Genomic DNA, 55,447 nt, shown 5'->3' with positions numbered 1-55,447 from the left:
TTCCAGTATATTTCTCTGGTGAAAGTCTCTACCCTGTTATCTATTCTCCCATCATTTCCTTATTTTCTTGAATATATTAAAAGTATTTTATAGCCTTTATTGGTAACTCTGATGCCTACATCACCTGGGGTTTGCATCCTTTGTCTAATGCTCCTTATTCTCATGTTATCTGTCATATAGTCTGGACATGTTGCATGTCTAGAAATTCTTTATTACATGGCAGACATTGCAAATGAAAAATCCATGTTATCTTCCGTGAGAGCTTTTCTACCTTCCCGTTAGGCAGACAGTGTGAGGGACTGATCATGTCACTCCAATCAGGCGCTGAGGTGAATCAGGACTAAAGTGCCTTTTTTCTTAAAACAGCTTTGAGGTATACTTGGCAAAATAATTTTCACACGTTTAAAGTGTACAGCTTAATATGTTTTGACGTAAGAATATCCCCAAGGAACCATGACCACACTCAAGACAGTGAACATACCCATCACCCACAAAGCTTCTCTCCTGACTTTTTTTGTCCCTCCCTCCCTCCCCGTCTCTTCCCCTGGGAACCATTGATCTGCTTTCTATCACAACATATTGGTTTGCATTTTCAAGATCCTTATATGAATGGATTCATGCAGTATCTACTCTATGTTGTCTGACTTCTTTCATTCAGTGTAATTATTTTGAGAATCATCTGTGTTGCTGTATTAATAGCTTATTTGTCTTATAGTAGAGTATTGTTTAGTGCTGAGTTTTTACTGAAGAGTTTATTGTGAGCAGTGTTTGTATAGACCATCATTTCTTTCTGCATTTACTTCTTGATGGATGCATGGGTTATTTACAACTTGTGCTATTATAAATAAAATAGCAGTGAATATTTGGTTACAAGTCTTTGTATGGATATATGCTTTTCCTTTCTAAAGCACCAGATGAGGAATGTCTGGATTATATGGTACACAGGTGTTTACCTTTTTAAAAGAATCTGTTAAAGACTTTTCCAAAATGGTTGTACTATTGTAAATTCCTCGTGGTGTGTATCAGTTCTGGTTGCTCTACTTCCTTGCCAGCACCTTGTAAGGTCAGTCTTTCTAACTGTATTCATTCTAGTATGTATGTGAACTAGTATCTCACTGTGGTTTTTAAAAGTATTTCTCTAATCATTAATGACACCTTTAATCAGCATCTTTTCATATGCTTATTATCCATCTGGATATCTTTACTGAAGTGTGTTTTCTGGCCTCATTCATTCAGGTGTTTGAATTATTATTGAATTTTGAGACCTCTTTATTCTGGATCAGATACAAAGAGAGACCATTATCAGATATATGATCTGCAAATAGCTTCTGTCTATGGCTTGTCTTTTCATTTGCTTAGCAGTGTTTAGAAGAGCATTGAAGAGTCTTCATGTTCATAAAGTTCACTCTATCAGTTTCTTTTTAAAATAGATGATACTTTTGGTGTCATAGCAAAGAAAAATTTGCCAAACCCAAGGCCATAAAGCTTAAGCCTATGCTTGTTCTCCTAGCTGTTTTATAGTTTTAGATTTCCTATTAAGATCTATGATCCATTTTGAGGTAAATTTTGTATATTTTGTGAGGTGTGAATCAAAGTTCATTTTTTTTTTTTGCGTATCACTATCTAATTGTTCCAGCACTACATGCTGAAAAGATCCTTTCTCCACAGCATCCTTTTTGAGAATCAATTGTCTGTATAAGTCTTGGTTTAGTTCTGAACATTCTATTGTGTTCCATTATTCTATTTTCCTGTTTTACACCAACACCCTAATTTCTGATTACTGTAGCTTTATAAAAAAAAAGTTTGAAAATCAGATAGTGCAAGTCTTCCAACATTGTTTTTCTTGTTCAAAGTTGTTTTGGATTTTTGGGATCCTTTGAATTTTTATATGAATTATAGAATAAGTTTTTAAATTCCTTACATCCTGTTCTGCCAAAATTCCACCCATGTCTTTGGCCGTCTCCAGAGCCACATTTTCTGAAGAAGTCTCTCTAGATCCCAGGTGAAAGGAATTTCTCTTTCGTCTGTGCTCAAATCACATTTGATATTATTTGATTCCATTTAATCATATTTGCCTGTATGTACTTGTCTGATCTTTCCAGCCATTTAGTAAATCTCAAAAGATTAGGAATCTTGACTTGGTTCCCTCTGTGTGCTGAGAAACTAGTTCTATGCTTTGCAGGAGTGAGCCCTGCAGTAAGAGGTATCTGCAGCACACATCTAGCTCATTGCTTGAATATTGTCAAGGAATTCTGCAGATTTAGAATTGTTTATTGATTGTTGTCTCCAAGACGGCTCAGTCTTTTTTATTTCTATTGCTACTGCTGCAGTTTCAAAGAACAATGGGCTAGTTATTTTCCAAATATCAAATCATACTCTAATTGTGTTGTCACGCAAATTATGTGCTGCTGTGTCTTAACAACCTGCTTAGTGTTCACAGGCTCCTTCACTCATGGAAAATTTGGGAGAATGTCATATCCTTAGAGATAGCAATGCTGTCTTTGGCGACCTGAGCAGCAGTATCTGAATTCACTCCTGCTGTTTTTCCAGTGTCCCCTCTAGACCTCCTCCAGCCCTCCATGGGGGGCCCTGCAGTTCTGCCCTAGAAAAGCCTGTTGCTTCTCAGGAAGACTTCCCTATGAAACATAATCATGTCCTTCTTGTGGGGACATTCAGTCCAGAGACCTGAAAGCAGGGGAAAATGTTCAGCCTGCTTTTGGTAGAACCTAAATTCTTCCATACTTGTTAGAAGCAATTTCAATGAGGAAACTGTTTTGGCATCTAACAAATCAGCATAAATGACTGATGAGGAAGATCAGCTTCCCCATCCCACTCAGTCGTCATGTTGATGTGACACACACATTGGCAAACATTTTCCCCTGTGAGCAACGTAAAGTTCAAGACGTTATGAATGGCTTTTTATTTTTATTTCTTAGTCTTTCCACATTCACTGTGTCTCGTGAGATTATATGAATCCTGCTTATTTTCAGCCCAGCACTAAACTTTTTAAAAGGATCACGTGTTTAAAAGGCTAGTGGACAATTTTTTAGAAGACAGAAATCCTTAGATTTTGGTCCCAGAGTTGAATCTTGGTTAGTGGTGAATGAAAATTCCCGTTAAAATTTTAAATTCAGTGATATAAAGTCTTAAAAATAGTTAAATATTAGTCAATTTCATTAAACACTATAAGAGTTATTTACCTTTAAGCCTGTTTCTGGGGCAATTTTGCAATGATTCCCTCCCTTTATCGATTCCCTCTTTATCAGAATCCTTGAGAGGCCCCTGTCATCATTGTCAGTATCATCATTATCATCATGGAACTGATTCTTCTGGAAGATTCTAGGAAAATAAAGAGATGGACGGGATTATGTGTAGGTCAGTGTGTGCATGTACAATAAGAACAGCTGTCAGGCATTAGATGCAAGATACCCATTTCATTTAGGGGAGAATGTGGTCATGAAATCCTGATGTGGTGAATGAAGGAAGCGGTGGGAACAGGATAGTCAATGCAAAGGAGGAGGAAGTGAGTGAGTTGGAGAGCATAGATCCTTGGTTAGTTGATCAGCACATTGGTAAGAATGAGGGGAGTGTGATGGCAGAATCATGTCCCTCCCCGGCCACAGGGTAGCCACCTGTGACATGTTACTGTACATGGCAAAAGGGATGACAGATATTTTAGGATTAAAAATCTTAGAGGATTTCTGTCTCCTAAATTGTCTATTAGTTAGCCTTTAAACCCATGATACATTATTATAGATTAGTGCAGGGGCACAAATAAAAAGGATTCATATAATCTCACCAGACAAACTGAATGTAGAAAGGATAAGGAAGAAAAACAAAAAGTCACTTATAAGTGCCTTGAACCATAAATTGCTCATGAGGAAATGTTACACAAGGTGAATGTCACAGCCACATACATACTGCCTGAGTGGGATGGGACAAGGGGATCCTGAGATGAGACAATAGGGTGAGTAGTCTGGATTGTCCAGGTGGGCTGAATGTAATCACAGGGGTCCTTAAATTGGAGGATATTTCCCAGCTGAGTTTAAAATCAGAGGGAGGTGTAGCGATGGAGCAATGTTCAGAAAGGCTGCTGACCATGAAAATGGAGGAAGTTGAGGGGCACAAGCTAAGGAAGGTGGGTGACCTCTGTAAACTGGAAAAAAAAAAAGGAAACATTCTCTTCTAGACCCTCTAGAAGGAAGGAACCCTGCTGGTATCTTGAATTTATCCCAATGAGAACTGTGTTGGATCTCTGACATCCACAGCCATAAGCTGATAAGTCTGTGCTGGTTTAAGCTATTAAGCTTAATGGAATTTGTTACAGTGGTAATAGGAAAATAACATAGTGAGCGGTAGTGTAAGGGATTAAAGGTCTAGGATGGGGTGTGGAGAGAATTCTGACATTTACACCTAAAAAACAACCAGGTGAAGTGGGAAGGTGTTTTAAGGAAGTCCTACCTGGCAGGGCTGTCAAGCAGACTGGAGTGAGCGAATCCTTGGAGTTAGAGGAATCAATTAAACCTCTACAAGGAAAATAAGAAATAAAATGTAGCAGGGCTTCAGTGTTAGTAGATGTAGGAATGGAAATGGGCAGAGAGATATAAACATTATTTTGAAATTAGCTACAGGTTTGATGACTGCATGTTTGGGAGAGTTAGCCGATGTGTGGACTGAATGCATCCCCTCAAAATCCATATGTCGAAACCTCATCTCCCAGGTTGATGATATAAGGATGCGGGGCCTTTGGGAGGTGATTAGTAGGATAAAATGAGGTCATGAGAGTACTGCCCTCATGAATGGTATTAGTGTTCTTATACAGGGCCCCAAAGTGCTTGCTTCTCTCTCCTCTCTGGGCCATGAAGATAGTGGGAAGACAGCCATCTTCGAGCTGGCAATCCTCTCCCAGATACATTGACCTTGAAAGCCTCAGCCTCCAAACCATAAGGAATATGCTGGTTGTTTAAGCCACCCGACACACGGTAATTTGTTACAGAATCCCAGACTGACGAAGACAGTGGAGAATGCCACTGCGTTTGGCACTGATTGCCTGGAAATGCTGAAACCCAGGGAAGTGGGCAGCACAGACGTTTACTCATTTAATCCTGCCAACACTGTAGGGGATAGAGTCTACATTTTCCTCGCTATTTAAAAGGTAAGGGAAAAGAGGCACAAATAATAACAATGACAATGACAACAACAACAACAACAGCAACAATAATTTGTCCAAGATTCACACAGAACTCCCTGGAGGGAGAGTGAGAATTAATACTTATGCAGGCTGGCCCCAGAGCCCCTGCTCATAACTACTAAGTCAGATCACCTTGCTTATTTAGATCAGTTTTTTTTCAACTGTGATATGAGTGTACTGTGTCCAGTAACTTATAATTTCAAAATACCTCACTGTAAGGGAAACATTAGTTGCAGGCATTACAACCCACAGAAAGCTAGACATACAAAAATAACTTGTTAGGGCAAGATAACCAAAAATGTTTTTAAATATTATACCTGCTGACCCTTTGCAATAAAGTGTTTATTTATAATTCTGTCTGGCTACAGAATAACATCATAATCCTGCATGTGGCTGGTGGCTCCCGTGTTGGACAGCAAGGGTCTAGAGAATTTAAATGACTTGCCCAGCCTTGCCCAGGAAGCTCGTGGTGGGATCAGAGCTATAGTCTGGGACTGTTCCTTCCTATCCAACAATTCCCTCATGGAAGTTTAGAAGCTTCTCCTTTGGTGCCCAGCTGTCTATCCGTACTTATGACATCTTGTCAGGTGCCACGGCCTGCTCCTGAACATCAGCCAGAACCCACTTCTGCTCTTTTTTGGCCAGGTAATACCTTCTAGCAACTTCCATTGCCTTCTTGGCATCAGTTTTTACATGGAAGGGTAGTGGCTAGAGAAGGAAATGTGTCCACATGACAGGTTTTTCATAAATATAGTAGGAGTGGTCAAGAGAAGAAAACCTCAGGAATACGAGTGGAAGCAGGTCATTTAATATACCAAATGCGTACTTTCAATGTATGTTTGTGTTTCCGAGTCCACGCTTGTTCTACTCGTGCATTATAGGCCAACACATCAGGAGACAAGGATTTGGGGCAAGAAATAGCGGCTTTAATTTGTAAAGCCAGCGGAGAAGATGGTAGACCAATGTCCTGGAGAACCATCATCCCAAGTCAGAATTCAGGCTCTTCTTATATTAAAAAGGGGAAGCGGGAATGCTTGGTTGTTGCAAACTTGGTGTATGAATTCTTTGTTGTTAGAATCCTTTGTTCTTGCAGCTCTTCACCTGGGTCAGATCCGTGTAAACCTCCAACAAGCAAATGTTATTTTCTATTCTGTATCTTGTTATCTTTATACGAATGGAAAAGTGATAATATCCTTCAAAGTCAGAGCCTTGAGAATAGGGTCTCCTGTATATTTCACGATCTAGGCAACATTGTTTCACAAAAGGTGCAGAAACAGCAAGACTAAGCCTAGGAAACAGGGCACAGGTTTAAAGTCAAAGGAACAGATCTAATATGGAGTCAGATTTGTTCTTTCCTATTTCAGTAGTGCCATGGAGAAGGCACTGTGGGCAGCTTTCTGTAGGGTCCTGGAGGCTTTCTCTCTCAGCCTCTGTGCGCCTCTATTGAAAACCCGTCATCGCTATCTGGCCTGCTGGAAAACCAGTCCGCCTGTTTTGCCCTGAAGTTGTGTTCTGTTTATAACTCATCTCTACTCCTTGGAAAACAACTCAATAAAAACTCAGTTGGTTTCCCACCAGCCCTGAGCAGGGGTGAGGGATAGCATGTTATTATTTTATTAAAAAAATATATAAAAGAGTTTTAAAACAGCACTGGGCACATAGGAGAGAGACAATCAATGCTTCCTGGCTTAAATCGAAAATGATGACTCAGTGAGTCTATGGCTGCTGTATTTGCTGAGCTAGTTACTCCTTTGCTCCATTACACATTTATTTTAACTGAAAAAGAAATATATGCATATGGTTAAAAAAATTCAAACAGAGCAAAAAATACTCAAGTGAAAGAAGTTTTCCCTCATCCTCTGTTCTTACATGCCTCCCTGGAGATGCCAATGTTTACAATCCTTTGTGTGCTTTTCCAGATATGCTATGCAAGTTCCCACCAATGTATGTAAATTCCTTTAAAGTTTTACTTATTTTTAACTTTAAGGGATTTAAATCCTCAAGTGGCTTCTGCCACAGTAATAGAAAAGAAGAAATCTGACTCCATATTAGATCTGTTCCTTTGACTTTAACCCTGTGCTCTGTCTCCTAGGCTTCTTCTTGCTTGTAAAACAATGTTGCCTAGAGCCTAAAATATACAGGCGAGCCTATTCTGAAGGCTCTGACCTTTAAGGGTATTTAACACTTTTCCAATCATATAAAGATAACACGTTGCAGAATAGAAAATAACGTTTGTTTTGTTGGAGGTTTACAGGGATCTGACCCAGGGAGATAGCTGCAAGAACAAAGGATTCTAAAAACAAAGAATTCATACACCAAGAAGTTTGCAAAAACCAAGCACATAGGAAAGCAGCCTGAATTCTGACTTGGGGAGATGGTTTTCCAGGACATTAGTTTGCCATCTAGGTCTACAGAAACTTGCTATTCCATGCCCCAACACTTGGTCTCCCAACTTACTGGCCTGTCCTGCACTGAGGAGAATGAATTTGGACTCAATAACACTTCTACCTACCTAGCAAGTTGGACACTGGGACTGAGGGCAGCTCTCCCACACACAGGGGCCTACGGTGAGCCCTTGATTATTCCCCGAGGTTGGGGTGTGGTTTACCCAGGAGGGATGGGGACTCTACACCAACACTCAGGCAGTCTGCTCCTTCTGGGGCTCTGACATTTTACCTCCCGCTCCCTGCCAGCCCAACATTTGGGACAGTGGAGCTAAGGCAGAGATCGTGCCTGCCTGTTTCCCAGCGTGTAAAAGGGGAATATGTACTCTTCCCAAGGTAGTTCTGAGAAACAACACCTGCGGGTGCTTGGTTCCCTGAGCAACAGTAAACCTAGCTCCTTGTGGGGGCAACGGGTATGATACCCGTAGGGTTTCTGCAGAGACCTTAGCTGGAGGGCTGGGCCAGGGACGTAAAATATGAGCTGTGGGCAATGACGGGTAAGAGAAGGGTGTATAGGCAGGACTGCTGCCTCCTTCGGGGTGCCACAAGAGGTAAAACGCTTTCTCCCCATCTCTGTTACTCCCCTCCCAATTCCAGATAACTGCCTTCCCTCTGCTCCTCAAGTCCATGTGTCTCCCTCCACTTTTCCCCGCCTCCCCTCCTCCTCCCCTATTCTCCCTCCCTCGGTTCCCCTTCTCTCTCAGGACCCAGAGCGGATCGCTGGCCCTCCTGCGCATGCGCAGTTGCTGCCAGCTGGACCGCGGGTTGGAAGCTCCAGCTCCGAGCCGGGGATCGGCCCCAATGGCTTCTCAGCTCTGTCGCCCTGTAGGCCTTTGGCTACTGCCTGGGGCCGGGGCCTCTGGCTGTGGAAGTGCAAGGTGAGGGGATATCGGGAAAGGGGTGAGGCGGCTGCGGGAGGGCGGTCGGCGTGTCACAGCCCCCCAGGGCGCCAGTCAGCGTGTGTTCAGCTGGATTGCTCGGGCCAGACCCCTCTGCCCGCGCCACCTGCCCCGGCGCCCCGGCCACAGCTGTCCAGGGCCAGGTGTGCCCCTGCGCCTCTTGGCCCAGCCGGGCTCCCCTCAGTCCGCGGCTGGCGTCCGCTTCCCCTCTCCCGCCCGCGAGTCCTCCCCTCCCGGGCTTCCTCTCCTAGGCCGCCGACCCGTCCCCACCACTGGGCGGGCTGTGTCCCGGGCGGGCGGGGTCTGCACACCCGGACGGGGCGGGCGGCTTGGGCTGGGGCTGGGGCTGGCCTCCGAGCGGGGCTGCAGCCCGCACCCCCCCTTTCCCTCCCCCCTAGGGCTGCCCTCCTTTCCCTTTCACCCTCCCTCAGGACCAGCTCAGTGGCGTGTGTGCTGCTCCCCGGACTGAGCCTCTGGCTGTAGCGCCCAGCTTCACCTGGTGGAGTCGGGAAAAGGGAGCATCAGTGCTGAGCAAGCTTCTGTCTCCTCCCTCAGTGTTTCTGCCGCAGGTAAGTATCTTGAACACTTTCAGGTGTTATGATGGCGGTGCTTGTTGATGTCACGTGTTTTTATAGTGAGAGGGATTAACAGTGGTGAAAGCAGGGCTTGGTTCTGTTAAAAATGAGCTGAAGGCATGAAGCTGTGATATCCTCCTTCCTTCCCTCTCCAAGGGTGAAACGTGTGACAGTCAATTTTAAAAAGATAGTTACAGTCCCTAGCTAGCCCAGCCCAGCTAGTGTGTGTTAACAGGAACAGCATCACCAGAGGCCTTGGAGACCCAGGGATATTGCAGTCCTAAAGAACTCCTGGCACAGTTTGGTTTGTATTGGTTTTTTGTTTTTCTTAAATTGTGGGACAGACTAGTGGTATAAAAAGAAAAATATTTGTCAAGAAATATTTTTTCATATAACAGCGTTATTGTGGTATAGTTCACACACCATGAAGTACATCCATTTAAATGGTAAAATTCAGCAGCTTTTAGCATATTCACAGTTGTGCAACCATTATTATTCCAGAACGTTTTTATCACTTCAGAAAGAGCAGTGGAAATTAATGACCTATCCACCCCTCCCCAGTGGTGGTTCTAAAGAAATTTCTTGGCTAATCTTGACCATAAATTCACTTGTTACATTCCAAGAAAAATCTGGTAGGAATTCTAATCAGAATTGCAATGAATCTGTCTATCAAAACAGGAAGAATTAACGTCTTTATGGCACAAACTTCTTCTACCCATGAATATATTTCGGACCCTATATTTTCCTCTGTCCAGAGCCTGGCCCATGGGAAGTCCTCACTACTTGTTGGGCTTGTGAATGATGAGATTCTATACATCGTTAGTTGCAGCTGTAGCCTTTCACAGAAGAGAAAAGAAACCTCAGTGAAGCAAGTGACTCTCTGATGGTCAGAAAGAGTGACAGCCATTGCTGGAGTGATCCAGTGGACTTGGTGTTTACAACCAGAATTCTCCACCACCTACAGCTAAGGGGATTAGAGTGTTCTTTTATTTTTTCTTAATGGCGTTGCTTTTATTTTTACTTATTTTTTAAATTATTTTTTATTTAAGTGTAGTCAATTTACAATGTTAGTTTCAGGTGTACAGCAGAGATTCAGTTATAAACATATGCATATGTATATACATATGTTTTAGATTGTTTTTAGTATAACTCATTACAAGAAATTGAATATAGTTCCCTGTGTTATATAGCAGGTCCTTGTCATTTATTTTATATTTACTAATTTGTATCTGTTAATCCCTCCTTTCCTGCCTGCTAAATACAGTTTGCTTTCTATGTCCATGAGTCCATTTATAGGAGCACCATTTTTCCTAGTAATATATGCTCTTTGGCTGCTTTCAGTTTCAGTAATTCCATCTTATCTGTGGGCGCTTTTCTTCTGGTTGCCTTTATGTGGTTTGCACACGTGGTAATAGAGATCTTTATTTGGGAGAACTCCAGGTCTCGTGTAGTCCCTGGTACAGAATGCCCACTGAATTGATGATTGAACTGGGAAAAAAGCACAGTAAATGCTGGAATTTCCACTATGGTTGAGAATTCCAGGTTTCAATAACCTGTTTAGACAACCTTACTATTGGCTGCACCCATACTGGGTAATTTGGTGGAAATTCATGGTATGGTGGTGTAGAGACGGGACCTTATATTCTTCTTCTCTTTCTATTTTCTAACACTCATTTTCCTGGGCCTTCCAGATCCTCCCCCAGAAGAGCCCAGGGCTGGCTTGGTGCTGCACTGAGGCAATATTTGTTAATAACGCCCTTTCCTCTTCTCCTCTGAGCCTCCGTTTCTTTCTGTGCACAATGAGCGCTTAGACTAGATAAATACTTTTCAGTTTCTTTTAAAGCCATGTTTCCTTTGAGAAACAGAAAATGCAAATATCTCCTCTCAACCCAACCCTTTAGATTTTGGTATGTCCTCCAAGGAGTGACATAGCTCTTTGTGAAAAATTGATGTGATTTTGATTGCAGGTGACACAGAAAAGACTCTTCAGAGATTTATTGCAGGGAGAGGGCAGGAAAGAGGCAGTATGTGACACTTTCTAGTGTGAGCAACGGAGCAGGGACTTGGATTTAAATACGGTGTCTGACGTGGCCTCTCTCTAATCTTGTAGAATGTGATAAACTTCTCTACCTCAGTTTCTTGATGTGTCAAGTTGGGGTGATAATATTTTAAGGCTTCTGTGAAACATTATACAAATAAGACATTTGTGTCTCGGTAGAAACAAGATCTGCTAGGGATTCAGGGATTTGTTTAAAAAAAAATTCTTGTCCATAGCACTCTGTCTGTGTGTATTTAGAAGTTCCTGGAGGGTGAGGGTGAGTCTAAAGTCCATTGTGGGACAGGTGGCCCATATTTCTCCGTGTCCCAGTTTACCCCCTACTCCCCAGTCCTCTTCCTCAGTCCAGGATGAAGTTCCCTAGTAGATTTACACAGAGGTCTTGTGGAAATGGCTTTTCATTTTATTGTTTCACCAAGAAGGGCTGCCATCATGATCTCTGTGGTCAGGTTTTGAAGGGCTGCCATCATGATATCTGGTAAGAATTCTATGCAATTTGGAGTTCCAATTTAATGAAAAGAAAAAAATTACAAATAGAAAATTAGAACAAGGGTGGTGACAGGGGCTCTTTTAAGTGGACACCATTAGCTTTGTTAGCTTCAGGTGCTGTGGCCTGTTGCCACGAGGACCCATCCTCTTGCTCTGAAGTTGGAGGGACTAGTGGGCTCAGTGGGAATGTTAACTGAGTGTATCTCATGGGCTGGGCATTGTCCTATTTGTACTGTGTGTTCCTTATTTGAGACAGTGAGCTCACCTAACCTCGATAACCTCTTTAAAATATTAGACTTTTAATTTTGAGATGTAATGTAGATTCCCATGTGGTAGTAAGAGATTATATGGAGAGGGCCTATGGGCCCTTTGCCCAGTTTTCTTAATGGTTCCATCATGCAGTGTTGGGGTACAATTCATTACTGACTCACTAACAATTTGAGGTTTGTGTTATTGCCCTTATTTCTATTCACGATTAAACTGGGGCTTCGAGAAGCACGCAGGCCTGTCCAGGTCACCCACATTGTTAATGCAGAGTCGGGTGAACGTGGGCTTGGGATTTCCAGGCAGTACCATTATGATGGTTTGTGGCAGGGAGCAGCATTCACTTTGCTTGTTTATTCATTCATTCAACAAACATTTATTGAGTAAACTCTGTGGGTCAGATGCTTTCATAGAGTTATCTGATTCTTCAGCAGTACTGAGAATCAGGTAATGTTTATATTTTTTAATCTGAGAAAATTAGCTCTGAGAGGTTATAACCTCCCCAAAGGAAGTATAACTCATAAAGGAGGGATAGAACATGTGTACAGTCACCTCCTTTTATGCAGGTGGTACCCTATGCATTTTACATTTTCAAACATCCGTAATCCAGATATATTCTTGTAAGGCAAGGCTTTTTTTTTAATTGAAGTATAGTCAAGTTTACAATGTTGTGTCAATTGCAAGGTGTTTTTTGACTTTTGAATTAAAAAATACTTTTTCAGGAGGGAAATTAGGTGTATTTATTTGTTTGATTTTTTAAAATGAGGTACTGGGGTTTGAACCCAGGACCTCGTACATGCTAAGCATGTGCTCCACCAATGAACAGTACCCTCTACCCCAAGGCAAGTTTTCTTATCCATTATTATGAAGCTTAGGAGTTCAAATAAATTGAATAGGAATCCAGATCTTTTGATCCTACTGTGATCCTTCTCTTTATATTCTGCTGAAGGGGGTTGGGGAAGCATTTCCTTTGTTCATTTCTTTATTCAGCATTTTTGAGCAGTGACTTTGCATCAGGGCCTTGCTAGGTGCTTGGAAATAGAAAATAAGAAATGACCTTTCTCTGCAGAGGCAGGAAGCCTAGACCAAAAGCTGGGTAATGTGATCCGAGCTACAGTAGCCATATGCAGACTCTGAGGACAAACTGTACCCTTGGATTTGCTTTGGCTTCCCTTGTCTTCTGGCTGGTACACACCAGGTCACCGCAACCCAGATGGGCCCGTAGCACACAGCAGAGAATGTACCTCGATCTCCTCTCCCCTCTCGGCAGGGCCTGCAACATGAGCATCCCTGACTACGTGCAGTGTGCTGAGGACCACCAGACTCGTCCCGTTGTGGTCCAATCCATAGAGATCATCTCAGAGGAGAATTTCTTTTGCATCTATCAGCTACTCACCTCGGTTAGCCATATCAGCCCTTGTGGCTCCCAGTGGACACTCTATATCCACTACAGGCACCGCTATGTGCCCGAGAATCGGTGGAGCGTCTTCCAGAAACACCCCAAGGTCGTGGGCCTTGTCACCATTACCGAATGTCTCTCTGCCAAGGCCTTCGAGAAGCTCCACATGCAGAGGAGCTGTATGGTGCATCGCTTAATGACTCTCAGCTTTTTGTCTTTGTGCAGCATGGGGAGGTAGCCGAGCAGACACGCACCGACGTTGCCTTCAATCTAAGAGTACTGCAGGGTGGTGGAGAAGAGGATCGAGGACTTCACTGAGTCACTCTTCATCTTGCTCAAGTCCAAGTGGCTGGATGGTGGCCCCAAGAATTCTGGGGACAAGATCCCCCTCCCCTGCATCCCGTTTGAGAAGGAGGACTTCATGGGACTGGACACAGACAGCAGGTAAGTTTACCTGGAAGCCAGTCCACCTTGGCTGTGTGCTGGATTGATTCCCTACATCCAGAAAGGGATCAGCAAGGAAGAAGTCAATCTTGTAGCCAAGGGGGGAGGGAGGTGCAGCCCGCCGGTTTCCAGACATTTCAAAGTGAATCCGCCTTTATTTCAGAGAGATCCTTTTAGGGTTAGTGTGGACACTTACTCCCGCTTTACAGCCAGGAACATGGTGGGACCCCTGGAGTTGCTGTCCAATAAAGTAGCCAAAGCCACATGCTAGGAGCACTGGGGAGGAGGCTGGACTCAGCTGAGATGTACTGTAGGTCAAATGCACATCAGACGCTGAGGCTTGTCTAGTAAAAGTACATAAACTATCTCTCTACTTCCTATATTGATTACATGTCAAAATAATAGTATTTTACATACAGTAGATTAAGTAAGATCTGTTCTTAAAATCACATTCTAGTATTTGTTTTTTGTTTGTTGGTTTGTTTCTTTGTTTCAAATTTTAAACGTGGCAACTGGGAAACTTTCTTTACATGGCTCTCATTTCATTTCTGTTGCGCAGCCTGTCCTGGTACATGCTCATCCCTTTGCTTATAGATGAGATGCTGAGCCCCGAGAGGCAGAACGAGGCGCTGGTTGAGCTGCGGCTGGAGCCGCTGTCACCTGCCTCCCAGGCCCAGCACCTTTTCAGCTCAGGCCGTCTCTTCCTGCCCGACAGCCACCATGCCAAGTTAGGACATCAGAAACACCGCCAGGGACTTCCTAATGAACTCCTTATGCAGGGAAAGGCGTATCACGGTGTATGGGACAGAGCAGGGAAATGTTCATTCCCACTTTGTCCCTGTGATTAAGTCAATGGCCCCACTTTGCCTCGGAAGTACAGATGAGCTCTTCTGGGCTGCCTACCCCCCACCTTCTGCTCTGTTTCCCCGTATATCTATCATGTTTTCCCTCGGGCTGAAGAGGGTGAGATGCCTTTGCCGAGACGTGGTCCCCCTTTGCTGGGGTGAGTGAGGGAAGCTGTGTCCCCCCGGCCTACGGCCTCGGTCCTTGAGTCTGGAGAGGGCTCATGGTGGTCCCACAGGTGGCGGTCAGAAGACCTGGCATGTGCTACCGGGCCCGCTTTGGAGGTGGTGCTCTGTGATTCTTGAACTTACCTAAGATCAGATCCTACTTTCTGGTTGTTGGTAAGTTGGAGGAGAAGATGCTAGGGAATTAATAAAAAGAATGTCTAGAGCAGCCCTGTGAGTGAGAAGCACAGGGGACACTAGTCCCACCTGCGAGAGCCCACCTAGCAGGCTCTGGATGAATTTTCTGTTCCTCCCCAGAAATACCTCTATGGCTTAAGGAAGAGGAGAGGCATGTCGTGGCCATGATCTGTACTTGTCCTCACAGGGCCCTGTGATCTACATGCCCGCACTCCCCATCTGCTTCTTGGAGATGAGCTGGCATGTTTAGGAGCCTGGGCACTGCTGAGGGCATAGCTCCCAGCACCGTGCTACACAGAGTCTCGCTCCGTTCACCTCATCTGTCAACTCCTGCTGAGGCCCCAGACATTAGTCAAGTAGGTGCATCAGCGAAACCTAAGCAGGGACCACCTTCTCCCCCTGGACAGACTGGTGAGTGAGCAGTGGAAGCCTGGAGCCCTGCCCCAGCCCCCACGCCAGTGCCACTTCTTTTGTCATAGGAGGCACTGGTGACATTTTTGCTCAACAAATGCTTGTCTCTGAGTCTGCAGACCCACCAGAGGATGCCAGCTTGTTTTTGCCTTTTGAAGTCTGCCCTTGGGACTTGGCGGAGTAGCCGGATGTGTACTTAGCCCACAGTGGTTCAGCGCATTAAACCTGCCTCCTTGTGGGTCTGTCTATTCTGGTACCATAAGGGCTCAGCCAGCATCTGAACGTCATTGAGATAACGCGGCCAGTGAGCTCGGGTCAAGCACATTCTCCTCCAGTCACTTTTACTCCATTGTTTCTTTTACTATTCCACAGTCATTAATTTTTTAAACAATGCTTTGGTGCAGGAGCAGAACCTCATTCTCTCCTGCTACTCTTGGTGGAAGTGAGTAAAACGGTTCAGACTGAAATGCGACAATAATTTGTAGCTCAAAAGCTGCCTAGTCGCTTGTAGGTCGAATTTTGGTTAGGGGAGCTGAACACGTTGTGGTCCCCCGGCAGCGCCGCTCCCCTCAGGCCCCTGCTTTCCCTTGAGCAGGAGGTGAGGTTGGGCCTCACCATCCCCGCGTCCCTGGCCTCACACACTCACATAAATTCTTGTACATGCAGTCAAAATCATTTTTGTTCTTGTGTGATTCTAATTTTCTCTTGTTCCTCTTTTCCTTTTTCTTTACTCCTTTTTCACTTGTACTGCCCAGTGAGCATGTTGTTGCTTCTGAAAATGTGGGCTGTGCACACCCTGCATTGGAAATAGCCAGATTGCCCTCCGTACAGTCTCCATCGCTTTAAAAAGCAACAACTTAACAGCTGTTTTGATCCATCTATTATCTTAGTCATTTTTTATTTTCTAATTTTTTGGAATATTTGCTTTGTTAGCTCATCACCCACTGGTGTTTGATACCTGTTGAAATCCTTGCTTTTGAGGAACATGTTTGGTCCTCCTTTTATTTGATGACAAATGCGCCCTTATTAAATTTGTTTCATTGTTTTGAAGAAGTAAGATGTGAATTGATTTAGTCGGCTGCTCAGGGATTCTTTTCATGGAGTATTTAAACTTGTAAGGTCAAACTCTGCAGCATTTTGCTCGATTCCTGCTTTTACACAAACGTGCTCAGCACGCGGTTCCTGGCTGTCGCTGTGTGACGTGCGTGACGTCGCTTCCTGGCCGGCGGTCACTGGTGAGGATGTGGCCGCCACGGAGGTGACAGCTGCAGGGGACGCTGTTGGAGGAAGAGGTCACCGTTTGGTTCTTTAATTTTTTTTTTTTGCATTCAACTTCCCCGTGCCATTTACTTTACTTTGCCTTCATAAATGGGCAGAATTGGGTCTAAAATCCATGCCACTATTTTTTCCCTTTACGAGGCTGGTTTTTCTGAGTATCAGGACAACATGGCCTTCTCCTAAGTAGCTGGCTTACCTGGATCTGTTGGGCAAAGGGACTGCTAAAAGGGCCGTAGCTTCCTCTCTGCTCCAGCCAGTGGGCATTCAGAGCTGGGTCTGTGGTTTGCCTCAGCAGCCGTGCAGACCTTCCTGCCTCGGCCTTTACTTTTAACCCATGTTGGCAGTAAAGAGCTGAATCCGTTTCTGTTGCAGCTGACGCCCACCACGTGGGCCCCCTAACGTGTCGTTAGTTTGTGGTAGTCAGTCCCCAACACCCCAGTCAACAATGAAGGAAGATGATTTGTCCAACCCAGGACCTTGGATTCTCAACCCTACCCTGGTTCATCTCACCTGGTGGAATTGTTTGGCCACCACCATCATGCTGACCATGAGGCCTTGTTTCTCCTTTCATGCTCTGGTCCAAATGTGGACACTTCATTTTTCACTGAATTTGTCTCGCTTGAGACAGGCCAGAATATCTGAATGAGTCCATCACATTCTGGGTGGGGAACAGAACAGAAGTAAGTGTCGCAAGTAGATGGAGTCTAGGCTGTCCGGGTTGGCAAATGCAGGCTGGGATCTGTGATGGCTGGGCTGTACACTGGACACAGGCCTTTCCCATGGCTCCTGAGAGCCCATGAGTTGAAGTGATAACAGCCTTGCGTGGGTTCCCCCATCCTCATCTGCTCATTGGCAAGTGTGTCTGCTAATTAGGAGCTCCCCCAGACCTCGGGCCCTTCAAAGCTCAGACCATGGGAGAACCTTGAGTCCCTTCTCCTGGGCCTCCTGTGTGAGAATCCACTGCCTTCTGAGGTGACCAGCGGCAGGAGATGCCTCCCCATCCAGGGAGCACCCTACGGAGGACTGTTAGTGCACCATGCTGTGAGCTTGTGTGTTTCCGGCCATGGTCCCTACAGAACTACACTTGAGATGGGCTTATTGATGGAGATAACAGGACTGATTCCAGGGCAGGGCCTGGGGGAGGGAACAGTGGAAATTGAATGTGACCTCAGACACCTCGGTGGGTGCTGGGGCTGTTACTAAAATGGGGAGTCTGGGAGATACCTGACAGGAATGGAATTCCAGAGTAAATGGTGGACATGAGGCATTTTTAAGATGCCATTTGTCATCCAAATTAGGACTTCAAAGAGGCACTCGGGTCGATGAGCCTGGGGCTCAGGTGAAGGAGCCGGACTAGAGATACACGTTGGGAGTCGTCATTCTTAGCTGGTGTTCACAGCCTTGCATGTGAATTAGATCATCTCGAGAGCTGCAGACTGAGACTGAGGGGGGCAGGGCTGTGTCTTGGTTGGAGGAAAGCCCAGACCATACAGCTCTGGTGTGTCAGTCAGTGGCGTTTGCCATTTTCAAAGCAATGCCAGTTATCCTTAAGGGGCCAGGGGCTGGGCAGGGCCAGCCAGGAAGAAATCTGAAGGGAGGGTCGTGGCCACGTGTGCGTCTTGGGAAGGTGCAGAGGCTGCAGGGTACGGGAGGGTAGACTCCTCAGAAGCTAGAGTTGCAGTGAGGAGTGGGGAGAAGTTAGTCACAATCACCTGTGAGGGAGGGAGGGAGGCCTAGGGAGCCCCACCTTACCGGACTCGCTTTCCCATGAACAGAAGGCAGTCAGACAGAGGATCTGAGGTGAGAAGGGATGGGCACTGGGAGGGGAGCCAACCTGGAGAATGGTGCTTGCAAAATTCTGGAATAGTCTCCCTGAAAAATAGAGTTAAAAATACCCAGACTCTTAAGAACATTGTTAGTGACTTGGGAGGAGGCAGTTGTTTTTCTGGCCTCCTAAGGGTAAGGCATGTATCCAGGGATACACAGAAGATACGGGCAGTCTGTTCCGGGGGCTTGATCGTTACCGGGGGAACAGTGCAAGTTTAAAGGGGGAGAAGGGCAGCGGAGGGAAACTAGCCAGGCCCCGTGTCAGGTACCAGTCGGCCGCCCTACTTGCGTGTTTCATTCACATCCATGCCTCCCAGGTGGGCGGTGGCAGCCCCCTTTTGGGGATTGGGAAGCCTTCTCAGAGGGGTTAAAGAATTGGTCCATTTAGCGACTAGTAAATGCTGTAGCAGGATTCAAGCAGGGCCTTGTCAGAATTCAAGGGCATGTTCTCTCTACTGTTTCCAGTACTTCCCTGTTATACCTGGAATGGTGAAGTGGGTCAGTTTTGGAGCCTTTCAGAAAAAGTATGATTTAAGCGCCTCTGGACTGTTTCACAAAGCTCAGCATTCTTTGATGGTTCTGAAGCACGCAGTGATTTTCGTCCCAGAGAGGTAACGTCTAACTCCTTTGATGATGACGTGGTTGCAAATGGTGTACAGGTGCAAAACCAGACTTTGCAGCTTCTGAAGGGAAACTCTCCAGTTCTCCCTTGGTCGGCTTTCTTCCACGGGATGTAACTGTGCTGCAGCGTAGGCCTGAGCTTTCCATATGGAGTGAGAGTTTAATATCCGATGTTAGCATAAAACGGTCAGATGAAGAAAATCGAAGTTGACAATTTATTTTTGGGTTTCATTAGTCAAGATATACTATCAGTTAATGGCCCATATAGCAAATGAAATTGAGTACAGGACATTGCATTTCTTACTTTCTATTTAGAGTTCTCTTACAGAATAATGTTGCCTGCTTTGGAACATCAGCTCCACCACTCACGGCACCTATCAGTGTGTTGGTGTGATTGCATTTACAGAGTGAATGTAATCTAGGCTTCCTCAGCCTCAAACACTTCAGTGCAGAATCACGGGCTGTAGCCGTCTGTTAGTCACGCAAATACTTCTAAAATTATATGATTCCAGAAAAGAAAGAAGAGAGAGAGAGAGATTGCCTTTATCAAATTTCCTTTCAGTTCTAAATGAAAACTGTTGTTGAGCAGCTCTGGTTTCCTTTGGATAAGAATATATACATTTCTTTGCATGTAACCTGGGTTTTGGGCTAGAACACCAAGTTCTTGCTGTCCACAAGCCACAAAAATAGTAGCCAAATGGCACACGTGTGAAATATTTTATACTTTTTTCTGAGAAAGTATCCTTGAATTTGGAACTTGGGCTGTGATTTCTGCTTTTTGATTCCCCCACCTGTCTTGTAATCTCTCACTCCTTCCCACGTGGTTCCCAAGTGTTCGTGGTCTCAAAGGAGCGGGCAAACACCCAGTTGGTCACCATGTACTGCTGCTATAGATAGAGCCCAGACAAGACTTAAAGGACATTATCAGAGAGAACTTCCTGGAAGAAATGGGCTGTACATTCAGTTGTGAGGACAGAGTAAGAGTCAGCCAAGAGAAGGAGTCAAGAATGTGGCTCAGGTCGCAGGTGCAGCCCGGGCAGAGGCCTGGAGGCTTTTGGCGTGGGGACCCGGGGAGAGTGCCCTGTGCGGTCCAGGGTGGAGGGAGCCCCTGCTGGGGAGGACACTGGAGAGAGTCCGGGGTGTAGGGCTTTGGAAGAAGTTGAGTTTTACTAGAACTGACACAGTAGGCAGTGAAGGGTGTCAACAGAAGTGACCCTCAGGGAAGGTACTTCTGGTTTTGCTTCTGATATACTACAGACAAAAGGGTCGGGACGGGTGAGAGCAGGTATGTCTGTCCCTTTGAGATCCAACCCGTCATTCATTTATTCATAACACGTGCACTTCAGTGAGTCTAGGGGAGAGAGAGTGTAGCCACATAAATAAGCAAAATGTATTTGCTTCTTGAGAGCTTAGCGTTGTCAGTTAGCCTAGAATGTTCTAGGAAGAGAGGAACAAATTGTGGAGGTTGGAGGGAGGGAAGGCTTCCTTGGGAAACAGTCAAAATGAACCTGGAGGCAAGTGGGAAGTAGGAGCAGGTCAGGGGGCTCCTGAGGTCACTGGGGACCTATGTACTGAGATGAGGCTGGGCGAGCAGGGTCTGGGGTGGGGCTAGAACTCTACCAGGGAGCCTCTGAACTGTTTGAAGTGGGGTTGATGTAATCAAATTTGTGCTTTGGGAAGGCTGTCGTGGCTTTGTGTGTGTGTGTAGCGGGGAAGAGGTGGAGGGTGCCACCAACTGGGGGATCATTTGAAGGCCATTCACAGGCTGGGATATGGGCTTCGGGGCTACTTGGGGACGGCAGGGGCAGTGTGGATGCCGGCTTTTCTTATGGGGGACTTGTTAGCGGGGCTGCCCTAGAGGCACCTTGTGGCTGGAAGAAAACTGATGGAGGCTGCCAGGGGGACATTCCTCTTCTCTCTTTCCATGCCTAGTGTGATTATCTTAGCTCAGCCAACATTTGGAACAAAAGAGCTAATCTCCAGGGTTGCCCAGGCCTTTGTAGAGCTCCTTCGAGTGAGATCTGATAGGATTTAGGTTTGTGTTCAGATCTGGATGTTCACTTAGCTAGAAACGTCCTGTCATTTCGATTTCCATAGGGGTTTTTATTCCTGATAAAGATTGCTTTCTTGGTGAGAGGAAAATTATTACAGCTGTTGTCTTTTTCAAAAAAAATCATATGTTTTAAGAGCTTTAATATTCAAAAGAATAGGAATATATAAAATATTTAAGGAAGTCTTTGGTGTGGTTTCTTTGCTTTCTGAGCTAATGTGGACTTAGAGCCTTTGTATTACTTAATAGCACATCCTTGTCAGTATTTAAAGAGCTGTTAGTGAGCACCCCAGGCCCCACCTCTCAAAGAATCGTTAAAGTTTGCTCTGAAATAGTGAGGTCATAAACGTCTTGTTTTCAGAAATCAAAAGGTTTTAAATACGCACCATAGCTCCATTTATAAAATAATAATAAGTTCAAAATTAAGAAAATGGAGGATAATTGATTTTTTTTAAAGCCTAAACATAAACTTTCTTGTGCTAATTTTGCAACTGGAAATTTTGAAAAGAAAAATCCTACTGCAATATCATCTACGTGGTATATATATATGAGTTTCACGTTTGAAAAGTAACTGCGCAGTGGTTTTCAAAGTCAGGAGCATTCCAGCTCAAATACTGGCAGTGGTGGCTGCTGGTTTTCAATGGAAGAGCCTAAATTTGCCTTCTTAGCTTTTTTTTTTTTTTGTACTGAGAAGGTTGAGTAGTGCTTTGCCAGCATGATTTTCGGGCAATTTGAGGGCAGCTGTCGTGTTCCAGCAGTGAGATATTTCCATGCATTTTATTTTCTGGACATCACCAGGGCACATGTGGGGTTTGTGCCTGCAGGCTGGAATGCTGCAGGACTCCCTAATCCATCACCATTATGTCCTGGTGCTGCTCCGGTCAGTGAATGATTTTCTGTGACTTGGAGGTAATGTGGTCTGATGGTGATGATCAGACGTGCAGTTAAATGCTATTAATTGAAATAAGAGTAACCTAGAAACATTGCTCTAACAATACAGGATGAGGGAGGAGGATTGGCTGAGCTGCTTGCAGTGGGATGTCTTCTCAGGTGACTCCCTCACCGTGATTCCTGCCAATATCCGCCCCAGCCCTGCACGGTAGTCCTGCCGAAGCAAGCAAGCACTTTGCTCAGAAACGCACTGAATTTCCTTGCGCCTCTGTTTGTTGGCTTTTTTTTGAAAACACATTTTGCCCTTTGCTTAAATGCCATCCATGCTAGTCACCCCTTACACTCATTCTTCTGGACCTCGTCCATACATAGCTGCTGAATGGATGAACAGAATGTAGTATCTCCATGTAGTGGAACATTATTCACACGTAAGAGTGAATAAAAAAGAAAAAAAAAAAGAGGAAAATGAAAAATGCCACCTGTTTTGGGAAGTCCACCCTGACTGTTCAACCCACACTTTTCCCTTTGAAACACAATCACTTATGCTCCACTCTACTCTTTTTGATAGTACTTACCACCTTCTAATAATCTTTAACGTTTCCAAAAAAAATAAAAAATAAAGAGATGCTGATGCCACTTCAAAATATACAAGCCTTGCTAACAGCATGTTAATTGAAAGGAAGCAGACACAAACGGCCAGATATTGTTGATTTCAGTGATCTGAAAAGCCCAGAAAAGGCACATGCAGAGGCAGAGAGCAGGTGATGGTTGGAAGGGGCTGGGTGGAGGGGGATTACGGAGTGAATGCTAGTGATAGGGGGATTCTTTTGGGCTGATGAAGTGTTCTGGAAATAGAAGGTGTTGAGGGCTGCACAACTGTGATTGTGCAGAAGACTGCTGAGCGCTGTGTCTGGGAGTGCCTGTTGTTGGGGCATCTTTATTTTGTTCACATCCTGCAATGTGAAGGGCCATCTTCTGCTGTGGTCATTCTACTCCTGTGAGTGGTGAGGGTCAGGACTTTGTAGAGTCCTGTTTCTTTTCTCCCTCTGGCTGAGTGTAGGCAAAAAAATTTAAGCCTGAGAAAGTGCTCCATCTACAGAAATGTCTTTCAGTTTTGCCTGGTGTAAAAATCTTGAGAGCTTTTAACCGTTGAGGCTAGTCTGTGGGGGTAAATAGCCTATGAAGCCTGGGTGAGCCCGGGAAGAGCCGCGCTTCCCTCCCAGACACGGGTGGGGATTTCACCCCCTTTCAGGCAGTGAAGGGCCCAGACCCGTGGGCAGACTTGACAATCGTGAAAATTTACGTGTATCCGCTGCTTCATCTTGGATATTAATTTCAAGCTGAGTCAGTTTGTGACGGCAGCCTCATCCTACATCAGGAATTTATAGTATCTGCTCTTTGAGGTGAAGACCTGACAGACTTGATTATTTAACAGTCTGCTTTGAATCGATATCTCAGATTCCTTTGTCAAAAGCAAAACAGCAGAAATACAGACGTCCTTTAATTCCAATGTGGCCTGGAACGGGTTTAGTGTCTGTGCCTCAGTGGCCTTATCTGCGGGTGGGGAAGATGATAACAGTGCTTCCCTCAGAGGAGCTGGTGAGGGGAGAGTGAGAAGCACAAATGGAGGACTTACACGAGATGCTCATAAATGACCGAATTTAGTGCTCTCCGCCTGGTGAGGCCTTAGGGGTAGAGATGTCAGAACAGAGCAGTCCTAGCCGGAGCTCGATACGTGATGGTAGCTGTTATGATCAGTATCACCACTGTGGGTTATCAGGTAGTTTTAAGACTTGGTAATATGATTTCATGAATAATGTTAAAAGACTAGACATCTCAGATCCAGTTTACATAGTCCTCAAGATTTCTTCTGAGAATTGGATGGTTTCTTCCCTATCTTAAATCTGAGATGAGTCTCTAAAAATTTCCGTATTCCTCCATCCTTTTGCTTTAATTCTCTATTTCTTAAAAAACAAAGTTTTTAGATGGAGTTACTGGGGACTGAATTGAGGGCCTCATGCATGCTAAGCACATACTCTCCCAAATGAGGTATAATCTCTTCCCTGATTTTTTTTTTTAAATTTACATCTTAATTTTCAGAGGTTAGAGGCCTCTAATTATTTTTCTGGAGACTTGTCCATGAACCTGTAAATCTACAATTAATGGACAAAATTTGGTTTATTAAAAAAAATTCTATAGAATATTCTACAGTCCACCCAAAAGGAAATACTCATGGACTTAAAATGTTTCTCCTTTAAGGTGATTTCTCCTGTTTGGTCGAGCTTAATTTGTTAACAGCCAACCTCATCATCATAATGACCAAACTCGCTGTGAGTGGACGCCTAACTGAGGCTAAAATGCTTTGCTCATATTTTACTTCATAGCAAGTGTTTGATTGTAGGTATCAGTGTCTCCTTTTTTGTAGCTGAGGGATTGAGAGATGGGTCAGCTTGCCCCAAATGACACGCAGCTGGCGGTGGCTAGCTCGATGCTGGAATCCAGGCTGCACAGGATGAATTCTCAATTGCTCCTCTAATCAGCTTCCCGTTGAGTGTTTTCCCGAACTCCTGTGAGCCCATAAATGACCGATTTTAGCTATCTCAGCCTGATGAGGTCTTCAAAGGAGAGACACCAGTGAGAATGAGAGGCAGAGTGGCATAAATTAAAATTGTACATTTTCACAAATGTTTTATTCTCAGGTAATGACTGTAAAGGAAATAGTTTTTTAATTTAGTGCTTTGTGAGAACTAAAAACAAAACATTTAAAATAACTATTGTGCAAGAGAGAAGTGGTCTTTGAAAGTCCAACTGTTGCTAATGATGTTACTTGTTTTTTCTAGTGGTGCTTATTTACTGAAAAATTTCCAAACACTGAATTTGTTTTATGTAGTCTTAGTATGAAAGAAAACTTTGTCAGTGAGTATTGTAAGTAAAATCCTTACTCTTTTCTTTCCTGATGATGAATATCTTAGTTGTTTACATGGCTTAAGTATATTTCGTCATTTGTGAAATTTGAGTAATATGGTTTACCTTGTCTGACTGTGAGAGCTGGACGCCTTGTATACAAAGCACCGTAGAGGTGCTTAATAAAAATGTGCTTTCACAGTGACTGATAGTTTAGAAGTATCAACTCTGAATACTAAAAAGGGTAGCTTATTTCTGATGCATATTCAATATGTGTATATATGATATACATTAATATGGCTTAAAGTAACTAGGATTGTTTTTTTTAAGTGCAGTATGAAGCTTTAATGAAATCTGTGTCATTCTAGTGAGACAGGGACTACTTAAATTGCCTTAAGCAGACGACCTTGAAGATTATTTACACAGAATGTAAGCTCAGAATTCATGTTGCCGTGTAACCATCCATCAGACATTTAATTTCTCGGGATTCTGACCAGAACCATTAAGTTTAGAAAAATCCACATTGATTATTATCAGGGAATAAGCTTCTCTCTTTTGTGACTAAAGAAAATTTTGATTTTTTTCTGCACTCTTTTCAGGTTTTAAAATTTCAAAATTTTGATTTGACATGTCACTTTTTTAATAGAGGTAATAAAGCTCATGCTGTTTTAATATGTAAATAAATGTTTTTGTATTTCAATACCCTTCTATGATTTCCTGGCTCTTTGAGAAGTATTTTGCAAGATACTTAGATTACCTACTGTTGGAAAAATACAGACGTGACTTTTATGAATATAGGCCTAGTACAGTTCTGTTGGTTTTTACTACAGTGCAAGACATGAGACCTAGGAGAGCTTTGCTGCTGATTGCCAGGAGGACAGATCTCAGGTCTCAGTCTCCCCTCGTGTAAAATGAAGTGGCTGGACTGGATTCTTTCCTCTTCTAAGATGAGCTTCCATGAGCCTATGTCTTTTGTTTATATTTAGGAGTATTAGCAATATCAGATTAAATACTGAATACCCCTCCATCCCCCCGAAGCAAAGTGCAGTATATGCTACATAAGCTTCTAGTTATCTGATTCTCGTTTCTCATCTTACAGTCAATTTTTGTGTTGCATGTTTCCCGGCAACCTGGAAGGTCTTTTTAGCCATAGGTGGCGCTGTTGCAACTTTTTACAGTCTTAATTTTTCTGTTTGTAAAATAAGGCTTAAACAATGTGATTTTATTTTGATTCCTTTGCTTAATGCTTCAGAATAGCACAACGTCCATTATGTCTTTCTACCTGGAAAATTTTTTCTGCTTATATCATAGTTTTATTCTTTTATCTCGCTGTGAACATTTCAGACTTGCTGTGCAAACAATGGCAAAATCGGGCTTTTCTTCTAGTGTTAGAAACCAGTGAGCCGGGATATTATAAAACAGCTAGAAGCTGCCTCTGGAGCACCATAAAGCTGAAAGGTGTGTTGAGTTCCCTGAGTATTGACCCCGCCGCTGTGTGTTAATTGGTGGGAGTTGATTTGGTACATATATGATGGGGTGTAGTTTCTTGACTTGGGTTTGCCTGCACGTGCTGACACTGAACCATGTGATCCTGAGTCAGCTCGTTCTGAGTTTTCCCCTCGTCTGTGAGAAGGGGACACTCATATCTGCTTTGTAGAATTGTGAGAATTAGTAATTATGTAACATGTTTACCACAGTGGGTATGTCAAGAGAGCTCATAAACTTTAGCTGCTGTTTTGTGTGCAGCCATCATTTTATAGTCTTTGGTAATTACAAAGAAACAAGAAAATAAGAAAAGCTGATTTTATGATGAAAGATATTTGAGGACGTTCCATAATTCCTACACCCATAATTTAGCATCAGCAGAGTCAGAACTGTTACACAGTCGCCCTGGACCAACGTTAAGCCACAGAAATTTTTGTTACTTCATATATGTTGGGGCCTAAGGGGAACCAATACTTATACACATGTTGTCTCCAGCAGCCAACTGAGAGATGACACAAAAGAGTAGGCAGGCGATAAATGTCTTCTTTGTTACTGATGAAGCCACGTTCTCCATGAACTTCAGGGCTGTGGATAAATGAGTGTCATGATACTGTGTCCCAGAAGTAGAGACTCACCCTGTCCCAGGTATCTCTGGGCCACAGCAAGCCTTCCCTTGAGAGAATGAGCCCCATCATGCACAGGGCTGTTCTGCAATGGAGCTGAGCATCCAGGGTGCTTCCCTAGGGTAGTCAACACTGGAGGGAAAGGAAGGGTTTCACATGCCCTGCTTGTCTCCCCGGAATCACAACTCAATCTGTTAATGTGAGGAGGGCTAGCTGTGGGCCAGGGGTCAGGGCTGTGAAGGGAGTAGCACTCTGCATGGCCCAGAGGAGTGGGGAGGAGGTATCCCTTCCATCAGTTTAAACAGGTGGTGGGATGGAACAGAAGGGTTCATCCCATGAGTTTATAAAAGGAGAAATAAGAATTTCCTTTGGGTATTAGTCTAGCCAGGAAACACAGAAGATGATTAGGAAGGAGACTTGTAAACCACTGTAATATTAATTTGACATTTGTTGAGCACCCAAAATGTGCTACATTCTTTTCTGAGCGTTTTACAGAAATGAATCCTTCAATCTTCTCAACAAGCGAGTAAGGAAGGTTTGATTGTTATCCCAGTTTCACAGTGTGGAAATTGAGGCACACAGAGGGTAAGTTGACCAAGGTCACAGAACTAGTAAGTGGCAGAGCAAGTATTTTAACCCTGGCTGTATGGTATTGTGGCTCCCAGAATGGGCTTTGGGTGTTTAGATGTATCTGCATCCCTCGATTTCTGTACGTCTGTGCATCAATTAGCCCAGAAAGGACAGGGAAAGGAGAGTTACACAGGTGCTCACAGTCGTGTCTCGGCAACTGTCCACGAAGAGTGCACCGTGATTAGAATTAATTGTTTTCCAGGCAGCAGATCTGTTGGTATAACAGAAATTTAGTCCATTGAATTCATCTAGAAATCCTTCCTGCTCTGCTTCTGTCCACACTTGCCATGTGACTGCCTGCCCGTGTTTGGGCCGTGGAGGAGAACATATACTCATGGTTGAACTCTGATATTGCAGTCTGGTTCATAGTTTCACATCTTCTGTTACATTAATAAGTTAAATTTCTGGTTTTCTTGCATCAGTGTCTCATGAGTTTGGTTAATGTGAAACCAGTCCATGGGAGCCCAGGGGTTATGATGGTATAAATTTTTAGCACGTTGTGGCACTTCTAGCCATGCAGACATGACTGGGGGATGTACGCCTTTCTCACTGATTTCTCCCAACAGCAGGGTCCTCTCACGGATGTGAGGCTGGGAGCTCTCTGAGTAGCTCAGTCAGAGGCCAAGTCCACCAATCCGAAAATGATGAAGTACCTGGAAGTGGGCTTCCAGGTAGTCCGATGGGCTGTTCAAGAAATTTGGTGAAAAGCTGTCCACTGTCTGTGGTTTAGCTGCTTCTTTGCTATTGAAAAGTCTGGAGTAGATGAAGGGATTTTAAAAAGCAGAAAGGAGTGATTTCAGGTGGTACATCCACACCGGTGAGAAGTGATGGATGACCGCCTGTGTGAGGCACAGACAGAGTCTTACAAACTTCATAAAACAGCTTCAAATGCTCTGCCATCTGAGTGCGCTTCATATGGGGTCCAGTTCATCACTGGTCACGCTGTGAGGGCAAGTAACTGACGATGGCAGAAAGGACACGGAGGCATCAAAAAGGTCTCACTCATGTTCCCTGTTTAAAGAATGTGGCACAGTGTATTATATTTGAGCTGGTTTTTCACTGAACAGTTTTTAGTGTTTTCTGGGACTCCCCAGTGCCCCAAGGTTCCATGCAGCTGGGTGTCCCCTCATTGCAGCTCCGTCAGCGCTTGCCCTGGGCTGATGTGGTGTCACGGGAAGCAGGACGGTCAGCGTCCCCGGCTCCTCTGAGCTCCGTCTCCTCATCTGCAGAGCCTGGTTTCCCATCCGTGTCTACTTAGTAGGGTTGCTGAGAATCACACGTGATGGTTATCAGGTGTGATTTCTGGTTGTCTCTGCGATTGGCAAATAGCCAATAATTGATAGAAACTCTTGTTTTTTTTATTGTAATTGTGTCTCCTAGATTGCAGTGGTTTTTAGTCTGCATTTTTTTATAACTTTACTCATTTTTAAATATGCCCTTATTTTATTTATTTTTTTTTTGAGGTACTGGGGACTGAAGCCAGGACATTGTGCATGCTATGCAGGTGCTCTACAACTGAGTAATACCCACCCTCCTTTTCTGCACTTAAAAATAAATATTGCAATACACAAAATAGCTCTTAAACTCCATCATGGGACCTGGTCTCTGTATAGGCAAATGAACACGTATACTATTTCAATAAGAATAAATGCTGTTGAGACATAAGTTTCTGAATCTGTTAATGTGCTTAAAAACGATCATAGCTAGTGATAAACACGAGACTTAGATCCAGGACTTTTTAGGGTATGTTTTGCCATCATGGGAAATTACATTCTACCGAGAAGGCTAATTGGGTCTCTTTGATATTTGGATGGTTTAGCAGGTGATCAAGGCTTTCCAAAGCTGACAGTTTTGTATTTTAAACTAACTACAAAGTTATCTTCTAGAAGATGGAAATCCTAAGCTTGTGAATTTCCCAGTAATCCAGGGGGTATGTGTCTGTGTCTGTGTCTGTGTGAACGTTTGTGTGTGTGATTTCAGGAATGTAGAAATAAGTTCCATATAGACTTCTGATATCTTTCTCTTCCAGTTCAAGGTTTAAGCATATACTTACACAAATAAATTGATTTTCTTTTGTCATTTGGCATATTGGCGGGAATAAGAGGTTCTCATACTTGTTTCAGAAGGGTTGGGAAGCATGAGCTTAGAAAACGGGAGGAGAAAGAGGCAGGGAGACACTTCACACTTTGTGCAGTATATGAGAAACGGTAGCTTTTCTTTTCTCTTTTCTTCTAAAGCAAACTGGCTCTGAATTGTAACACACTATTACTCAGAATTGCTTTTCTAATCAGATACAAGTGCCTCAGATTTTTCAAGGCAACATGAATGATGAAATGTGTTTTAGCATTTATCTTTAAAAGTAGTTTTATTTCTCAAGTAAAAGACTATAGCCTGTTTCTTCCAGCGTCTCAAGAAATTCTCATTGATCTATGTACATGTTCTATGTGCTTATTTTCTTTTCTTTTTTTTTAAGTGCTTGTTTCATTGTGGTGTGAATCAATGTTTAAAATTTCTGGATTTTGATCTTTAGAAAATGCTGATATATCAGAACTGTTAAAAACCTGATTGTTCTTTGGTCCTTGTTTGGTGGGGCACCCTATTGATTACTCTTGTCTGTTAAAGAGAGAAATTCTTCCTCTAGCCTGCAGATCATTAAGTGTATGGTTTGCAGTATGCCTTTAAATTTCATTGAATGCATTGAACATGATTGTCCAGTGAATTTTGAGTTGACTCATAGTAATGACTTTGCTTTGATTCTGTGGCTTTTGCTCCTCTCCACAAGAGCTTGAATTCTCTGTTGCGTTTTGTATACGTGTTCTTCACAGTGGAAGAAATTTTGCATTTTTTACAGAGGTGGTTTTTCCTAACACCTCTGAATGCCTTCTGTAATTGATACAACAAAAATCTGTTATTTCAATGCTTAATTATTTCATAAACTAGTTTTTGGCTTAATCAGAAACAATGACAGAGTGATAATAAAAAATAGGAAAACTTTCCTTCCTTTGAAGAATAGAAATCAGGTGGTCAGGCTCACCCATGCTTTGGGCCTGACACACTTAATCTCATGTCATTGTGTATCATGATTCGGAGATGGAGTTGCTTCAGGTTTATTGATTTTTGTTTTAACATTTGTGTTGAATTCTTTCTCCAGGCTTATGTATCCTGTTGGGTTTGTTGAAACTGTAGAAGGGAAACAAAAGCTTTTTTTGGTTTCCGGAGGCCTGAGTTGCTGATGATAAGGGTTGAGGGTGGGCTGAGGAACAGAGTGACACTCCCTCTGCTCCCAGCTGAAATTGATGAACAATGAAATCAATTAAGTGTATCGGTATTTGACTAATAGAAGTTAGCGAGCCCAAACTGGCTAGTTATGCCCAAAGAAAGTACTGAATTCACCTGCAGAATTAGGTGCTTTACCAAGAAGAAGCAGCTTAGAGCAATCAGAAAAATCAGTCCTATGATGAGATATAAAGTAAATATAATATCTTTTATTTCTGAAACTTTTCTACGTTAAGTTGTGCAGAGCTAAAATTAAGTTTCAAGCACCAGGAGTTAACAGTGTGGGTGGTTCTGTATGATCATTATTCAGGAATGTGCCTAGACTCTGCTAGAGTGGCTGAAGCTGGCAGGAAAAGACCCAGAGCCAGGATTTGTCACCTTAGGGTGTCCTCCATAATGGTTCCATGTGGGAGCCCATGATTGGGTTAACAAATTGTAACAGACCCCAGCCGCCTGTCAAATTTAAGAAGAAAACGTATGCTTAGTAACTGCTTTGCAAGCAAGTGCCTGTGCATCCTCACTCCTGTCTCCTTGCCTTAAAAAGCAGAGATAATGCTTTGCTTGCGTAGATGATGTTTTAGATAGCACTCTGCTCATCGCAAAGCAATGACCCAGGCCCACAGCTATAAAGGCTGGGCTTGTGTGCAGTTAGATACTCTATTATCCCCCAAGCAAGGACCTAGCTGGTCTGGTGGTCTGCTTTGTAATTCACATGTCTAAAGGATGTATCTTATTCCCCTCACCCCATGACTTACCTAAAGATACACTAAGCCTTTGTACTCATGGTGGATTCTACAATCTCTGTCTCATCCTTCTTTCCCCAAGTTCCTGCTTACTATCACACAACTGTTAATGACGTTTTCCTTTGATTATACACAATAAATATGGGATCATTTGAGAGGCTCGTGGAGTTGGGTCCCTACGCCCTCTCTCTTTCGTGACTTTTTCCACAGAGTCTTGAGTATTCATTCCCTGTACGTAAGACTTCTGCCAGCCAGAACCCACAGTTCCAGGTGAGAAGGATGCAGGCTTTATCTCTCCTACCCGAGGGAGAGAGAGTAGAAAATTGAGATCTGCTCTTCCGTGGTCCCTTCCAGCCCCAGGTCTGCTCCAGTTCACCTGCAGCCTTCTGGCCTCTGCTCACACTGCCTCTGTCCCAGGACTGACAGCAGCCTTTTCTTCCCTGGTAAACATTTCCTGTGCCTTTTAGAAGTTGGTCTCTTCTCTGCAATACAACCCTGGCAGATGTGATGGTGGTAAACGTGCTGGAGGGCAGTCACTTGGGGACTGCCAGGAGCCATGCTGATTCTCCTGAGTCTCTCATTCGGGGTTACAGAACTGTCGAGCAGCAGAGGAAGCCCTTTAACGTGAGGCCAGCTCAGCATTGCATCACTTTCATTTTATTTTTGAATTTTCAGTGGAGAAATTATTTGTAGCAAACTGTTCCAGATTTTTGGCTGCCTGCTTTCCTCACCACCATTTCCTTGTTGGCTCTGGTGCTTGTTGTAAGAACCAGGTTTCTTCTCTGGTTATTTCTAGCAGCTGGGCTTGCCGAATCCTTGATCTGCATTTGAAGCAGAATGCTTCTTCGTGATGTCAAGCTGATTTTCCTATTTCTGAATATTTCGTGTACACTCAGCAACTCTTTCAAGTGAAATGCTCTTGTCCAATTCTGTTAACCCATATTTGCCGATCTCCTGCTTTCATGCTGAGGGCAGTTTCTTCTTCCTGTAATAAAAGTTAGCAATTTGCATTTACTATTTGAAGGTTCTGGCCCTAGGTGCTTTTGTCCTTAACAGTTTTAATACAATTCACCCATTAAAATGTGCAGCGGTTTTTACTCAAAGCCCAGAATTGTGCATCGCAGTCAATCTTAGAATATTTTCATCCCCCAACAGGAAGCCCTGTATGCACAAGCAGTCATTCCCATCTTCCTCATCCTCCCCCAGCCCCAGGCAGCCATTGTTCTCTCTCTATGGATTTGCCTGTGCTGGACATTTCATGTAAAACAAGTTATTTCATGTAAATGGAACTGTCTATTGTGACTGACTTCTTTCACACTGAGTAACTTTTTCAATGTATTTCCAGGTTGTGGCCTGGGTCAGTACTCTATGCTTTGCTATTGCTGAATTATATTCTACTGTATATCTGGGCCCTACTGTTTACCCATTCATCAGGTGATAGTCGTTTGTGTTGTGTCTGCTTTTTGTTTGTGAAGAGTAATGGCGCCGTGAATACTCCTGTAGGAATTTTTATGTGGACATTTGTTTTCAGTTCTCTTACTTGTGTGACCAGAGAGCAGAAATGCTGGGTCATTCATAAACCAAATGTTCAACTCTCTGAGGACCTGCCAGGCTGTTTTCTAAAGTGGCCACCCTGTGTTACATCCTCAAAAGCAAGGGCTGCGCGCTCCGCTTCCTCTGTGTCTTCATTAGTGCTTGTTACACATTTTTTTTATTATAACCTATTGTAGTAAGTGTGAAGCGGTTTCTCCTAGTGGTTTTGACTTGATTTCTTTTACAGCTAATGATATTGAACATCGTTTGATTGTGCTTATTGGCCATTTGTATATTTTCTTTGAAAAATACATTTTCAGATACTTTATACACATTTTAATTGAGTTCTCTTTTTCTTGTTGAGTTGTAGGAGTTTTTTCTTTTATTTGAAGATACAAATACTTAATCAGATAAATAATTTGAAAAAATTTTCTCCTCTCAGATGTTTTTTCACCTTCTGGATGGTGTCCTTTGAAGCAAATTTTTAACATTTGATGAACTCCAATTTATCACTGTTTTCTTTGTTCCTTGAGCTTTTGGGGTAATATTTAAAATCTGAGGTATTTTATTTAAACTTTTATATAAAAAATAACTTAATTCTTAAGACTGTTCTAGGAGATGGGTGCTGTGGCTGTCCCCAGTCTATGGATAGGAGACTGAGGTGCAGAAAATTTCACTGAAATATCAGTGTCACAGCTACCCAGTGCTGTGGGATTTCAGACCCTCATGTTTGTCCCCAGCATTTGTGATCTTCACCACCATGCTCCACTACTGCCTGGAATCATTAATGAAAAAGTTTTCCTTTTTTGATTTCTTGATTGTTTGTTTTCTCATTGGGGAACTCACCTCTTCATTTTCCTTGCAGAGATCTGTGTAGGTTTATTTTAGATCTCATGTACTTATTTATTACACAGGCTCCAGCGATGATTGTGCCTAGTTGATCTAATCAATTCATACTCAAGTCTTTCCTGCTCATGACACTAAAAAGAGAGTCATGATTTACATAATGCTCAAAGAAGAATGTACTTGAGTGATTTTATTTTTCTAACCAATCAAACAAATCAAATAAAAACCCGGTGTTGGAACAGATTATAAGCCCTGCAGAATAGGGTCACTGTCTTCCTTGTGTTTCATTTGATTTGTCACAGTGTCTGGATAGTGCCTTGCTGTCCAGCAGTTTTGTGAGTATACGGTGCTCGTGAATCATTGTAAGGAAAGAATTTTGACAACAGACTGTGTTGTTCATTTCACAAGGGAAAAGATCATATAGAAATACTGCTCAGATTTATTTTAAAATTAAGCTTGGTGTCTTGAGAAGGGTTCAAGAAACCATACAAAAATCTTTTTCACTAATTTTAAATCTATCTTAGACACATTATGCATACATGGCAGAGTAACTTATCAACTAGTTTTGACAAGAGGAGTGTACTATTGATTATCTATTTTAGTTGAAATATTCTACCTGGGATAAAGTAATCAGTGCCCATAAATGAACAAATATGTTTGTATTTCTATGCAACATGGGGGCAGACTTCATATGTTTTTATATAATATATATGACTGTGTGTTTTAATCTGTCTGTCAGTGTTTTTATAGTTTTTCATCAATGTTGTAACTTTAGAATTCTTCTATGGAAATCACCCCCAATTCTAGTGCAGTTTGTACTGTGTATCCTGTCTTATGCATGGGATTCCACTGTCCCCTCACTGAGGAATTTCCTCTCCTATTGAGTTAGTAGCAGAGTTAAAGGAACTGTGATTTCTAGGCCTTTGCTCTCCATGTGTTTGCAGTTGGCTGTCAATCAAGATTTTGTCTTTCGTGAGTTTTCATTGTTCAATTAGAATTTTGGAAATAACAATTAATATGTTGCAACACTCTCCCTAGAAACTTGATGTGTTTGTGCTTTTCCGTTTCCAATTTACAAAAAATGTAAATGCACTCTTGTTTTTAAATAGTCCTTTTTCACTAGATATTTGTTTACTTCTTTATAGTCAAAATATTTTTTTCCCAATGAATGAATAGGTTTGCATGTTTTAAAAGATACCTTACTTTTTAAATTTCTTATTCTAACAGGTATATTCGTTGTACAGAATTTAGAAAATAAGGATAAACACAATTATAACTTAAAAATGGCCTCTAATCTCACCTGGAGATACAGTTGTAAGGTTTGAAATTGAGAATTACAAGTCCTCTCAAACTGTTCTTCTATTTCAAGTACGGTTTGGTTACTGAGATCCTCGAATTCCCATATGAATTGTAGCAGCAGATAGTCAGTTTCTGCAGAGGAACCCACTGGGATTGTGATCGAGTCCACGTTGAATATATGGATCGCTCTGGGGAGCACTGCCATCCCAAGAATGCTGTCATTTGATTCAGGAATGTGCGTGGTGTGTCTGTCCAGGTATTTAGGTATTCTTTAATTTTTTTCAGCATTGCATAGAGTTTACATTGGATTATTTTACTATATATTTTGCCTTTATACTGAGGACAAGTGTGCAAGGTACCGGGATCAGAAGTGTATTGGAGCTCCGCAGCTTGCTGCCACCATGGACGCTGTGCTCTTGCTTCGCCCACTGTACAATGTTGCACAAAATAGGACCTAAGTAACTCTCTCTTGAAAGAATGATTATATGATTGCTGGATGATGCTTGAGAGTCCTTGTGATGATGTCTTTTTCCCAGAATTTCCCCTCTTCTTTACTATGCCCTTTCCCTTCCTTTCCTCCAGCCTGTGTTTCAGCCTGCCTGTGGCATTGATTTTCCTTGTCTGTGGACTCTTCCTTTCACTAGTTCGTGATAATGTTACATGTGAGATGTGGAAACTTGCTAGATGTCAAGAAAGAGGAAATCCATTGCATTCTAGTTTTTTTAGAGTGTGCTATTGTATTATCGATTGAAATGAAATCAGGCTGACCCATTGAGCCATCCCCTGAGCTCTTTTTGCCTTCCTACAGGTGATACTGCTCTCGTTGCTGCATGTGCCCTTCCCCCAGACTTGGTTTTGGGGTTGAGTAAGTCACCGTCACTGGAGCCCTCTCTTTAAATGATGAAGAGAACATTTGCTCTTTCTCCCTGTTTGGGGACTTGGATGAGATGAGGCAACAGATAAAGAATGGAGCCCCACCTCATTCTGACCCCCGCTCTTTCCGTTCCTTTCTCCAGGGGAAGAGTACAATTCAAAAATATAAAGATTGTGAACTAATGAGATAGACAAGACAACCGATCATTTATTAAATACCCTTTCATGCCAGAAACAAATGTATTATACACACAAAAAGCACATAAAATACGGTAGTACTGTGGTTACAAACGTGGGTCCGAGTTCGAGTCCTGGTCTGGAGTGACAAGTCCTGTGAGATGGAGAATTGGTAGGTCGGCTTAGCCTCTCTTGGACTTGTTTTCTGTCCTGCAGAGATGGGGCTCGCTAGGCGTCCCTCCCCCGTAGAGGTGCTGAGGGGTGTAAAAGACACGTGTAGGCAGACCGAGCACAGCTGCTCTTTCCTCGTAAGTGCAGGATAGCATCGCTTTTGCGGTGATGGCTTTATGACTGCACCGTGTAGACTCTCAGTGCTCCAAAGGGATGCCTTGCAGATTGGAGATGGGATTCTCACTTCTGTATATACCCAAGGATTGTGTTATTGGGCCTTGCTAATTTGACTCTATTCTTTAGAAAGTACATAATGTAGATATATTTTTCAAACATGCATGATTTTTTCTTTTGTTATTTATAGTTCTACCCTCTCATCTCTTGGTGTGACTTTTCATGGAATCCAGGAAACAGTCCTAAGCAACCTGCCTCTTCACACTTCTCCGTGGTGGTTTCCTTCCCTGACTAGAAGAGGGTTTTGCATAGGTAATTTTGATTGCTCCCCTTCTCTTGGAGACTCTCTGTTTTTCTGCCCATCTCTCACCTGTCCATCTGTCCATTTCTCTACCCACTCATTCTTCTGACTTGTTTCAATAAGCATTTCAGGCAGCTTACAGAAGAACAGGTACCAAATAAACAGGTGAGAAAATGGGGCCAAGTTCATACAGTGAGGCTAGGAGTTGAGCCTGTGTGAGAGTTGCCAGCGTGAGACACACGCCTCTGCCTTGTGACTTATAAGATAGACAACATCAATGTGCCTGAAGCTCCCAGCAGACACAGGGAAACAGGGTTTGTGGGAGATGCTCATTGGCTGTGAAATAAATAAGTGGCTTAGTAGAAGCCCAGCCTTTCCAAGTACTAAGGCTTAGGAGAATATTTTAGTGTCTTCCAAAATCAGATTATTGCATCTTTTCTTTTTCAGAGTTTTATGTATAGTTGGTTTACATTCTATACCTGGAAATTTCTCCAAAACTTCTGCCCACGTGAGTCCCATGACTCGGGAATGGGGTGGTTCTGCTCATTGACGGGTGTTGGCCAGAAACGGAAAATGACAGCCTCAAAGGAGCCTGGGATTTATCAGTTATGTTTTGTCAGTGCTGTAGATTTCAGAAAATGCTTTCACCTTTTCTTTCCATCTGAGGCAGCAGCGCGCTCTCTTACCAGCATCAGGAGCTCAGGGCCACGGGATGGTGGGGGCTGACTGCACTGCCGTCAAGACAGCTGAGCTAGTCACTGCAGGTGTGGTTCTTTTACATACTGCAGTTCATGCTCTTTACTAGAATGTTTCAACAGGGAGTTAATTAACTGAGTTAATTAACATTTTATAAATATGATGCTTTGTTGAAAAGACAGTCATAGGCAGAATATAAGTTGTGATCACTTTAAAAATGGTTTCATTACTGAAATTTCAGTAGGAAAGATCCAGTTTATCTTATTTCCGCCTCTCTTTAAAAGTAACAAAGAAACAAGACAGAAAAAGCAGAGGATGATTTCTGTTCTTCCTCTCGGCTTGCAGGTGCCCTCACCTCCAGTGGCATCCATCCAGACACCAGCACTGACACTGGCCGTGCTCAGAACTGCCTCAGCCCTGAAGACACATCTGACAAATGGAAGGGGGCCGCGCCCTGTTACAGCAGGTGCTCTCACTTTGTGGGTCCTTATGTAACTGCGCGGTGTTATTCAGGATCGCCCTTTCTACACTTTGTGACGCTGCTGCGGTGTCTCCTAGTTATTTGTTTCTGTAAGTACTCGTGTAATTTTCCAATGTGTGGTACTAGACATCTAAAAATGCATTTTTCAGATGAAAAATAGTGTGTATTTAATATAAATGTATGAAAAAAGGGTCAAATGGATCTATCCTGGTGCCAGTACTCAGAGATAATAATTAACACATTAACATCTATTTTCTGTTCTTTTCATCAGTGTGTATTACCTCTGTCATAAAAACCAGCGAGCAATGTGTGCCTGTATACTGTGTGGAGACCTCCATTTTCCATTCGGCTTATTACACATTTTTCTACAATATTCTATCTCCCCTGGCATGATTTTTAATGACTAGTATAGCATTCTGTCTTGTGGAGTCCTCGTCCATTTTACTTTGGACTTAAATAAACTTTTAAATTCCAAGTATACTTAACTGAAATTCTGAAAAGAGATCTGTTGTGGTACCGAAAGTCCCCTACATCCCTTCCCCTTTTTTCCTGAGAGTAAAAACTGCTGACAATGTGGAGTATATATTTCATGACCTTTATGCCTATGTCATATAAATAAACTCATACATACACGTATATGAGAAATCTATGTCTATGTGTGTGTATATATGCTTTATTGAAAAATAAGGCCATACTATATGTTTTCTGCAGCTCGGTTTATTCACTCAGGTATATATCACAGACGTCCTCTCTCTCCAGACTCACCCGGTCCTTTCAGATAGAGTAGAGGGTTTTCCTGATATGCAGGTTTGGTCTCTTGTGTAAGGACACCTTTCGTGGGAGCGTACTGTGGACAAGGCCTTGGACCACGCCGAAACACCGGAACTTTAGTGCCCACAGCTCACCGTGATTTACCGCATCATTGTCTTGATGGTGGACACTTAAGTTTTCTCCATTTTCCACTGTCAGAAAGGGTGTTTGACTGGCATACTTCTTATACAAACATTCCTGTGATCTTGTATGAGTATTATTTTCGTTAAGGTTTCTGGAAATTTAGTCCTTGGATGTGACAACTACATAAATCACAGGCTCCTTTCAAGTGAATCAAGAAATTCCTTCTCCTGTGGGGCATGAAAAGATGTAGAATAACTTATGTAACCAATTCTCTATCGCTGGATATGATTTCACTTCAGCTTTTCTTCTCACCATTGTAAACAGTGCTGTGTAAATGCTCTGATAAGTACATCTTTTTGAACTGAATTTTTCAAAATGAAACGATTCCAAAATGTGGAGTTCAGCCTGTGTGTACACATGTTTTTCAGAGTTTACATATCCATTGACATGTCATCCTCCAAAAGATCGCTCACAGTTTGTTCTCTCAAAGATGGACACTAGCTAGAATATCTTTTAAAAATATGTGCCAATATGATGAGCAAAAGTACTTTTTCATTGTTTTAATTTGCACTTGATGACCAGTGAGGTATTGAGCATTTTTCACTCATTAGCCATCTGACTTTTAAAAAGTGAATGATCTCTTTTGTCCTTTGCACACATTTAAGTGAGGCAGCTTCTTGTTGCTTTGTGACAGCTCTATGTATATTATGAACATTAACCCCTTGTCTTCATCAACATGTATCAGAGAGCTTTTCCTTGTCATATTTTGCCTTTCATTTTGTTCAGTAGGTTCATTTTTGTTGTGGCCCAAAATAATCTTAAGATTGTAAATGTCTTCTTTTTGGGTTTTATTCCTGATATTATTCTTAGAAATACTTTCTTATAATGGTATAAATTTCTTCTGTAGGTTTTTTTAATCTCTAAGATGGAGATGATGATGGTACTTGTTATAGTGAAGAGAAGTTGAATTAATATGAGCAAAGAATTGTATTCGCTGTTACTAGTACTTTCTAATATTCACATCACATTCTGTAATTTTTCTTGCGGTCATTATGACTGGAATAGAATTTGTTTTTTCCAGGGGATTCTCTGATTGTCCCAAGACAATTATTGAATTCCTACTTTGCTTTTTAACTTGAAATCCCACCTGTAAAGAATACTTATGTACACTAGAGTCTCTTTTTGAGCTCATGGTTTATTTTTATCAATCTTACTTTCTTACACTAGCACTATATCTTACATATTGTAAACATTTATTTAATATCTGACAGTGCGATTTTTTGATTCTCTTTTCGATCCCAAATTTTCTTGGTTAGTATTATGACTTTATTATTCCTGAAGAATTCTAATATAATTTTTCAAGTTAAAAAAAAAAAGAAGTGCTGTCGTGGGATTTTTTAGTACTTTTGAATTATCTTTAGGAGAACGTACATTTTTACAAAACTGCTTTCCTGCATACAAAATGTTGATGTCTCTACTTTCACACCTCTTACTTTACCCCACAGTACAGTCCTGTACTTCCTCCATGTACAACATGGGCATTGTTTTTGAGTTTATTCCAGATTATTGTTGATGTTTTTGTTAATTATTTAAGTCAGAATTTTTTGCTATTGTATATTTTAACTGTTAAAACTGACACCTAGGAAGGCAGATTCGGTTTGTAAATACTCACTTTGTAACTTCTCATTTAAAATTGTAAGTATTAAGTACTTGTTACAGAATCCTTTCTTTTCTGTTTTTAAAAATTTGTTTCCAAGATTCTCAAAATGGTCATAGCAAAGTAGTATAGGTGGGGACAGAGATGGAGAGAGGTAGTGTGGCTCATGTACAAACTGTGAGCACTTTCATGGCTGTGTTTACGCTGGAAAAGCCGCTGAAGAGTCCAGGATAAAACAGGGGTGGCTTTGTATGCAGTTGAAAGCCAGCTTTCTTGCCTGGTGAAGCCTGGTGGGCGTGACAGGTAGATGATCAAGGTCGAATGGAGGTTATTGGCTGCACAGAGCGCTGTGTCTGAGAACTGGAGAATATCGCCATGGGAAATGCTTGGTGCCAGGAACAAAGCAGAGGAGCTGGGGACCCTGTGTGTTAAGGAATTTCCAGCCCTCGGAGTGGGAAGATCAGACTCTGCATTCAGATCTGAGTTTGAATTCATCCTCTTTAGTTTACTTGTCCTCTGACTTTTGTCAAGCTATATACCCTATTTCACTTCCTGTTTTCTTATCTCTCAAAATAGGAGAATTACAGCCTGCTGCCAGATTGTTTGATCAGGTTAAATAATTAGTGTCTATAAGATGCCACGTACAGTCACAAGCTCAGTGAGAAATGGGCTGTCACCTGTTCTTCTGCAACTCAGTGCTTGACAAGACATGTGGGAAAGCCAGTCCCTAATTTGTGTGTGATGCAAGTAGGAACAAAATTAATGTCTTGCCTTTCCCTAGCAGTATACTTACAGCTTTGCTTCATTTACTTCTTTCCTCCTTTCCTTTCCCCTTTCCCATCCTCCACCAAAAGATCCTGAGACTCTCTCAGAATAGTAGATTCAAATTACTTTAAAGGTTGGCTCATCCTCATGAAATGATAGTAACATAAAAAAAATCTGTGCACATCCCACAATACATTGTATTTGATTTACACACACACGTGTGCACACATACACACACACAATCAGGCTACCTTCCACTTGCAGAGGGATAAGGACCACTTTTTCTGAGTTTTCACTCACTGAGCTTGAGAACAATGTCTCTTACACAGACTTTCACCAGGCTTCGTGCATGGTGTTTTTAATTGAATTTCGGCTTTGTGGCCATAGATATAGTCTCCTAATAGAAGAGAGAAAGTGGAGACATAGACATTCCGCTGAGATATTGGTGTCATCATATTTTAGTTGGAAAGGACTTAAGACAGCATAGAGTCGTAATATTATATGGGTGAGAATCCATGATGTTGTAACTTGGACAAGAACATGGACCTTCTGCCGTCTTGTCCACAAAGGTGAAGAGGCAACTGGGCAGGGGATGGTAGGGATCCTTCTTGCTTGAGTTCCATGTTCTTGCTAGTTTTCATTGCTCAGTTGCCTTTAGTTTATGTCCATGAGGCCTCTCATGAGAAGGTCACTCTGTCCTGATAGATTGAGTTTCTTATCAGCAAAAAGCTCTGGACCCACTCATATTTCCCAGAGTTTTCTGCTGACCTGCTGACACTTTATATAATTGAGACCTAAGAAACTACTGAATATAAAATCCTTATTGTTATTGTTTGCCCTCGAGTTCCATAGGAAGGGGTGCTGTCTCAGGCTGTCTAAAGCCAGATCTGAACAAAGATAGGGTGACAGGCTGTGCTGCTGGTCCTCCACAGTTGAAGGGGATTTCCAACTTAGCTTTATATTCAAGGCAGATGAGTTCAAATCTTGCCTTTACCAGTTATTATCTTTGTGAATTTGGGGAGAAACTGTACTTTTTTGTGTCCAAATTTGTTTATCTGTAAGTAAGTTCAGTATTTATTTTAAGGTTTCTGTTTTAGAATTGAATGAGCTAATACTCTCATTTATACCTAAAATAGTGATCTCATGGTTCTATGCTGGTGCCTTGGTAGTTGATTACTAAGGGACTCCGCAGTGAGATTGGGGGTGGGGGACCCTGGATAATAGAGCTTATATTCCAGGATATGCTTGTAAAAGACTGGATGTGCAGTGGATTTTTAGTAAATATCTACTCCTTTCCTAATCTGCATTGATTGTGTATATATCTTTATACTAATATATGAACAATTTTTATTGCAATTTAAATATCTTTGTAGTATTTACAATATCTAGTTATAAAAATACGTGAAATAAAAAGATTTGAATTTATTTTCTTTTCAATAAGCAAAACAAAATAAAATAGAAAAGAAAAAAGTTTTGAAGGAGTAGAAATAATTTTATTTCTGTGGAATCAATTCCTTGTAATAGGTTTTTTGTTCATGTTGTTAAAAAGCATATAAAATTGATAGGTTGTGAAATACTGGAAATGAGGAAACAGTGGAGACATACTACCTCTAAGGCAGTCAATTTGTTACCAAGTCCAAACTCGTTCTGCTTGCTGCATGACAGGCCAATTAATCGGGAGATGAGATGTTGGAGTAAGGAAAAGAGACTTTATTTGTAAAGCTGGCAGACCCAGAAAATGGCATATTGTTATCCAGTAGAACTCTCTTCCCCAGGGCAGAATTCAGTCTCCTTTTATACTAAAAAGTGGCGGGGATGTGGCTGGTTGTTGCAAACTTCTTGCTGTATGAATTGTTTGTCTTTGAAATCCTTTGTTCCTGCAGCTGTCCATGTGGGTCAAATTATGGTGCCCCTGTAAAACCTCCAAAATAAAGAAAGGTTATTCACTATTTTACAACTTGCCATCTATACATAAGTGTAGAAGAGCAAATATCCTTAAAGATCAGAGCCCGGAGAATAGGCCCTCCTGGATATTTCAGGCTAAAGGCAACTTTCTTTTACAAAAGGTGCAGAGATAGCAAGTCTGAGCCTAGAAAACAAGGTACAGGATTAAAGCCAAATGAACACATCTAACATGGAGTGAAATTTGTTCTTTCTATTACAATTTCTTTTTCTCCCTCATAAATAATTTTAGTAAGAAACATGAGCAATTTTTTATTTTTGCTTCTTAATAAAGGACTACAACTACAATTTAGTGAGCAGGGATGCTGTGCGTGCCTTGGTGTCACAGCAAACTCTTGTTGGTGGTGGTCGACCCTGCAACATGCCTGATGCCCCATGAGTGTTGGTGAGGGTCCCCCTAACCAGGGGCTCTATTCAGGAACCACCATATGCGCGTTGACCTCTGGCACCTCTTTTTCAGCTGCAGGAAATTTTTTCAGATTCTATGATAGAAAAATCACTCTAGCTAGGGATAATCAGGGAATAAAGGAACAGGAAAAGGGCTTGAAGTAGAGTAGAAGAGAAAGACAGAAGCTCAGGGAGCCTGGGGGCTTGGCAGCTCTTCCTCGGGAGAGAGAGGAGCAGAGGTGTGGATGGGACCGGCTACGGAACCAACTCCTGCAGCTTTCCCTGCACCCAAGCCACACAGCTTTTAATAGGGCCCAGGACTCTCTCCTGGCTGGATGTCACCCTGGGCAGAACCTTGAGAATCGAAGGTAAGGGGTGGGCAGCACTCACCTAGGGGGTCACTGAGGACTTTGGTCAAGTCCACATTGACTTTTCCAGTCATGTGCCTTCACCTGTTCTTTATCTCAGGATCTGAGAAGCAGGAGCAAGGAACTCAGGGAGAGATGCAGGAAGATATCTGACTGTGTTAAGAGACGACAGTCACAGTGACACTGGGAGCGAAGACACTTGCAGCAAAGTAAAATAACTTCACAACCATTGCATCAGAGCTGCATGTGTGAGAGAGCCTAAGCCTGTCTCAGAGTGCAGGGGACAAGCGGAATGGAATGGTAAAATTAACACTGACAATTGAAATTTTGTTAAATAGCCTGCTACTTTTAATTTTATCACTTCAATGTATGCAGGTGTATTTCTATGAGCATTTATAGGTTCACACAACCCCACCAGCCCCTCTTGCCCCCATGGGGGATGGGATTTCTCAAGCACAGTGCCCCTCCTGCTTGCTTGGGCCATGCTGCGGGTCCTCACCTGGGACCGGACTGCTACAGTACACTGAGTCCCCGAGGCACGGCCTGGGATACATGACAGGAACAACTGTGCTCTTGGCTGAGGGCCTCCATTTCCCCCTGCAGTGTAAGAATGCCGGTGACTCAGTTAGAAGCATGCATCCAAGCCGTCCTTCCGTGTCATCACCATCTAGAAGCGGTGCCTGAATCTTCTGAATTTCTGCAGAATGTGGTTTACAATCACCTTCAACAAGTGAGTGTGTGTCCTCTTTCAAGTGGAGGAGTTACTGCCGTTTTCCTGGAACTTACTCACCACTAGTCCATCTGATTTTTCTGTGCTAGGATTCAGTATGGCCTGCTAATAACTCTGCAGTCAGGTCTAGAAACCCTGATGAACAGGATTATTTATTTTCTTTCTTTATATGATAGTATTTTACTTTCAAATTTCTGACTTTTCAGTTCTTGGAGGAATTTTTTCGGGGGTTGGAGAAACAACTTTGCTCTTACCATCTTTGTGACCTGTTGCTATATGCGTCTCACCTGTCTTCTGTCACTTGTGAGGCGGTACTATTTTTGACCCTGTCCGGGTTGTTCATATTTTAAAACATAAAATCTGTAAAAGTACAGTCCCTTTTACTCCAAAGACATTCCACAAATACTCCTTTAATCTGGGTATGGTTTTAAGAAGACACAATAATTAGAATATATACTTGCAGGTTGCCAGCGCAAAATCCCCAAATTAATAGTCAAGCTCAACATCTAAAATCTTTCTAATCTACCATGGATTTGTATGGATAAGTGAAGTAGTTTGCTAAGAACTCAATCCTCCCAAGCTGATGCTCTGCCAGATGGTGGAGCCGAGGGACGAGGGTGTGTCCTGCCCTTCCTGAGCTGACAGTTTCATGGCAAAGACCTTCACCAGGTGAAGAAATTGAAGTTTCTTCTAAGAACAGTGGGTCTGAAATGAGTCCAAAAGCGTGGGAGAGACACAATCACATTTGTCTCAAGTAGGGGAGAGTGGCTGTGGGGCCACTTGGGAGACTCATGAGTCCAGGTGGGCAGTGTTGTTGGCTTCCACTTGAGCGGTGGGACGGTCAGTGGGTAAAAGCGAACAGATTGAAGGCATGTTTAGATGGTAAAGAGGAAAGGATCAATGATTTCTGTGAAGGTAGGATGGAGTAAGGCCCAGGTTTCTGGGTGGATTAATGAGTTAAATAATGGTCCTGCTGTGTTCTGAGGAGGGAAAGCAGCAGAGGGAGTTCTGGGGGAAAACTGATGAGTTCAGCTGTGGGTAAAGTGAAAGGCTGTTAGATGTGTGGTCTGGGAGCTCTGGTGAGAGCCAGTAGTGAGTAGGGGGCAGGGAGAGAGACTTTCAAATCATTTTGTCTTGTGAAATTACATACAAGAATGAGTAATGACACAACCCCTGTATATTCTGGATTTAAAACCCAGTAACATTTTGCTATATTGACTGCAGGGGTTCTTAATATTTTAATAGAAATAAAATAAATAGAAACAAAATAGTGGAGTTAATGAATATCTTAGAGTTGATGTGTGTCCTTGTATGTATTTTCATACCTCATCTGTTTATAAACATAATCTACAAAAAGTTAACTTGCTTAGCATTAGAGTTAAACAGAGGGACGTGACACACTCTGTTGGTGGTTCAAGGTGACTTCTTGGGCAAATTATGTAGCCTCTCTGTGCCTTAGTTGCATCTTCTGTGACTGCCCCCGTGCCCCTCATCACAGCTGATTTCCTAGACTAGATGTTGTTAGGGAGGCTGCTGAAGGGAGTAAGAGGTGGCAACTGCTAGGGTCACTGAAGAGAGAGACAAAAACAGATTAAAGCCGAGAAACTGAGTGCTAATACCCTCAAAGGAGAAAGAATCCCTTAGTTTTTTGAGCCACTTAGCCTAAGAGAAAGAAAATCATGTGGATCCAAAGCTCTTGAGCATATGAGTATTGTGGGTGGGAGGGTTTCATCAGAAAAGGGTTGAGAAAAGGCCTTTTGGTTTCCCTTTACGTTTCCAGTAGGATGAGGTGCAGAAGAAAAACCGCCCGTTTCACAGTTGAAGGTGCTGTTTTGTGCGAAACTGACCGAAGGTTGGAAACCATTCATCAGTGGTGCTGGCAAAAGAAGAGACTGCTGGATTGGGTGGGGCACTTGCTGTGACTTCCAGGTGACCTGCTGGCTGGGGGCTGTGAGGCGGGCAGTAGGTTTGCAGTGTGACCTGGGTATAATCCCTGGCAGTGAGGCTGCTGATCTGACTAGCAGAGCTGGTCAGACACCGTCCTAACTGGGCTGCTAGGGATGAGGCCTGGGATACCTGCCATGCTGAGGGCGAGAGGAGAGCTCCCCTGAGTTTGTGTCCCTGTGAAGATTAGAAACGTCCTCCTGCAGGGGAGGAAGAGCCTCTGAGCAGCGGGCCGGATGCACAGGCAAGACCAGCCTGAGCACGGAGATTTCAGGAAGCCGGAATTCATACAGGCCCGAACAGCCTTGTTCCTGAGAAACTGGAGGGAAAAGATGCTGCAAATGCAGGCTAAGTTCAGACACTATTGTGTGTCATGAGTGATAGGAAAAGACTGTTCAGGCAGCCACGAGAGAACCCTGTGGTTGTCCCAGTTGGGCGTCACACAGGAGGGAGGAGCAGAGTTATATACTTTGCCACTTATTAGCTGTGTGACTTTGAGCAATATCACCCCACTTCTCTCTATATATATCTACATCTGTAAAGAGACACAGTGACAAGCTCGTGTCATCAGAATGCTTTGTTTAGCTCTGATCCCCTTTGTCCAGTCCTGTCAGTGCTGCCCTGCAAGGTTCTGCAGCGGCTGCTCTTGCCCTGTGATGGGAGGGCATAAAAGGGCATTGTAGCACCCGAGGGCAGAAAGGGGTTGCTTTAAAAGCAGACATGTAGCCTCTTGCAGCTGCAGACCTGCATGCAGTTTGGTTCATGGTCGTGGAGAGGACTTTGGAGGCCTTAGCGTCGTCTTAAGACTTGTTTTCCCTTGGGACCTGATTTGCCTTTGCAGATTAATGTTGAAGATTTGGGCTTCTGGCAAAGCTGTTTTCAGAGATGGGTATATACGTAAAATATCATATAAAATAAAATGATTTATTTAACGTGAGCGACTTTGCAGCTGTTGGGAAGAGCTGTGTTGGCCTGGTCTCCACGGAGGACACCAAGGGTCAGCAGAGCGTGCGGGAGGGAAGGCAGCCTGCAGTGCTTCTGCGGGGGGTTCTCCCCAGCATGGTGCTCTGCTGAGTTGACTCTTCTCTGAGTGTGGTTGCCAGAGGAGCAGACAGCAAAGTAATGAGTTCTGGAGGGATTGTATAATGACAGGAAGAAATAGGAACCTGGAGATTTTCTGGACTAAAACACGCTTTTGGTTCCTGATTCAGTGTGTTCCATTACACAATTGATGAGTTTTGTCTATTCTGGGACTTCATTGAAATAAACGTTCAGCCTAAATGTTAAGGGATTTGGTTTATTTGGCTGGAGGACTCGAGCCGGGATGACAGCCTCTCAGATCACTCTGAGGGACTGCTCCCAAGAGGTAGGGGAGGAGCTAGAATAAATAGAATCTTTACAAAAAAGATCAGGTAATTGGAACAATAAAATATTGCTTGTTATCTAAAGAAAACCAGATATCTCAAGTTCAAGTATTTAGTGGTTTTCTATGTATGGTGGGAATCAAATATTTGGGTCATTGAATTCATTCCTTTGGCAAGCCCCTGGCTATCTAGGGCCAGTATCCTGTCCTTTCTTACTCTGAGTCTGCTCAGAGGGCACCACTGTGAGTGGCTGAGAGGCCGGGCTGTAGGCATGTACTCGCTGGGGGTTGGCAGCAGCCGCTGATGACTCGGATTCAGCATTCTTTGTTTACTGTCATGGTTGCAGTATTTTCATGCACATTGTAGTATTTTCATTCACAGTGTTCCCCGTTGGTCCTAAATTCGACCAATATTTTGAGAGACATTTCATGACCAATTTTGTCCCACGTTGCTAGGATGGCTCATTCGTAGTTCAGGTGAAGAATCTTCTGAGTTGCCATTCAAGGTGTTAGTTTTTTTTATCAGGCCCTGTTGATACTAAAAGTTCTCTGGATCACCTGTCTTACTACTCTATTATGATCCAGGAAGTGTTTAACCTTCTTTGCTCATTCCCATACCTAGAATCACACTATTATATTTATTTTATTCAGGGTTATAAATTTTATCTGTTTCTTCAAGATGTTTAGCCATCATCAATCTTGTGGGCCTAGTTACACATTGGGAAATGTAATAGACAACAATTTTATAAAATAGACTGGATATAAGTAATACAGCTAGTAACGTTAATAAAGTCACGAGTAAGAATTTAATAGTCGAGAAGTTGTATTTTTGGGTTAAAATTTTGCTTGTGTTTCTGAGTTTGATCCTATGAGAAAGTTCATATTTATGGTCAGGGTCAGAGCAGGTATTAATTGGCCAGTTGAAATCTCCCACCTTGTAAGATCAACAGTGGCCTAAACAGAACTATAATTTCTTTTTAGAATAATGTTTCTGAGGGCTACCTAGTTAGAGCCTTGTATTAGGGAAACCCACCAAGGTAACACAGAAGTACTAGACATAGGTAATTTATCATAAACTTAACAATTGGAGTAGTTCATAATCAAAGGTTGGAGAAATTATCAAAGTAATTGGTATACAGTCCTGGTCCGGTGTCTTGGGTCAGCAGTCTAGCTCAGATGTCGTCTTCTTCTCATCCTGGTATGGAAGCTTTTTCTCCATTTGGGCATTGTTTTAAGGTGAGCAGCGCTCTATAGGCCAGTGCACTGCAGGGGCTGTTTCAGATAGGAAATGAATCCGAGACTCCGTTTCCTTCAGCTTTGGTGTGTATGGTCTAGTTAAGAGTATCTGAAAAAGGGTCTTTCCATTCAGGTTGGAGACAGTTCTTTAAGTCATGCCTGTTGCAGTATGTATAATCCCCTGGCTGCAGGTCATGGGGCATTGGAATTTTACCCAAGGATAGATTACTGAGCTTCAGAATCAAACCTAGAGTATTCTTTTCATAATTCAATTAAACTGTACAGCAGTGTGACATAACAGCAAGGAATGATCTGGGAAGTGTCTTAGTAAATATGGACCTCAATTAACAAAACTAGAATTTAATATCGACTAAAATATAATTTTTTTCTCTCTAAAGTTACCCTCAGTTTTCTCAAATATAGCCAAATCAAGATTAATTTCTTTACAAATTAAATCTGATTATTTGATCATATAGGCTTTTTAAATTGACTGTGTTGGAAGTTTTAATACGGAGTCTCAGGGTAGAATGTTAATAAGGTTTTCTAAGGCCAAGAAAGCCACGTCAAGGCTTTTCATGGATTTTTGCCTTACAGATTTAGGTAAATTCTTTTCTCTTTAAAATCCTTAAAATACCTTTATACTCCTATATCTCTTAGGAGATGATCTCCCTAATTTGTCTGATAGAGCCACTGGGGACCTAAGTATTTTTAGTCTTTTGAGGGATCAGATAGAGAGAAAAGATAACTGTTCCAAGTCTGTACACATAGTTATAATTTATCAAATTGCTGTGAACCATAACTAGCTTAAGGAGAAGAGATTCTTTATGTCTGGGAAACAGGTTAAAAGGCAGTAGTATTTCAAACAATATCAAAAATTATAACCATATTCAGCTGGTTAATCAGTCCCATGTAACTAATTCTTTTAATGAGAGTTTTCATTAGAACTTTAAAATGTCTTACCCAGTTTAGTTCAGTGCTGTAGTTTGAAATTTATTAGAAATCAGTAAATCTCCTTGAAGAGAAAGCATTTTGCAAAACCATCAGAAGAAAACAATTAACTGTCTATAAATGACAAAAGATTTAAAAGCATGGTTAAACACCGTTACACTATAATCAATAAAGAAACCTGTTCACTATACCCATAATTATCACTGGTAACATTTCAGATAAACCAGAATTTTAGGGAGTCCATATAATTTCTACAATACCTATATTAATAATATTTCTCATTCAATATAACCTTAGAAGTTTTATGATTCATTTGACAATTCCATGTTATTTAAAATGCCAAATGAAACTTTATAGTTAAAAATCTCTCTTTGGGATGTTTCAGGGGCCTTCTGTAGCATCCCAAACTTAACTGGAGATTAAAAGAATTTTAATTAATTAAATTAATTTTTATTTAATTAATTAGAATTTTATATTTGGGGAGCTTTTTGAAAGATTTCAGAACACTTGATCAGATAAACATATAGATCACTGTAATGTAGTACTAATTCATTAACAAGAAAATATGTCAAATGTAAAGGCAGAACAGATCAGCTAAGTGGTATAAGAAGTTTTACAATCTGTTACTGAAGGTGGATTAATATTTTAAGAAAATTTTTTCCTCTTAACAGAGAGAAAACCAAATCTAATCTTGTTCCAGCTAACTTCTAAGATTCATTTACGTTGCCCAATTTGATTCTAAACTTAGCCAATTCTGACCACGTACAAAACTTTCCTCAGGGTTCCTTTTCCACAAGCCTTCCACAGCTTTCTATATTTATATTAGTGTGTCCCTTATTTTGTCTTCCATTCAGAGGTAACCAGCTTCAGGAGAAAGTCACTATTTTTCATTAACAAAGTATTATTCCATTCTTACATCTTCCTTTACGCATTTATATTACTTTCCTAGGATACTGAGATCATTCCCTTACTAATAGAGACTATTTCTGTGTGACACCAACCATTTATTAATATTTCTAAACACCTTTAGTTTCACTGTAAGAGGAAGTTAAATGTTAAGTAATTCATATTTCAATCTTATTTTATCTGAAAATGGCATAGATATTTAATAAAATCTTGTCATTTAACTTAATTTAGCACAACTCTAGAATTTAAAGATATCAAACATTTAGAGATTATTTTAAGCATACATTTTAAAAATATATTTTAAATATTTACCCAAAGCTCTCATCTCATTTGCATTTAATTTAGTTAAAATTTTACCACAGCACATTACTGTTATTTTTTTTTTGACAAATCTGCAACAGATATAACAGGATCTTATTTGACTTTCATTAAACCTAGGTACAGTAAAGGTATTATAGTTAAGATGGATGATTTTAAAGATGTCTATATTTATTAGAACATACTTAAACTAAACAATATCAAATATTACCTTAATATTGAATATTTTCCAATTCACATGACACTAAAAGTCAATTTGTTAAGTTTTTATTTTAAAAATACTTAATTTTTAAGCTCTTATATTTTTACATCAATTAAGCAGAGCTCTTTGACTTCGAAATTTTTTTTTTTTAGCAGTAGAAATATCTCACTTCTATAATCTGTATGCAGGCTTATAAACAGACAAAAGCTAGAGATCTCATAGCTTCACTTTAAAACTTACTTATATTTATAATAATAGTTGGAGTAAGCTGAATTTGCTTGCTCAAATCACTAAGGCTTACTATTTATGAAACAGATAATTAAGATTTCCTCACAAAGTCTGAAGGACCCGTCAGAGTTCTGAGTTCTAAAATGCCAAAAATTTCATGGCCTCAAGTTTTATTTCGTTGAGCTAATTAGGCTCAGTCCTAGGTCACTGTTTGTTGTATTTATATTTCTGATCTGCAAGACAAAGACACTCTCTTCCAGGTCCTCAGATAACTGCTCTGTCACCCAGACCCAATTTTATCTCCTTAATTGGCATTTTTGTATCAGTGAGAAGAGCTGTAAACAAAGAATTCCATGTTTTAAAACTAAGGTTTTCTTTATTTTGTCTTCCAAAGCTTGCATAAGACATTTATTATGGTCTCTTTTCCTTGAGTTATAAGTTAAACCCAGGGTAAAACTATATTTTTTTTTTAGCTACTCAAATTACTTTTTAGATTTATGTTATATTGGACGTCTCAAGTAACTATATTGGTTTCCTTTAATTTGTTCAATTAATATTTTCAGAGGGATAGACATGTGCCCAGCCTTATAATACCAAGAAGGGGAAGCGTTTTTCCACTGAAACATATCTATCCCACAACATAAGCAAAAGGTTTATATAAAGACCATCTAAATATACCAATTTCACAAACTTTTATCTCAATTTTATTAAATCTTATACCTTTAATTTTTATATTTATTAAGTTTAATCAATAATTCTTATTTCTAGAAGGAGTGACAGAAACCTTTTTTTTGTGGGTGTACATTGTATATAATTTTATAGAAGTCTCTAGGATGCCCAAGTTTCAGCCAAAGAGCTTAGGCCCTTCTCGATTTTTAATTTCATTAATTGGTCTGTTGTCCCAATCCTTGATCAAGTATTTCAGTCTACATATAAATATATTTTAAACTGTGGTAAATAAAACGGACTTGTTTGAACTTTAATGTTGGGGGGGAGTAGGTGAACTCTTTGGCCCTTTTTTTTTAACTTTACGTAGTGTAGTATCAAAACCCTGTATGTAAATCCAAAAATGTCCATTTTATTGATCTCATTCAAAATAACCATATAAAAATATTTATCCTTTTGGGATAAGCCACTTATCTGTTTTTTTGACATTTTTACAATCCTTTTTCCAGTTATTCAACCTAATTAACATTAATTATACTAAGTTTTTATTAGCATCCCTAGAAACATTTATCAGAAAGGAAAAACAAAAATGTAGCTTTTCAAACCAGTTATATTTTTATATCTGAGTTGTTAGGTTAACCATTAGATATATTTTTCTGCATTTAAACTTTATTTTAATAGGTACCAATAAAACAGCCGTTTATAATGAGATCTCTTTAAACTTGCACCAATTAAAAAGATTTTCCAAATTAAAAAATCCATCATATGGCCATCAATTTATATAGATATAAATATATATATATATATATATATATATAGTGATTTTAAACCAATAAGATGAAGAGGCCCTTCCACATGAGAGTCGGGGTGTTGCCTAAATAAAATTCAAAGGTTTACTCTCCAAAAGCTTAAAGCCTTCGTGGTCCAGGCTGATGCAACAAAGTTTAAGATGGCAAAATATCTGAAAATTGGTACAATCAAAGAATTGCTTAGAATCCCAATTTATTTGCGTGGCCACCGTATGTACACAATACTTGAACCTTTTGTATGGCAGAGTCCAAGGTTTCCTTTAAAAACTAAACTAAACATATATATACTTACATGCACACACTTAAAACATCCAGAGAAAGATAAAACGTTTACATTTCAAGGACACAGGAAGAGAAATCCAAGTTCCCACTAAAGGGGATTTTGTTTTTATAAGTTCAGAATGCCAAAAAATGTTTTTATCAGGCCTGGTTATTTCCAGAGTGAGTTTTTTTTTTTCTTATTCCCGATTAATGTTGTAAGTTTGTATGTACATAAATCTGGCTGGGGTTTTACTTGGAGACTGGCAATCTGTCATTTCTTTTTCTTTTCTTTTCTGTTCTGTATTTTTTTTTTTTTGAAAGTTCTATTCCCCATTGTAAGGTCGGGTTCTCAGAATAAATTTGCTAGTAAGATTTCCCACAGGGACAACTCTGTGGCATGAAGTCTTTGTGTCTACCACTCCTGGAAGATTCCCTGTCACCCGAGAATGCTGTTACCAGCCAGGAGGATGGTCCAAAATTTGGAGTTGAAAGTTTCCTCATAAGAGTTTTACTTTTATCCTGAAAAATTCAATGGAGGTAACCAAATTGAGGAAAACATTAGACCAGGCTCTTACCTAACCACTCAGTCCTGAACCCAGTGTCTTTCAACTTGGACCCACTCGGGATGTCTCCACTGGGTGGGTAATTCACCTCAGTTTCTTTCAACTGGAGGGCCACGTACCTGGATACACCGCCAGATAAAACTTAGGATCATCAACCAATATGTGAGATCTGAGAACCAGGAGAGACTCAGCCAAATTCATCTGGACCCCCCGAGGAGGCGGATGAGCACAAAGGGCCACTGCTGGTACCAAGGCTCTGGTTACTTGGAGAGTTCAGGTGGAGAGAAATCTGCTGTGGTGCTTCATGGTGTCCAAAACTGTTGACTGAAATAAACGTGCAGCCTAAAAGTTAAGAGTTATGTTTCATTTGGCGGGAGGACTCGAGCCAGGATGACCGTCTCTCAGAACTCTCTGAGGGACTGCTCCCAAGAGGTTGAGGAAGAGCTAGGATATATAGGAGCTTTACAACAAAGACCAGGTTGTTGGAACAATAAAAGATTACTTGTTATCTAAAGAAAGCCAGGTATCTCAAGTTCAAGAATTTAGTGATTTTGTATGAATGGGAGGAAGCAAATATTAGGACTCACTGAATTCATTTTTTAGACAAGCACCTAGCTATCTCGGGCCAGTAGCCCGTCCTTTTTTATTCTGAGTCTGCTCAGAGGGCACCATTGTGAGTTGCTGCAGTGGCTGGGCTGCAGGCCTGTCCTCGCCGGGGAGTGGCGGAAGCCTTTAATGACTTGGTATCAGTATTCTTTGTTTACTGACATGGTTGCAGTATTCTCATTCACATTGTAGTATTTTCGTTCACAGACCGAATATGGATCATCTGCAAACTTGGAAAGCAACCGAGATGGAATTACTGCAGATACCTTCTGCTTTAATAAGCCGTGTGCAAACATAAACACGGAGGAAGCATACACTTGGATTTGGAGGTGTAGGAAAGGGATCCTGCACATTGCAGGAGAACGCAATGCAGAATTC

At 41.8% G+C, this 55,447-nt stretch overlaps 1 protein-coding gene across 1 annotated transcript; it reads left to right on the top strand.

Annotated features, from left to right (window-relative positions):
• Positions 1-7,544: 7,544 nt before the first annotated feature.
• LOC140695114 (uncharacterized) lies at positions 7,545-45,019 on the top strand. Its single transcript, XM_072958020.1, has 8 exons — positions 7,545-7,758; positions 8,233-8,513; positions 8,966-9,103; positions 13,543-13,761; positions 36,969-37,090; positions 38,121-38,345; positions 44,390-44,589; positions 44,893-45,019. The coding sequence occupies exons 1-4, from the start codon at positions 7,566-7,568 to the stop codon at positions 13,633-13,635; spliced, it is 705 nt and encodes a 234-aa protein (XP_072814121.1). The 5' UTR covers positions 7,545-7,565; the 3' UTR covers positions 13,636-13,761; positions 36,969-37,090; positions 38,121-38,345; positions 44,390-44,589; positions 44,893-45,019.
• Positions 45,020-55,447: the final 10,428 nt, after the last annotated feature.

This window comes from Vicugna pacos, unplaced genomic scaffold, assembly GCF_048564905.1.
Source record: "Vicugna pacos unplaced genomic scaffold, VicPac4 scaffold_142, whole genome shotgun sequence".
Taxonomy (NCBI): domain Eukaryota; kingdom Metazoa; phylum Chordata; class Mammalia; order Artiodactyla; family Camelidae; genus Vicugna; species Vicugna pacos.
Note: the sequence above shows the minus strand (reverse complement) of the source record. Positions and strands in the feature narration are given on the sequence as shown.

Excerpts from the sequence above, each read along its gene's own strand:
- LOC140695114 (XM_072958020.1), top strand. The coding sequence starts at position 7,566 with ATGGTTTTCCAGGACATTAGTTTGCCATCTAGGTCTACAGAAACTTGC. Across the intron at positions 8,514-8,965 it reads TCTGGCTGTGGAAGTGCAAG|GACCAGCTCAGTGGCGTGTG; the intron begins GTGAGGGGATAT and ends ACCCTCCCTCAG. Across the intron at positions 9,104-13,542 it reads CCTCAGTGTTTCTGCCGCAG|CATGGGGAGGTAGCCGAGCA; the intron begins GTAAGTATCTTG and ends GTCTTTGTGCAG.